The sequence below is a fragment of the Peromyscus leucopus genome, chromosome 17, assembly GCF_004664715.2.
Source record: "Peromyscus leucopus breed LL Stock chromosome 17, UCI_PerLeu_2.1, whole genome shotgun sequence".
Classification (NCBI taxonomy): Eukaryota; Metazoa; Chordata; class Mammalia; order Rodentia; family Cricetidae; genus Peromyscus; species Peromyscus leucopus.
In genome coordinates this window covers 28,340,405-28,400,967 of record NC_051077.1, presented here as the reverse complement: position 1 = coordinate 28,400,967, position 60,563 = coordinate 28,340,405, and the positions used below count along the sequence as shown (strand labels likewise).

The window sequence follows — 60,563 nt, the reverse complement described above, 5'->3', positions numbered from 1 at the left end:
TGTGATACATTTCTACAAGATCTTATTCCACTATTAAGAAAAAAATAAAAATTTACATTTTCAGGTAAATTAATTGAGTTAGAAACAATTATCCTGAGTAAGGTATCCAAGGCCCTTATATCTAGAGATAAATAGCATACTCCTCAACAAAGAAGCTTCTATATGTAGCAGATGGAGACCATTACAAAAAGTTACAACTTGTCAAAATTCAAAGAACAATCAATATGAAATACATATCTATAGTAAGTATATTGCCACCACAACCCCAGCCACCATTTAGATATTCTGATATTGGATCATACATAACAAATTATCTCTTCTTATTGAAACATTTTTTCTTTTTTTAGTTTTGTGTGGCCTCATTGTAAATTGTTTATGCTTGTGTTTTAAAGTCCTGTTCAGAAAGTCCATTTCTGTGGCAAGGAGTTAAAGCATATCCCATATATTGTCATCTACTAAGTTCATAGTATCATGTCTTATGTTAAGGTCCTTGATACATATACAGTTGAGTTTTGTGCAGAGTGAGGAATATGGAACTCATGACATGCTTCTAAGTATAGATATTCCCTTTGACTAGCACCTTTGTTGAAGGTGCTATCTTTTCTTCAGTGTCAGTGTTTGTCTTATATGTCAAAAACTGGGTCATTTTTAAGTGTGTAAACTTATATTAAGTCTTCAATTTTATTCCCTATTTGCCTGCCATTATGTGAATGACAAGAGAGCACTTTATTACTCTCATGTATTTAGTTTTTATTAATTTATTATAATTATTAAAAAACGCTATTTTTATTACTATATCTGTGTAGTATAGCTTAAAATCAGGAGGGAGTATATTTCCAAAAGTCCTTCCATCATTGAAGATTGCCTTTGCAATCTTGAGTTTTATTGTATGCATGTATTTCCATATGAAATTTAAGATTATTTTTCAATTTCTGTGAACCATTGTGTTAAAATTTGTTGGATTTTGCATCAAATCTGTAGACTGCTTGTAGCATGATGTTTGTTTTTATGACATTAAGCCTGTGCTGTCTTAACCATGGGCAGTCTTTCCACCTTCTTATGTCTCAAATTCCATCTTCAATCTCAACATTTTTATAACTTTTTCATTATATAATTCTGTCACTCCCAATTTCTACTTGTTCAAAGACATTGTTGGGACTATTCTGAAAGGGATGGGTTTCCTGATTCCCTTTCCTGTGTTTTTGTCATTTGTGTAAAGAAAAGCTACTGTTTTCTGTGTTTTGAATTCTGCTACATTGATTAATATGTTTTTCAGCTGTACAAGATTCCTGGAGTAGTCTTTATGGTCTTTTGTGTAAAAAAAAATTGTACCATCTCTCATTAAGGACACTTTCTTTCCTACTTCTGTCCCTTAACTATATTTGTCTTATTGCTCTAACTAAGATTTCAAGCCCCATATTTATCAAAAATCCTTGCTGTGCATAAACCCACACTCCTAATACAAGTAACTTTTTTTTTTGGTTTTTCGAGACAGGGTTTCTCTGTGTAGCTTTGCGCCTTTCCTGGAACTCACTTGGTAGCCCAGGCTGGCCTCGAACTCACAGAGATCCGCCTGCCTCTGCCTCCCGAGTGCTGGGATTAAAGGCGTGCGCCACCACCGCCCGGCACAAGTAACTTTTTATAACTAATCCAGAAATAACTGGAAAAAAAGAAATCATCTTCAACAAATGGCACTGGTCAAACTGGGTATCTCATTGTAGAAGAATGTAAATGGATCTACATTTATAATCCTGCATAAAACTCAAGTCCAAGTGGATCAAACACTTCAACATAAAACCAAATACACTGAACCTGGTAGAAGAGAAAGTAAAGAATAACTTCAAACACCTTGGCACAGGAGACAGAAACAGAACAAGACACTAATAATGTAGGTGCTAAGATCAACAATAACGTCATGAACTGGAAGTTTCTGATAAAGCAATGGATTCCATCAATTGGACAAAACAGCAGCCTACCTAATGGAAAAAGATTTTTTTCAATTCCACATATGACAGAAGACCGGTATCCAAAGTATATAAAGAACTCAAGAAACTAGATATCAAAAAAACCCAAATAATCCAAATTTTAAAAAATGGGGTATAGATCTAAACAGAAAATTCTCAACAGAGGAACATTAAATGGCTGAGAAAAATGTAAACAACTTTACATGAGGAAAGTGCAAATCAATACTTTGGGATTCCACCCTATACCTGTCAAAATGGCAAAAAAGCAATACCACACATAACAGCCCATGTTTGTGAGGATGTAGGGAAAGGGGAACACTCCTCCATTGCTAGTGGGAGTACAAACTTGTACAGTTACTGTGGAAATCAATATGGAAGTTCCTTAGACAATTAGGAATCCATCTACTTCACGACCCAGCTAAAGCACTCTTGAGCATATGCCTCAATGAGACTTCATTCTACCACAAGGACACTTGCACAACTATGGTCATTGTGAGTTTATGCATTATACCCAGAAACTGAAAAAAAAATTAGATGTCTCTCAACTGAAGAGTGTGTAAAGAAAATGTGGTACATTTACATAATACATATAGTATTACTCAGCTGTTAAAAATTATATCATGAAGTTTGTAGGCACATTGATGCAACTAGAAAAAAATCATCATGAGTGAGGTAATACGGACACAAAAGACAAATATGATATGTGTTAACTTATAAGTGTATATTGGTTGTTAAATAAATGCTAATCAAGCTACAATCCACAGACCCAGGGAGATTAAATAAAGAGGAGGGTTCTAGTGGGGAGTCATGGATCTCCCTAGGAAGGGATAATAGAATAGATATTGTGAGTGAACTCTAATCAGGTAAGTATGCAAACAGGAGGAATCAAAAAATAGTGGAAGGATGGAAGGAAAGTGTGTGGAAAGACATGTCTGCAATTGGAGAGCATCTGGGGGACAGTGTGGAAACCTACTGCAGCAGAAACTTCTTGGAATTTATGAGAGTGACCCTAGTGAGGACTTCTAGAAATGGAGGACATGGAGTCAGAACTATAGCCAGACAAGGCTTCCAGTGGTGGTATGGAGTTGTTGGCTGAGGGAGACCTGTGGAGATCCCTAAACAACCCAGGCTCACTTTAGGGTAGAGAGTCACTCTCTGAAAATTGAATCACATTAAATGTAGAGAGGTAGGGCTGGTGCCTGAATGGAGTCTTCACCACTATGTTCTAGTCTCCTTGATGCAGGAAGATACTACAGACTACAGAAAGAGATACCTGAACACCAACCCAGCCACACAACCTTTGAACTACAATCTATCCTGCTTGCACATATGCTGGGGCAATGGTGAGGTGGAACTTTTGGGAGTGGCCAACCAAGGTCTGGTTTAGCTTGAGGCCTAGCCAACAAGAGGGAGTACATTACTGAAGTAATTACTTCATGGATTGCCAGGAACCTAGGGTAGAAACAAATACAACTGGCAAAAAACCCCAAATCAATAAAATGATTTCTAATGATACTCTGCTATACTCATATATTGGCTCCTCTTCCAGGTTTCATCAGATAGGCTTCCTCGGGCAGAAGATAGGAGAAGGTGCAGTGTCCAATAGCCAGACATATGTGGTGAGTGTCTAAATTGTAGGCCTATCAGATCCCTCCCCTCAGAGATTGGGGTACCCCAAACAAGACAGGGAAGAAAGATTAAAGGAGCCAGGGGAGTTGACCAGGAGAATATGACCAACCAATCAACTGATCAGAGATCATATGAGCTCACAGAGACTGAAGTAGCAAGCACAGAGCTTGCATGGGTCTGCATCAGATCCTCTGTGTGTATATTATGGCTGTTAGCTTCTTCTTCTTCTTCTTCTTCTTCTTCTTCTTCTTCTTCTTCTTCTTCTTCTTCTTCTTCTTCTTCTTCTTCTTCTTCTTCTTCTTCTTTTCTTCTTCTTCTTCTTTTCTTCTTCTTCTTCTTTTCTTGTTCTTGTTGTTGTTGTTGTTCTTCTTCTTCTTCTTCTTCTTCTTCTTCTTCTTCTTCTTCTTCTTCTTTTCTTCTTTTCTTCTTCTTCTTGACTCCTAACAGAGGGAGCAAATGTGTCTCTGACTCCTTTACCTGCTCTCAGTAATTGTTTCCTCCTATTCAGTTGCCTTATTCAGCTGCAATATGTGTCTTGTCTCACTGGTTCTTGTTTTGTCGTGTTTGGGGCTTGGCTCCTGGAGGTCTGCTCCTTTCTGAAGGGAAACAGAGGAGGGGCAATGGACCTAAGAGAGAGGGGAGATGAAAGGGTTCTGGGAATAGTAGAAGGAGGGAAACTGTGCTCTCAGTGGGTTATATGTGAAAAGAATCTATTTTCAATTAAAAAAAAAAAAAAAGAAAATCATTGTCTTGTTCCTGATTTTAGTGAAAAAGCCTTCAGTTTCTCTCCATCTAGAATTATGTTGGCTGTGGGCCTCTTGTAACTTACCTTAATTATATTGAGATATGTTCCTTTTGTTCTTATTCTCTTCAGGGCTCTTATCATGAGTGGATGTTAGATTTTTGTTAAAGGCCTCCTGTTGTTAAGAGAATCACACGATTTCTGTCCTTAGGTGCCTTTGCATGTTGGATTGTGTTCATTGGTTTATGTATGTTGAATCTTGCCTACATCTGAAGGATCAAATCAATTTCATCATTAGATAGCCTTTTTATTCTTTTCTTGAATTTTTACATCCTTGTTCACTAGAGCTATTGGTTCATAATTTTCCTTTTTGTTATTGAATCATCAAATTTGGTAAGAGAAACTGTGGCTCCAAAAATGTTGAAAAATATTCCTCTATTTTTTGTGTTATGAAATAAAATGAAGAGTAAACATTAGTTATTTTTTTGAAGGTGACATAGAATACTGCACTAAATCCATCTAATCCTAGAGTTCTTTTAGTTGGGATTTTTTAAATTAATAATTCTTTCCTCTTAAATTTCATGTGCCTATACAAATTGTTTCATTTTGCTTTCACTTTGGAAGATTGTATAGCTTGAGAAATTAATCTTTCATTTGTGTGGAACACACGTTTTTTTAATAGTTTCCTCTTATGATTGTCTCGATTTCTTCAGTGTCTCTTATAATTTCTTCCTTTTGATATCTCATTCTGTCAATTCAGATCCTCTTTCTACCTCTTGATAAATTTGGGGAAAGATTTGCCAGTCTTCTTAATTTTAAAAGAAACAACTCTTTTTTATTGCTATCTCTGTATTGTTTATCATTTGTATTTTATTAATTTCAGCATTGAATTTATATTTTATATTTATGTTTTATATTTTATATTTATGTTTTATCTCATTTTCCTAAAGCTTACAATTTATATATGATCTCTCCAGTTTTTTTTTTTAATGTTGGCACTATATGTTATGAAACTGATTAACTGTGTCACTTAGATTTCAGCATACTGGGTTTTCATTTTTATTCATGTCTACAAAATGTTTAGTTTCCTAAACTAAAAACATTTAGTTTAGTTTAATTTCTACCTACACCCAATTTTTTAGTATTGTTTTTTAGATTTAATGAAACATTACAATTTCAGTCACTTATTTTGTTGTTGATATCTAGCTTTAATCTAGGTCAGATAGGATGAAGGATGCGATTTCAATTTTACACTCTCTGTTGAGTCTTTGTGTCGTAAAATATGATCAATATGGAGAAATTTCCATGTGTTGCTGAGAAGAAAGTCTATTCTTTAATGTCTAGGTAAAATGGTCAGTAGGTATCTTGTTAGGTTGATTTCATTTATGATAAATGAAGTGCAGTGTTTCTCTATTTGGCTTTTGTCTGAATGACCTATCCATTGAAAAGAGTGGCTAGTGAGTTCAACTACTATCATTGTATCAGGATCAATATATGATATTATATCTGATAGTTTTTTATTTATGTAACAGGATGTTCTTGTGTTTGCCATGTAAATGTTTGGAATTGCCATATTGAATTCAATTTTTCTTTAATGATTAAATAGTATCCTTCACTATGATTTATGATTAATTTGGTTTAAAGTTCAGTTTGTTATAATTGCTTGAATTTATTTTTTCATTTTTTTAATCCTAAGATGACATTTGTTCTTGATGGTGAGATGGCTTTCTTGGAGGCAGCAGAAATATGAATCCTGTTTCTAATTTACTTTAATATTTTGTGTGCTTTCATTGGGCAAATGAGAACATTAATATTGATGATAGCATTTTAAAATATTAACTACATATAAATTTGGGTCATATTTAGATTATTTTTGCCTAACTCTTTCAATATTATTTATTCCTAGTGTCTTCATGGGTGTAGAAAGACTTCTTTTCAGACTGAAACAATACTTTCAGTACCCTCTGTAGTGTTGTCTCAGTGAGAATAGATTCCTTACATTTGTTTTCATCATGAAATCTTTTCTATCTCTTTGAATTATTATTGTCAGTAGTTTCCCTGGTTACATTTCCTCATACTATTTTCATTTGGCATCTATGTTCATTCAGAGCTTGTAGGTTATCAGTCCAGGCTCCCTTCTGGCCTTCAGTGCCTCCATTAAAAAGTTGGGCGTTACTCTAATGGGTCTGCCTTTTGTAGGATTTCAATCTCTCCCTTGGAGCTTTGAATATCCTTTACTTTTTCTATACAATTAGAGGCTTCGTTATCATATGACTTGGAGAGTTTATTTTCTGGTTCTGTTATTTGGTGTTCTGTAGAAGCCTCGAGTCTTGGTACATCTCTTCCTTTACAAACAGGAAATAAATTTTTCATCTATGATTTTGTTTAAAATATTTTTGTGCCTTTTACTTTGCTTTCTTCTCTATCCTAAACACTTATTTGAAGATTTGCTCTTTCATACTGCCCCATACCTCCTGGATGTTGTATGCCTGCATTTTGGAGCTTTTACTTAGTGATCCATTTATTCACATTTTCCTGTAAGTACTCATGTTGTTTTTTCCACTTCATCCAAATTGTTGTAGAGTCTTTCCTCTGAGCATTTTGTTTAACTTCCTGGGTTTTCATTTCAGTTGAGCTTTTCTTCAAATGCTCTATTTCTTCATTAAAATCAATTTTAATATTTTGAATTGTTTTCCATTATGTCAACCAACTTTTTTCCCTCCCAGTCTTCATTTGGGCATGTATTCTTCCTCTCTGTCTTGAGCTCCATGAACATAATTACATTTGTTATTTTGAAGTCCTTGTCCTGAGCTTCAGCTACATCACTTTTCTAAAGAAATATTAAAAGAAAGTTGCCGGATTCTAGAAGAGGTATGTTGTCTTAAATGTTGATGTTTGTTTGGATGATGGGATCTAGGCATCAAGATTTAGAACATTTGTCATATTTCTTCATGTGAAAAGCTAATCTTGCCTATGTTGTGTTGATGTCAGATAATTATTTAATATTACCCCAACATGTCAAATTGTGTATCAGCTAAATGATACTTGATTTTCAGTTGGGGGGACATACTGGGTTAATTTCAGAGTCCTAGGTGTCCTAATTTAGGACAGGAGGTCACATGGTTGGTAGAGGAAATGACATGTAGGAAGAGGATAAGCTATGCACATCTGTAACTGGGATTCTCGAGGTAGGTGGGCAGGCTCTTGGAGTTCCTTCCTGAATTTCAGGTTTAGACTCTAGATTGTATTCCAAACTACCCCAAATAGATGTAGTGGATAGAGTTTGTGTGGTCAGCAGATGGTGACTAGGAGATAGGACTTTCTCCAAAGGTATTTTAGTAGGGTTCTGGAGAATACTTCCACACAGACCAGGACCCATTGGTGAGTGGAGTGGCTAACAGTAGGGGCAGTGAGGATTAGACCTAAAATTGTCTACAAAAAGTTCTGGTTTGAATTCAGGGTTCTGAAACCAAGCAGCCCCATATGAGCATGGTAGGTGTGGTACTGGGTAGGTGAACAGGCAGGGAGAGGGACCTGACTCTAATGACCTCTAACGAGGCTTCTGAGTGTGGCTATATATGGTCCGATGTCTATTGGTGAGTGGGATGGCTGACAGTAGAGTGTCTGAAAGCAGCTCTAGAATTTCCTACCTGAGGTTTTGGGTTGAATTGCAGGGTCAGATTCCATGCATTCAAAAATTGCCATAGTGGGTCGGTGTCTTATTTTGTTCCATTATCTTTGATGTATCTATTACAAAATTTTGTAATTACCAGAAACTTGCACAATTTCTTGGCTTTAATGATTATCTATATGGTTATAAGAACTTAATATTTAAGAAAACCACACACTTCACATATTCTGTGTCTATGAAGTCACATTGATTACATTTAGTATGTATTCTTAGTTACTTTGTGGTTGCAATTTTGCCTAATATTTTTGTTTTTTACGATACAGTAAGTACCATTAATTTGTACAGCACCACTTAGTAATGATATTTTATACTAATCTATATATTTGCTTGCACCAATGAGATTTAAACATTCTTAAGCAAGTGTAGTGTTTCCCAAGTGCATCTGATTTTGGTGTCTGGTAAAAAGTGTGCATATGACTCTTCTTGTTACAAGACTTTTTTGCCTGGTACAGCTTTTGTTACTATCATTTTATTTGATTCCCACTTTGACTAAAATCATTCAGATTCCCACTGAAAGATTCAATGATAACCTTATGGAGTTTCCAGAGTATATAATGAGTTGCTTTTCTCTTATTAATCTCAAAATTCATTGTCTTCAACTTTTGAAAATATAATTATAACGTGTCTCAGCATAAAACATTTTTGGAAAATATCTTCTAATATGCTTTTATTAGTATATTTGTATGATACATGTGTGCACGTGTTCCTATGTGACTGTTGGATGACACGTGGGTTATTCTTGAACCATATATGAGACAGGATCCTTTTGTTTGCTATGGTTAGGGTAGGGTAGCTGGTCCTGGAGCTTCTGAGGAGGCACTGTCTATGCATCCCATTTACCTCAGGACTTTTGGGAATACAGATGCATGGCACGTTGCTGGTTTTGTGTAGGTTCTGAGGTTCCAAAAATTAGGTCCTCAGTCTTGAGCATCAGCTAATTCCCTTGCTGAGACATCTCTCCAGTGCAGTGTTGAGCTTTTAAAGACAATTGATTTACAAAACAAGTATCAGGTGGCATCATTATGCTATTAAGGCAAAGATGATAGAAAGCAAGGAAGGGAAAATTTACTTCCTAATTTTTATAGTGTTAGTTGATCATTTTGTAAAATAACTATCTCCAAAATTAATGACTTGAGCACACATGTGTACATAACCTCAGCAACTCAATGAACCAAGAATTTCTTGGCATAACCTTGTTGAGTTTTTTCTCTAGGTCTCACTCGGCTGTAAGTGAGGGACTGTTCAGAAAATGGTCTCCTGGAAAACAGGGAACAAATCCACTTAGTCACCTTTCCCATTCCTGGCATGACTGGTCTTCTGCTAGCAATACATCTCAGAGTCTGGCTTTCTATTGTCAGTAACCTCAGAGCCTACTACAGTTCTCTAACAACTTGGAAACTCAATGTCTTCTTATATTCAAGAGAAACTCAAAATATTTTGCAAATTCACCACTAATGATTGGCTGACAGACATAATGATGTTGATTATCATGTTAACATGATCGTTGCTATGTCCTTTAGTCAATGCTCTCCTGAACCTCGTACATTTTTTGAGATTGTAATTTAATTACATTTCTCCTTTCACTTTCCTCCCTCCAAGACCTCCCATATTCCCATCCCCACTTTCCTTAAAATATTTGGCCTCTTTTCCCCCTGTTATTGCATGCTTCCAACTACCATAGTTCATTTAATGATTCTTGTATTTGTGCTCTCAGGGCTGACCCTTTGCCATTGCACAATCAATCGATGTGATCTTCTACGGGGACGATCACCTCTCCCTTCCAGTTCTCCTCCATTGCCTATAGCTCTTTCTATGGTACTGAGGCCTTGTGGACTTATCCCTGACATGCTTTACATGTTAACTGGTATCATCTTTCTTCAGCTCATATTTGGGCACTCATGTGAACCCAGTACTTTTGTTTAAACTTTAAATCTTACACTCTTATGAAAAATTGTGAGTTTGATTCAAATTGGCATTTAGAGAATGAATAATTTCTGGAGGAAATAAATACATTAAACTGTTCCTTTTCTCTCATATTTCAGAGACACAAATGCTTTATAGAAACATAAGCACTACACATACTCCTTTGTATAAAGAAGTCTTAAGAACTCCTAGAAGAATGCATTCTCATTAAGTTTACCAGTAGGAAAGTTGAGAATTAGCAACCACCATGTTAGTGGTCTTGTTACTGGATTATAAATTAGGAAGCAAAAATTATTGTGAAATGAACAATTTTTAAGTCATGTAATATTTAATAGAATACACATATTGTAGTCCAAAAATTTAGCATACTATATCTGATCAAGTTTTTCATTTGCCATAACTGGATCTTGTATAGAATGTACTTTAAAAGAATAATGATATGGGATGAACAATGAATGACAGCAAACTATCATGGTACAGACAAATGAAGATGCCACAATGAAACTCATTACTGTGAAACTAATAAAACTTGGTCAGTTAAGATTATTACTCCCTTACTAACTTTATGTTAATATTATTATGCATAAATAACTATACAAGGGAATATACTAAATAACTTAATTCATAAGCATATAAAAATAAGTTAGTATTGTATGTTAGCTATTTTGATTGCATGTTTGTTTTCTTTCCATTTAAAATCAAATAAATTTATTTATTTTCTTTTACACACTGTAATTTGTTATTTTTATACTGACACAGAGTTGTACATCTTTTTGAGTATTCATGAAACCTGGCGCATTCATTTATAAAGTGTGATGACAAAATCTGGGTAATTGTCATTGTTATTCCCATAAGAATTGTTATTATTTATTTGGTACAGAAAATTTCTAATTCCACTAGTCTTCATAAAATATATAAAAATTATTGTAAAATCATTCGATATGTTTGTTCAAATTTGAAACTATTTGGCTAGAGGCTTTCTCCCTGTATATTCAATCTATTGGTGAAAGCTGGAGTTTTAAGCAACCTAATAACATATATTAATTTGACAATATCTGCTTAGTATAGCTATGTATCCTGATATATGATGTGTATTATTAATACATTTAAAGTTTCCCAAAATCCTGACATTTTTACCATATATGATTTTCACTGTTGAATTGGGATTTTCACTTATTAGTTGGCTCTTGTAAATGGTATAAAACTTAGAAACAGCCCATAGAAGCTGACAAATAGCATTGTGGTGCAAAGCCTGAACAACTATGAAGAGTCAAAGGAGTGTCCTGAAGATGAAAGGGTCAAAGAAGAACACTGGTATGTGACAAGACAACTTTAATTAGTAAATAGACATGTTACCACCATGTGTCTAAGCCATTCTGTTAAAAGCATTGGTTTCAAGTTATTGTTTTCCCAAGAATCAGTTACTAATTGCCAACAAAATGTATCCCTATTCTGCTATTTTATTCACATCTCCTCTTCTAAGTTCTGTTTATGCCTTACATTTTTATGACAGTTGTATGAAATAGATAAAGAACCTTGATGAGCAGATGCAGGGTCTGATATATTCATTGGCCATTGAAAGACAAGAAGTGACAGACACATGATTCCTTAGGCTATGCTGTAAAAGGTGTAGAAAAGTTCCTGTGGAGCCGGGCGTTGGTGGCGCACGCCTTTAATCCCAGCACTTGGGAGGCAGAGCCAGGCGGATCTCTGTGAGTTCGAGGCCAGCCTGGGCTACCAAGTGAGCTCCAGGAAAGGCGCAAAGCTACACAGAGAAACCCTGTCTCGAAAAACCAAAAAAAAAAAAAAAAAAAAGAAAAGAAAAGTTCCTGTGGATTTGAATTATTTAAGAGTATTCCATAGTATTGTCCACTACTGAGGAAATGAACTGAGAGCAAGGGTGTAATATGAACAAAAGGACAGAGTTCAGCTGATGTTTATGATTCATATATAGTAAAATAAAATGAATGTCATGAAATGGGGTTGGTCCATACTAGAGATACTGAAGGATATCAAATGACAGGGAGGAAGCAGACTTACTCACATGGAAGAAGTCCTAATAAGTTTGGATGAGATGAAAGAGAACTAGATGAGAAGAACCTCATCAGTTGCCAGGTTCTGTGGACTAGGAAGCTTCCCTTGTTAGGCTCAGAATTCTAGAACCTTGTCCAGGAGAGACAAAGGAGAGCCCTTGAGTTTCCTATATCATGAGTGGTTCAGAAGACACATGTTACAAATGATTCCACAGCAGAGCCAGAACTAGAGCTATGGGCATCACTCCATCATGGTAAGTCTTCTAGAGGACAGAAGGACAGATGATTACCAGGAGAATAAAAATACATCCCCTAATTCTTTGCCAATATTTTAAAATTGGGGGGATGGCATTTCCTTGAAATATCTACTGCTTTTCTCTTTCTTTGATGACTCTGTAGAGTTTTTCTCATAGTTCTTGTACTTTGTCATGACGACTGGCATTGTAGTAGATAGTTCTTCTCTAGGAAAATCAGCAATATTATTTTATCTGGCAATTAAAATTCATAATCATTTTTAAAAATGTTTCTGCATTATATATGATGTTTGGTATTGGATACTTGTATCAAAGAAACTGCTAGGTAGTCTAAGTTTCACTAAATTCTTTTGAATTTTCATGGAAGTTCTTGACTTCATGACAGTATTCCTTCATTTAGCCAGAAGATGTTTGTTTTTAAACATCGTCTCATCTAGTTCAGGCTGGTCCTGTGCTTGCTATGTAGTTCTGAACTACTGATGCTCTTGCCTCCAGCCCCTGAGTGTTGAAATTATAGACCACAGAGTAAGAAGCACAGCTTACTTTGCAGTTGGTATATTGCCTGTGTAGTGTGTAGAGTGCTGCAGTGTTTTTAATGTGGCTTAATACTTTCTAGATAACAGAGCCTAAATGGTGAGTTTCTAGTTACTGATGAATTTGATGAAAATATAAGGGGAAAAAACAATGGATAAAAGATGGCATTTTGGAGTTGCCTGGAAGACTGTTAATATCATTCTGAATGTATTCAATTTTGTCAACACCTTTGGGCTCTAGAATCATTGTGTACAGTAATTTAATGAAAGAAAGTCAAACTTGCATAAGTATTCTTTCCAGTTTTTTTCCTGTTACATGCTTTTGAATTATGTATTTAATAGGGGATTCTGAGACTCACATTGACAGAACATTAAGAGTGCTACACTAAAATACATATAATTCTTTTTGTTGTTGCTGTTGTTACAATACAAATCTAGGCATTCAAATAATTATGAAACATGAATCAAAACCATAATGGACAGTGACCTAGCATGTCAAATTTTTAATCACAAGTTCAAGATATTGTCTTCAAAATCTGTTTTACCGGAGAATATTTCTTATGGTCTTTTAACACTATTGTGTTGCAGCTTTCTTTTTTCAAAACTAGATTTCTTCACCATTAGAACACTCTTGTTTCTAGGAAAATGTGCACACTGAATGAGAGAGAGAGCTGAGCTCATAAAGGAATGCCTCAGAAACTTGACAACCTGAGTTTGAACACCAGCATATTCTAACAGGCAGGCATTAGCAGCATATGCTTGGACGCCTAGCAGTGTCAGGAGGCAGACACAGGAGAATGGCTGGGTCTATTTGTCCAGCCCGCTGATTCTCTTTAGTGAGCTTTAAGTCAATGCCAGACTCTATGGCAAAAAGGAGGTTGGATAATGACTTTGAAATGCTCCCTGAAGACAGTCCTTGTCCTAAACTAAATAAGTTCTCTCTCTCTCTTTCTCTCTCTCTCTCTCTCTCTCTCTCTCTCTCTCTCTCTCTCTCTCTCTCTCTCTCTCTCCTTTTAAACACGCATAATGAATTGATACATTTTCCCACCTGTCTTCATGGCTTCCAAGTCCTATGTTGTAGCTCCCATACTGTCCAGTTGCTGACCTCATAACTTTCTACAAGTCCCTTTTGTTTTTCAAATCATGATTTTCATACCTCATATCTTCTCTGGAATATATTCATATTTTATAGTTAAATAACTACAGTTCACTGGTATGTTTCACATTGACTAGTGGAAGTTAAACACCATTTAAAAAATAAGGGTCTTTCTCTCCCTCTCTCTGTCTCCCTCTCCCTCTCTGTCTCTCCCTCTTTCTCTCCCCCCTCTCTCAATCTCTCTCACTCTCACAAACAAAAAGCCAAACACCCCCACACACCCACATAGATACAATCTCACATACACACTCACACACATATCTAAATAAACACGCAAACATCCAAAAAACAACCAAAAATATAAAAGTGTAAAAAGTAAAACATAGAATCAATGTATATGCCTCCAGACAACCACCATTCTAGGATGAACTCCTTCCTACATACATGCAGAGAAGTACATGTACTATGAACATGCACACAAACTACACAACTTTAGCATTCATGCCTAGAACACACATACACTAAAATCCAAATGAGATAAATGTTTGTCTTGAAACAATTTCCTCTCTCCCATGGCAATAAAAAGGCATGGACTGGAATGAGCATCCAACCTGTACTTAATAAGCCAGAATTCAGTTTAGCTTTACATTGTAACTCATTGTTGTGGAATAATCTTTCTGTACACTGTGAATATGTGTCTTTGTGAATCCACCTTCTGATTGGTTGGATAAAATACTGAATGTCCACTAGGTAGGCAGGAAGAGGTGAGGTGGAAATTCAGAGAAGAGAGAAATGAAGAGGGGGTGAATCTAGGGGCGGGGGTGGGGACACCAGAGGATCTGGAGAGGATGCAGGACATGCAGAAGGAGAGATGAAAGCCACGAGCCATGTGACAGCAAGTAGATCAGTAGAAATGGGTTAATTTAAGTTATAAGAGTTAGATGCAAGCATATGCTAAGGTCAAGCTTTCATAATTAATAACAAGTCTTTGTGTCATGATTTTTGGACTGGCAGTCCAAGAAAGCCTGCTACAAATCAACATGACAGAAATTCAATAATAAAAACTATAAACAAAAACAAAAACAGACAACACCCATTTTAGATGAGGATTCTTCCAGTTGTGGAATGTTATAAAATGATAACATTTAGAAACAACATGGAAAGGCAAAATAATTTTAAAATTGGGACTGTATAAAAAATGTACCTCTGGTCTGGAGAGATGGCTCAGAGGTTAAGAGCACTGGCTGTACTTCCAGAGGTCCTGAGTTCAATTCCCAGCAACCACATGATGGCTCACAACCATCTGTAATGAGATCTGGTGCCCTCTTCTGGCCTGCAGGCTGAACACTCACTGTATACATAATAAATAAATAAATCTTTAAAAAATTGTACCTCTATAGCAACAAAAATACTTTAATCAAACTTAACAGAAAATACAAGCACATGGTTCATATACCTTGAACTAATATCCAATCCATTTTAGTACATATTCTATAATTTTCTTCTACCTGACTTGCTCATACTTTACTATACATGGGTCTGTCTTTCTTTGCCTAGTATCTTTTATTCATGATGCTCTGATATATAAACTCTTAAAAAATACATACCAGTAAAACATGAAAGGCAGACAATTTGAAGACAGAGACTACAGGGATTTCTGCTCCTCATTGGTTCTCGCAAGGATATGGTGGCTCTGGCTAGGACACTGGTGCATGTGAGGATAATTTGCCTGCATATTTGGCTGTGAAGGTGGCTTTTCTTTTCTGTATGGCTAACAGCTTGATATGCTCAATGCAACACCCTCCCCCTAGTAGTGGTTATATATGCTCAAGGGTCATTAACATGAATAGAGATAGAATTTTACAGGCTGGTTGTCTTATACCCTATATTTTGGAGGCCAGAGACACATTATCACCATGAAGCCCAAAATACACTTGATACCCAAATACTTCTCATGGTCTTTCTACAATGACCAAAGTTATGTCCTTGAGGAACAACCTAAGTACAGAAAGACTGCTATTACCATGACTAGGTGATGAAAACTCTGAATCCATGGTTGTTCTAACCACCCATTTGGAAGTTTTACAAGGCCTGCTGGAGATAAGTAGCACGATTTATGACATCATGAAATCATGCCCAAGAACCCTTCTTCCATACTTCCAAAGTGAGGCAAAATAGTTATGAGAACTGGTAAGTTCATAAAAGGATTACTGAATATTTTGTGGGTTTTTTTTTTTTTTTTTTTTTTTTTGGTTTTTCGAGACAGGGTTTCTCTGTGTAGCTTTGCGCCTTCCCTGGGACTCACTTGGTAGCCCAGGCTGGCCTCGAACTCACAGAGATCCACCTGGCTCTGCCTTCCGAGTGCTGGGATTAAAGGCGTGCGCCACCACCGCCCGGCTATATTTTGTGGTTTTAGGTAATAAAAAATTTGTTTACATTGGGAGTATTACACCTATCAGAATCAAGTATTTATAGTTATCAGTGGAATGAGTGGCTACTATGTACAAACAGATGTTTTTCCTGATGTGTTTTTAGGCAAATCTTGATCTAGACTGAACAAAATATTGTATAAGTAAAAGGAAGTATATATCAAGTCTTAAAAGATTTTTGCAATTTGAATAGAAAAAACATGCAGCATCACTGGCATGATGTCATATATCTGTGGGCAAGACAAGGCTATCCTGGTTATTTAGTACTAGCCACTCTTGAAACAGTGTTCAAAATCAAAATTGTGGAGTCAACATTTTCCTCTCATACTCACTGGGTAATCTAACCTACACTATAGTACTTGAGCTGGGTCATAATTTGGGCATAGTTCATGACAATAGTTATTGTAAATGTGGGAGAAAAACTGCACAATGGCCCCGGGGGGAAAAAACATTGTCCAATAGATTCAGCAACAGCAGTTATGCTTGGTTATGGAACAACATTTTCAGAAGACATGTTTAAACAACTTAACACTTGAAGAAAGTCTAGTGACATAGAAGCTCTGTGATATAGTTAGACTGAAGTCAGAGAGCAGTGTTTTTGTGGATCATCTGAATCCTTAAGAAGTGACTTTTGTTGTCAAGAGGGCTGCCTTGGGGAACCTGATGCTCCCTTTACTGATGAGTTTGTTTCTTTATCAGTATCATGTTTACTGTGTTACCATAGCACTGTGGTTTAACTTAACATTGGGATTATGATACCTCCAGCAGGTTTTTGATGTTATTGTTATTCAGAATTATATTTGACTATATATATAAAGATATATAAAGATATAGAGTGGTAGATTAAGCTATTGTAAATGGTATTGTTTCCTTGACATTTTTATGTGTTTGTGGTTTGTATATAATAAGTAGATCAAATTTTGTATGTAAATGAGGGGGATGGGGGAAAATAAAGGGGAAAGGAAGGGGTGATGAGAACATAAGGGAATGGGATGGTCAAGATGGGAGAGGGATGGAGTGGAACAGCAAAGAAAGAGATATCTTGACAGAGACATAATGAGGGAAGGGAAAAACCTGGTGCTTGGGAAATTCCCAGGAACCCACATGGACACCCCCAGCTTAGACTACTAGCAATAGTGGTAAAAGAGCCTGAACTGGCCAACCCTGGTAATCAGATTAGTGGATACCCTGTCATCATAGAGCCTTCATCCAGTAACTGGTGGAGTACAAGTTTTTAAACCATGTCCTTATGATTCTCTAGATTTCCTCAGTGACTTTTGTTATGTCCCCCTTTTCATCTTTAATTTTGCTAGTTTGGATTATCTCCCTGAGCCTTTCAGATAATTTGGCTAAGGGGTTGTCAATTTTACTGATTTTCTCAAAGAAATAACTCTTTGTTTCATTGATTTTTGTTGTTTTTTTGGAGGGTGTGGTTTGCTTTCGTTATATTAATTCAGCTCTGGTTACTTCTTGACATCTAATCCTTTTGTGAACTCTTTCTTCCTTTTGTTCTAGAGCATTCGGGTTATGTAAGGACTTAGTGCTATGAACTTGTATCTTAGAACTGCCTCATTGTGTCCCATAAATTAGGATATGTTCTGTATTCATTTTCATTCAATTCTAAAATCTTTAAATTTCTTTCTTAAATTTTGCCTCAACCCCTTTCATTCCTTAATGGGTAATTCAATGTCCATGAGTTTTTAAGTTTTCTGTTCTTTCTGTTGTTGAAATTCAGTTATAATCCATGGTAGTCAGATAAGATACAGGGTGCTATTTCAAATTCCTTCTTCCTATTGAGAGTTGATTTGTGTCCAGGTCCATAGGCAATTTTGAAGTAAGTGCCATGAGCTGCTGAGAAGAAGGTATAGTATTTTGTGTTTGAGTGAAATGTTCTATGAATATCAGTTAGATCCATTTGGTTGCTGATGTCAGTTTTATCTAGAATTTCTCTGTTTAGTGTTTAGTGGTGAGAGTAGGGTATTGAAGTCATCCACTCTCACTGTATGGGGGTCACTGTGTGATTTTTTTCTCTAGTAGTGGTTTCTTTTATAAACTTGTGTGTAATTGTGTTTGGTGCACAGATGTTTAGAATTGCAATAGCATCTTCATGGAGTTCTCCTTTAATGAATCCATAGTGTCCTCCTGATTTCTTCTGACTAGTTTTGGTTTGAAATCTATTTTGTCAGATATTAAGATGGCTATATCAGCTTGTTTCTTGGATCCATTTCCTTGGTATATCTTTTTCAATCCTTTTGCCCTGAAGTGATATCTATCCTTGATGTTAAAGATGGGGCAACCCTTCACTGTCCTGCTCCATCACACCATCAACTCCACTCATTCCCACCAGCAAATAAACTACAAATTGAAACCAATCAGAAGAGATTACTCATTAAAGAAAATTATAAAAAAATGATACTAACAATCCTAAACATAGTCTCAATGGGCAAGCAATATCATATAAAAAATACAATTATATTTTTAATGACAGATTCACTATAACACAGTGATATTTGGCCATCTCAACCCCCTCTCACACTAGACACAGGTTATCTGAAGAGAAACTCCATATTTAAAGTGGGCCCTTATTCAAAAGTAACTTAAAGACAAATACAGAACATTCCAACCCAAACATTAAAGAATTCTTGTTCCTCTCATCAGTTGAACGCTATAAATCTGAGTGGTCATCTCTAGTGGGTTCCTACAGCAATGGTAAGAGTCTAGACTCTTTGACCGGAGATGGATGGTAACCTTCCAGAGTATTGGTGGATGGAGTTACCAGAATGAGTGGGGCTCTCTACTGGAAAGGGTATGCCCAAACGGGGCACCGAACCACAGATATAAGACACATGTTCCTCAGGCAAGTAGATTGGCTCTCCCTTGGTTTTTTTTCAAAGATATCCCTTCTGACTAGAGGGAGATAGAATCAAAAAAGTATTAATTTTTGTTTCCATGGTCACTAATGGTTTGAACACTTTTTAAAATTTAGTAGATATTTAAATTTTTTTATTTTGAAGATTTTCTATTCAGATGTTTGCCTTCGTATTTTGTTATATTAAAAAGTACTTTTAAATTATTAGTTGATAATTTCAAACATTATAAAATAGATTTTATTTTCCTTTAATTGAAAATAGATATTTTTTTCACAAAATAAATTCTAATTATGATTTCCCTTCATTCTACACCTCCAAGTTCTTCCCCTCTCACTCAAACCCACTCTCTTTTGGTCCCTTATTAGAAATGAACTGGCTTCTAAGAGATATTAAAATAAAACTAAAAATGTAAAAAGATAAAACAAGACTGTCACATCAGAGTTGAACAAGATAAACACATAGAAGGAAAAATGTGCCCAAGACAAGGCACAATATCATTTGCAGAAATCAAATCCAACCTATCTTTCCAGGATCCACTCCCACAGAACCTTCAAAAACACATCTATACCAAACTTCATGGCCTCTTTGTTTACTAATCTAGTAATAGTAGTGAGAATATGTGTGATATGTGGGTAGGGGTGAGAAGGGTCGCTCCTATCCCACACAGCATATGTGGAGACCAGAGTACAGCTTTCAAGACTCATTTCCTTCATCCTACCTAGGTATGGAACTAAGGTCATCCGGTGTAGCAGAAATTACTTTTACCAAATTAGAAATCTCTTTGTCCTTTTTCAAAAAGTGACTCAATAATTTCAGGTTGATGAGTCAATGTGTTTTATTGGAGTTATTCACAGAAGTATGGTTTAGTGGTATCATATATTGTTTGTATGTGATACTTGAGGATATCATGACTTCCACTGATAATCTGCTTTAAGGGCTTCCTTTTCATCTACAAATTTATTAATATATGTCTTTCCTTTCTTTGTGGTTACTGTGACCAAGGGTTTTATTTACATTATCTATATTTTCAAAGAACCAATTCTCATTTTTTTAATTTTTGTTATTTCCATGTCATTCATTTCTGTCAAATCTTAATGATTTCTTTCTATCTCTAAATTTGGTCTTTGTATTTTTTCAAGTAATTAAAGTATATTATTATTTATTTCATATCTGTCTGTTTTCTTGGTACATGCAGTTTTAGCTCTAAACTTCCCTTTTATGACAGCTTTCATTACATACCATAGATTTCAGAATACTGTTTTAATCCATTTCTTTCTTGATGTCTCCAGTGACCCTATTCACTGTTCAATAAAGGTCTTCTGGATGAGTGTGGATTCTAGGTTTACTGTTTACCGCAGATATCTCCACTGGCTTAGTAATTTCATTTACAGACGTTGCTTCTTGCATGAAAAGCATTTGCATATATTATCATCATTGTTTTCTTACATGAAGATTTGATACTGGGCATTCTGATTTGCATACTCTTTTTTTCCAAGACAGGGTTTCTCTGTGTAGCTTTGCGCCTGTAGACCAGGCTGGCCTCGAACTCACAAAGATCCACCTGGCTCTGCCTCACGAGTGCTGAAATTAAAGACATGTGCTGCCTGATTTGCATTCTTACCCAAGCCCCAGGGGATAATTTTTGATGGAAAGATTTGTTTTGTTGATGTTTAGTTTCTTGAGTTCTTTGCATAATCTGAATAGTAATCCCCTGTCAAATATATAACACACAAAATATTTCTTATTCTACAGAAATTTGATTGATATTTTATTGTATAAAAGATTTTTGTTTTTATGGGGCTATATATGTAAACTACTGGTCGTATTTTCCGAGTAATCAGTCTAATTTACAAAATCCTTAACTCTGCCAGTGTCTTAAAGGTTACTTTCTGAAATTTAGTTCTAGTAGTTGAAGAGTTTTAGACACTCCAGGAAAACATTGGTCCATTTGGAGTGTTGTGTTTTGGGTTTTATTTCAATGCAGTATGAGACATCAGGATTTTTTTCCAGTCCTATATAAATATGTCTGTTGTTGTCAACATTGTTTGTTAAACATTCTGGCTTTTCTCCAGTGTTGTGAGTTTGAGCATCTGTTTCAAAAGCAAGTGGCTGTAGTTGTGGGAACATATCTTTGTGTCTCCTTTGCTATTAGAATATATTCTGTTGTTTTCCCAGCAACACAGTGTTTTTGTCACTCTGGCTCTTTGATATAGTATTAAATTAGGTATGATGATGCCTTAGGCAATGCTGTTTTTACTTGGGTTTGCATTGGCTATCCAGGCTCTGCTGTGCTTCCATATCCATTTTAATATTATTTTGCCAGTTCTATAAAGAATTTCACTGAAATTTTAATCATAACTGGAATGAATTTGCAGGGGGCTTTTGGTTTGATAGTCATTCATGTTATGAATTATTTGAATCCATAATCATGAGAGGTCTAGAGAGGTGGAAACCTTCTATCCTCCTCAATGTTTTTCTTCATTTACAAAGTTGTTCATTGTAGAGGCTTTTCACTACTGGCTAGAATTATTTCAAGCTGGTTTGGTCTTTTGAGGCTATTTTAAATGGAATCTTTGTGTGGTTTTCTTATTAGTGTGGTTGTCATTTATAAAGGAGTTTGTATCAAGGCATATTGAAACACATTTTCTGTCATTTTTGTCTTGCTGATTCCTGTATTCACTTTCCCTTTGATCTTTTGAAGTTATATTATAGCATGTGATTGGATCATCATATTTTAGTTAAAATTCATTGGTGATTTTTGTTTTACTTTATCTGTGTAACAGGCCCCCAGACTTTAGTACCACTCCATGATTGAAGTGCCATTCAGGTTGTAAAGCTCAGTATGTACACAGCACCACCTGCCAAAGTTAAAACAAAGACCTAATCCATTAAAGTCCATATACTTTTAGGAAAGTATCAAAATGTACTGATGTACTAAACTTGCTTTTTTTTTAATTTCTGAAGTTCTGCTTCTGACTAACTGTTATTGTTAACTGGAATATGCCAACTCAGAAAAAGGGTTTTGTGCTTAAAAGATCATTCTGATAGGGGCTCAGGATATACTGGGATCCTGAACACCCAGTGTAGTCACTGGTGGCAAATAGACTTTCTATTGGCTTAAAGCCATGTTCAAGCAGTTGTATCTGGTATATACCCCACAGCAATACGATTTTTTTCTTTTGGTTTAATATTTTGTTTTGTTTTCTTTTCTTTTTGTTTTGTTTTGAGAAGCCCTCTTGAAGTCCATTGGGTGTTAGTAATGTCTGTAACATTTCCATTAGGTTTTGAGACAGGCTCTCTTTCTGAACTTTATTCAACCCATTTCTCCAAGAAATGCTGGCAAGAAACCCATGGAATCTGCCTGCTTTACCTAACTTCAAAGGGCTAGAGTACCAACTTCCTGTCTTGGTTCTGGAAATATAAATTCAGGAGTTTCCTGTATTGATATATTGATGTTGCAAACACTTCATCCACAGCCCCTGGTCTTGGTAAGAGTTGTGGGTTTTTTTCCTTTATTATACTCATACTTTGTATTTTGGTCACATAATTCCCCTTACTTAAACTAATTCCAGATTCCCTGAAGCACATGAAAATTCTTATTTTTCTCATAAAAAGTCAAAGTCAACACTAAAATTTCTTTCTCTCTCTTCTCTCTCTCTCTCTCTCTCTCTCTCTCTCTCTCTCTCTCTCTCTCTCATGAACACACACAGACACACAGACAAACACACACACACACACACACACACACACACACACACACACACACACACACAAACCAAAGGAAACCCTGGAGTCTATTTGGTGTTGTCCAGCTATGCCTGAGCATTTGTGCCTTTCTGGATGGTAGCTGACATACACAATGTCATTCTATTGATTTTTTTTCTCTCCCAGAAGCTATTAATTGCAAATAGCTTCCTGGGTAGGGGTGGGACTTTGTACTCATTTCCCATTATTCCTGCTGAGATTTGGTTTATTTGAAGTTGTGCAGAATTTTGGTGTGCTGTCTCCATCTCTGTAAGTTCTTGTGTGCATCAGACAAGCTGTGTCTATCTATAAACTGCCGATTCCTTGGAATCATCCACCTCCTTTAGTTCTTATAATCTCTCTGCCTTCTCTTCTCTATAGGTCCCTGAACAGTGAGGGTAGGAGAAATGATACAGATATTCCATCTATGTCTGTGTGCTCCATGGTCCCATACTTTCTGCATGATGTCTAATCATGGGTCTCTCTGTTAATTGCCAGCTACTACAAGAAGAAGCTTCTCTGATGAAGGTTCAGTCATGTAGTGATCTACATACATAGGAGAGTATCATTGGGAGTCATTTTACTGCTATGTTCTTCAAGCATAATGTTTATTACAGGATTTCCCCTTGAACTCATGACCTATCTGGTCACAGGTTTTGACCAGTTTAGCCATGTCAGAATTTTTGAGAGTTTATATAGCATTGACATATAATGAGGGATTCTCAAGAGGTGGGCCTTAAAGGCAATAAAAACTTGGGTGGTTTACACCTATAACATTTGTGGCTATATTGCACCAGGGAATATATTGTGCCAGGAGGTTGCTATTGGAGCTCACGAGGTCCATAGTTGGAGAGACTGGTGACTTCCAGCACTATGAACACTAGTCAAAAGGAGGAAAGATTCTAATTGAGTGTCACTCAACCCTCATCAAAGAACTTCTTCATGCACTGGATGGTAAATAGCACAGAAATCCACAACAATAGACAGCAATAAAGTTGGAAGTCTCAGTCCTAAAGGGGATATCTTTATCAAACCCCTCCACTCAAGATTTAGAGATCTATGTGCAGAGGGAAATGGAAAGATTCTAAGAGCCAGAAGTGATAGATGACTTTATGAAACTTGAATTCTCCACATACAATAAGACAGACACACATATGAACTCACAAAACTGTGAAAACAAGACTTACACAAGCTCAAGCCACAGAGAATTTCATCAGGAAGGAGAAGTGGGCACAAAGTCCCATCACTAAAAATATATATAATTAAAAGATAGTTTCTGGAAAAAAAATGAAATGAAAAATTGTGAAGCTCCACCCCTAAGCAGGAAGCTCTCTGTAAGTTGAAACTGCTAAGAGTAAGAAAATTGGTTTTCTTCAGTGGAGGGAAACAGGGGTATATTAACCCCACTCAATGACTCACTCAAGGGCAGACCTGATGATGGCAAGCATAAATTGGACTCCTGGTTTTCTGAAGTCTTTTTTTTTATTTGTTTGTATTTATTATAGAGAAACAACATGAAGTTGGGTAGATTGGAAGGGAGAAGGGATCTCAGAGAATTGAAGGGTGAGGAAGAATATAATATAAATTGTAAAATCCTCAAAGAAATTAATAAGTAAAAATGATGGAAGAGTCAGTGCAGCACGCTGGCAGGTCACCAAGCTTCCTGACACTGGCAACCTTAATTAATAAATACACTTGTTTCTACCATTTGCCTTCAACAATTTATAAAATATGCTGATCTCAGATTGATATTTTCTCAGCTAACAAAGATATTTAATCCTACACAGTTACCCCTACAATTCTAAATTCACGAATTAGTTTTAATAGTTGTTTTATGAAGTAGACAAAGGATCTACATCTACATGAGCAAGTGTGCAATGTCTCTGAGATACTTATGACCTCAGAAAAGAAACTAATAGCAGACACTTGATTCTTTGGAACAGAGGTTCTCAATGCGCCTAATGCTAAAGAGATCTTGTAGCTAGACACAGGGATCTAGGGCCTTGTCCATGAGAGACGAAGAAAGAAAAGTATTCATGGTCTCTTATTCATTTTCAAACAAATGAAAAAGAACAAAAACAACAACAACAAAAAACTCTTTGCTACTAAGATGGGCTTTACAAATGCTTCATTAGGAAGGACATAACTAGAAGTAACCATGGGCATCACTTTATCTGGTGGTAAATCTTTTATGACATTTATTGTAAAAGATAGAAGCAAAAAAAATCCCTTAATTCCTTGCCAGTTGTTCAAAGCTGGAGACAGCATTTCCTTTAATTATTTCCAAAAGCTTCAATTTTATCATGGTGACTCTAGAGTGTTTACTGTGATAATTACATCCCAAACTGTACAGAACTTCTGTGGTAAATGGTTAGCTATTGGTGAATTTGATGAAGTTATGGGGAGAAAAAAAGGTAGGGTAAAAGATGACATCTGAGAGTCAACTTGAAATCTCTGTTGTTATAGATGTGCCATATTTTGGATGAAAATGTTATCATTTCTCCATAGTTCTGGATGCTGGAATTATTGCTAACAGGAACTAAATTAATACAAATCTATGCTTTCTGAATTATTCCTTAATGTGTTTGTGTTAACCTTCTGTTGGTTACTCGAGTTTTAGTCATTAATTCTGACATACATTTGTTGGTAGGATCTTAATATTTCTATATTAGGAATAAATAATTCCTTTCCACATATCATTAACCTACATGTTATAAGAATTATTAAGTGTAAATTAAAACTTTTATGGATAATGAATATTCATGTTGGGATTTTAGACATAATTCCACAATATTGTCCTTAAATATCTTTATAAATGATTTTTCTGTTGTAGGCTCTTGGCACTGCAGTTGGTAACATAGTTTGTTCCCTACTTGACTACTTTTTTCAAATAATTATGCACTAAGATGAGAACCCAGGACAGTGTAGATAGTTTGATTGGTAAAGTGAATGCTGCACAAGCAGAGGAACGTGAGACTGACCCTCGGCAACAATATAAAAGCCTGGTTTAGTGGTCTGTACATGCAGAGCCAACAATGGAGAGGCAGAGACATGCAGATTACTAAGGCTTGCTGAACAGCCAGCCTCCCCTCTTTAGTGAGTGCCAGGTAAAAGATGAACATTGTATCAGAAACCAAGGTGAAGAGTGACATAGGAAAGATATCCAAGACTAACTCTTGAACTCTACATTAATACACACCACACACACACACACACACACACACACACACACATACAACTATATGTACTCACACATATCAATTCAAAATTATAACAACTGGATAAAATATTAAAATGTGAAAAATAAAATCATAAACAAGGTATATGATTTTGAGGAACCAATTTAGGATGAACTATGGCCTCCACACATATATATGTTAACAGGCACACAAGCTTCACTTCACTACTGTACATACTCACATTCACTAATAATAATACCTAAGAAAGAAAATGAAAAATACACATGAGAAAACTGTTCAGTGTGAGAGAGGCTTCTGACACCCATGGCTATGCCAAAGCAATGATAGAAAGGAGCATAAATGTACTCAATAAGCAGGAAAAGGTTTAGTGTTTTCTAATTTAAATTAATATCATTGAACTATAAGAGCTAATATAAAATTTTCAGCTTATGAAATCGTTAACAGCTGTTGAGGAAAATTTGAAAATTAAAACATTCAGAAACAATGTGGAATAGAGGGTAAGATATTAAAAGCTGGTAGTGTATTAGAAATCAATTTGCACAAGAACAAGTATACTTTACAACAATCAATCAGAATCCCCATGAACCCTGTTGACATACCTTGGAATATAAATTGATGTAAGCCCAATTTTTGCTATTTTATTTTCTAACCTGACTTTGTCATGATTTACTTATACTTGCCCTTTGTTTAACTATTTCCTTTAGTCCTAATGCTCTGATTGATCAATTCTGCCAGAAGACACACCTTTAAAGACCAGTGCTGCATGCAACCAAACAAAGTGAGGACTAAGAGAGAAAAGTCCTTTGGTGTCTGTGGGTGAGGCCCTGGTCCATGAGAGAATCATGTTCCTTCAGCTCTGCCTGTGGATGTTGCTCTTACTCTCTGTATGGTCACCAACTGCACATGCTAGGTACAGTAGTCCTCCAGAAGTAGTGATACCCTTGAGGGTCACTGACCCTAGTACACATGATGTTTCCCCAGACTGGCTCTGCTATAGCCTGCGCTTTGGAGGAGAGAGACATATTATCACCATGAAACCCACAAAATACTTCATATCCAGGAACTTCCTACTGTTCACTTACACTGACCAAGATGATCTCCTTGTAGAACAGCCTTTTGTTCAGAATGACTGCTACTACCATGGTTATGTAGACAAAGAACCTGAATCCATGCTCATTATTAACACCTGTTTTGGGAGTTTGCAAGGCATAATAGAGATGAATGGCATAGCTTATGAAATCATGCCCAAGAACCAAACATCCACATTTGAACATCTGGTATACAAAATAGACAGTGAGGACTCAGAATCTATGAGATGTGGGTTAACAGAAGAAGAGATAGCACGACAAATGAAGATTCAAGAAAGCAAAGACTCCACACTTATGCAAAGCCAATATGAGAATTGGTGGACCCACCACAAGTATGTTGAATATTATGTGGCAGTAGATAATCAACGATATGTTTATAAAAATAATAATGCCACAGCTTGTTTGCAGGAAATGTTGCAAGTTGTCAATGGAATAAATGGTTATTATCTTCACATAGATGTTGAGGTGGTTTTAACTGCACTGGAAATTTGGACTCAAACAAACCATATCAATGTATCAGGATCTATAGGTATTGTCCTACCCGCATTCTGTGCTTGGAAGAGGAGTAACGTTGACAATCGCATTAGAAATGATATTGCACATCTTTTTGCCAGGCAAGGATATGGTGGCACTTTAGGGTTAGCTAATGTAGGTACAGTTTGCACAAGTGGAAATTGTGCAGTTAACAGTTTTATGACAGATTCAACTCAAACAGTGGCATTCATTGTAGCACATGAGATGGGTCATAATTTGGGTATGTCTCATGATAAGAATTACTGTGCTTGTGGGTTATCAGAGTGCATAATGGCTGCATATCAATCTAATTCCCCTAGATTCAGCAACTGCAGTTATAATGAAATGTTTTCATTGATTAGCAGAAGAAATTGTTTATACAATATTCCAGATATACAAGTAAAAGCAAACTTCTCCGTGTGTGGGAATAGTATAGTTGAGGAAGGAGAGCAGTGTGACTGTGGATCCTCTGAATCATGTCAGAGTGATCCATGCTGTAGCGAAGACTGTGTGTTCAAACCTGATGCTGAATGTGCTTTTGGACTTTGTTGCAAAGATTGCAAGCTCATGTCAGCAGGTACCTTGTGTAGAGAAAAGAATAATGAATGTGACCTTCCGGAGTGGTGTAATGGAACTTCAGGTAAGTGTCCAGAAGATGTATACTTGGAAGATGGAAGTTCTTGTGGAGAAGATGTTTACTGCTATAAAAAGGTATGTCCTAAACGCGAAGAACACTGTCAGAGCATTTTTGGTGAGAGTGCCAAGAGTGCAGATGAGTCTTGCTACATGGAAATGAACAGAAGGGGTGACCGTTTTGGTAACTGTGGTAACGAAAGCCATAACTACAGAAGATGTAATAATGCTGATGTACTCTGTGGACGAATTCAGTGTCAAAATGTGGAAGAGATCCCACAGAGGAAAAACCATGAAACAGTTCATTGGACTCACTTCAATGATGTTACCTGCTGGAGTACAGACTATCATTTTGGAATTACCACAGAGGACGTCGGAGCAGTGATAGATGGCACAACTTGTGGTACAAACAATATGTGCATTGGTAGGAAGTGTATCCCTAACCCTTTTTTGTTTAATAACTGTTCAGCCCAATGCAATAACAAAGGAGTCTGCAACAATAAACAACACTGCCATTGCGATGAGGAATGGGAGCCACCAGACTGTCTACTAAGTGGCTATGGAGGTAGTGTAGACAGTGGACCACCACCAAAGATAGAACGTAGGAGAAAGCGCAAGAGTAAGATGTTAATGTTACCTCTTTTAATTCTTTTTTTGGTTTTGTTTTTTTTACTTCTCTTGATTTGTCTAATCCCAAGAAGGAAATCAGACCAAGAAATTGAACCAAAACGAATGTCAGAGTCACAAGCTGAACCTGATGAAGCTGAATCTGAGATAGAAGGTGACACTAAAAATAAACATAAGGCTTCATCTAAGAAACATGAGAAAAGTGAAAAGAAAAAAAGTGAGAAACATAAAAGTAAAAAAGACAAAAAAAAGAAAAAATAAGAAAATATTTACTCTCTGGGAGATCCATCATTTATTAACTTGTAGACTTCTGAACCTAGTATCACTGTGTGTGTAAGATATCCAAGGCCAGAAATTATGGAGACCTCCTTGTTTGGATATCAAAACCATTCACCATCAAATAAAAGGAGGTCCTACAACATTCATATTTTATTTTATTTTAATCATTTTGTTGCTGTATTTTTAATGGAATTGATGTCTGCTGGCCATTAGCATACATCCAACTCATGGTCTTCTGTATGTGTTTCTTTGCTTTAATTTCTCTCAGCTCTAAAGCCCTTGCCCTTTTCAGTCTCCTTTGTCACATAGCGAGAAGGAACCTGCAAAAACCATTTCCTCATGGCAATTCCTGTCTGCTAGAACCTGCCCCTTAGGAGAGCCAGAGTGAGATCTGAAACTTGAGGGAATGGTTTGAGGTTCTGAGGATGGTTGCTGTAGTCTCCGCTCACACCTTGATGGAATCAGAGACTCTCACTCTGCAGGCAATTTTAACACAGATTTGAAAACTCAACAACAGACCTGTCCTAGTTAAGTAATTATTGTTATTATGAAACACCATTACCAAAGCAAATCAGAGTGGAAAGTGTAACACAAATTGGTAAAAAGTTTTATTAATAAAAAACCTGGAGCCAGATATTGGGGTGAAAGCTGAAAGATCACAGAAATAGAACAAGCAAGCCACGAGTTCTTACTGCTACTTGGAATCCTCACCCAAGAGAGGTACTTCCTGTACATTCACATCTTATATACCATTCTGTGCCCTCACATCTTACTTCCTCTCTCTGCTCAACTACATTACTTCCTCTTTCTGCCCAGCTCTATCACTTCCTGTCTGTCTCTACAGACCTTTAGACCTCTAAAACAGCTGTAACCAAATCGTTCCAATCTTTAGGGATAATTCTATTACAAGTTGACCACAAATTTAATATCTGCTTTACAGAGAATGCATACCATTTGAGACTATAGCTTCCTTGAATCTCCTCAAATCTAACATTTGCACAGGAGTCCAATCAGCTCGTACACTTTTTGAACATTTGGCAGTTCCTGTAGGTTTACTGGATAGATTAAGGTTGGATGTTCAAAAGCCTTAGGCTGTTTCTCAGTAACCATATAATGCAATGCTGAGATAGATTCACATTTAAATTCTTCTCTCAGGGTCTGAATACCTCTATGATCTATTTTAACAAGTTTTTCTAAAATTTTTATTTTGACACTCATTTCAACTGACCTTTTTAATGATAAAAATTGATCAAACAAATAATATTCATTATTGACATTATATAAATCCCATCAACACTAATTACTGTCTATTTATTAGTTCCATTTTCAGACCAACTAATGTGTTATCAAACAGAGACCAAATTCTCTCCATTGTAAAAATGTTTCCAATTTTTTAATGTGGGAAAAAATTCCCTTTTAACTAATTTCTCCCTTTAAGAAATCTTAATTGACTCACCAACTCTGCCAACTGTGTAGAACAGTAGAACCCCGAGGAAGTTTGAAAGCAGCTACCTAGTGTGTTAGCAGTCTGAGATGGGGTCCAGAGAGAGCCCACAACCCATCAGGAGAGAAGAAGCCAAAGAAACTCTGGCCCACGTGGGGTGGAGACTTTGGTTGTGGGCAGTTCAGGCCTGAGCCTCAGGCCTCTGCAGGTGATTTTAACACAGATTTGAAAACTCACCAACAGGCCTGTCCTAGTTAAGATTATTATTGTTATTATAAAGCACCATTATCAAAGCAAGTTGGGTGGAAAGGATTGATTTGGTTCTCATTTCCTTATTCATCTCTATCGTCTACAGAAGTCAGGACAGGAACTCTAACTGGGCAAGATCCTGGAGGCAGGAATTGAGGCAGAGGCAATGGAGGGGCGCTGCTTCCTGCCTTAGTCCTCCTGGCTTGTTCAGCCTGCTTTCTTATAGAACTAAGGATGTACAGCCCAGAAGTGGCATCACCAAAAAGGGCATGGACTTCCCCCATTAATCATTAAGTGAGAAAATGTTCTATAGACTTGTCCACAGCCTAACCTTATGGGGGGATTTTCTGAATCAAAGATTCCTCTGCTCAGATGACTCTACTTTGTTTCAGGTTAATGGAAATCTTGCCAGCAGAACATTATCAGTTCTAGAGATTAAGTACAACTATGAAACATCACACCAAGTATTGTGATCTCAAGTCTCTGAGCCCTCTACTGTTTTCAGAAAGCCTCCAACAAATTTCTTCATTGAGATTATCCTCCCACAGTCTGGTAACAGTGTTCATAGCCATGAACGACTATCCACATTTATTTACCTTTGATATCTAATCCCAGTGTCGAGAGCCACACATTCCAGTTAGCATGCTTGGTCAACTCAAGGATGAGTGTTTCTAATGATGGAGAAATACCACACTTTATTCCTATTTGAAGTCTGACTCTCACCATTTCCCATTTGGGGTAAAGAAGGGAATCAGCATAGCAAAAAAAAAAAATTGTGAATATAAATATAACACAAAGTACCACTGAGAACACAATCAACATCATCCAATATCAACAACACAATGATCACAGTTAACACATACAGCAAAGTTTGACTGAATAGATCAAGAAACAAAATCTATTTATCTGATGTCTATAAGAAATGCATTTTAGCTTTAAAGATAGATTCTGCCTTAGAGTTCAAGGGTTGAAAAAAGTATACCAATCAACTGAGGGCAGGAAGCAAGTATGCTGTGGGATGTTCTGTATGTCCTATGGGAGCCCGTTGTCGGGTTCCTCTGGCTTTACCTAGCAGGTCCGCATAGAGGATGATTACGACCATGGGCCTGAGTGCAGGTGTCTGAGATGGTCTGCACTTGGCTGTGCTGGAGGATGGTCTGTATGTCAAGTTGCTCTGATTGGTCAATAAATAAAGCACTGACTGGCCACTGGCTAGGCAGGAAGTATAGGCGGTACTAACAGAGAGGAGAAATAAAAGAACAGGAAGGTAAAAGGAGTCACTGCCAGTCACCACCTTGACAAGCAGCATGAAAAGATGCCGGTAAGCCACGAGCCGCATGGCAGGGTATAGATTTGTGGAAATGGATTAATTTAAGCTATAAGAACAGTTAGCAAGAAGCCTGCCACGGCCATACAGTTTGTAAGTGATATAAGACTCTGTGTTTACTTGGTAGGGTCTGAGCCGCTGTGGGACTGGCGGATGACAAAGATTTGTCCTGACTGTGGGCAAGGCAGGAAAACTCTAGCTACACAAGTAGGCTTAACTTTCACAACATCTGACAAAGTAAACCAGTAAATCTAACCAAAGGAGATAAAGTGGGACACTTCATTCTTATCAAGGGAATCAAGGACATCTTACTATCTTCAACATACATGCATCATATTCTGGTGCTCTCTATCTTGTAACAGAATTTACTACTGGGTTTAAGGCACAGGTTAACATCAATCCATTATTAGAAGATGATTTCTTTACTCTACTTTCTCCAGTACACATGTGATCTAGACAAAAATAAATATACAAGGAAATAACAAAAATAATTGACATGAATTGATCATGAATCTTCATAGATGATATTAGCTACAGAATACTGTACCAATACAGGAAAGAATACACACATTCCTCTCATTGGCACATGAAAGCATTGGGTCCTCTCTGAAAGGTCCTGATGAAAAGATAAAGAGAACTTAAGTTCGGTATCCTTGCCCAGCTGGGCAGGGTCCAGGACCTTGAGGAAGTTAAGTTTTCAGTTCTTAGGAACTGAACTTTCCCCATGAAAGTCTATGGTTATCAGTCCCAAGACTGTTGTGTGCTTGGTTTGTGACACACTTGAGATAGCCTATGTTCTCTTTCCACTACATTGTTTGATAATCTTCCTGTTGACTCTGTGCCATTCTGTGATAGTGTTTTTCTGATTCTGTTCATGTAGTACAAATAGCACTTGAATCAGTGTGGTTAAATAGACTTGCAGGCATGAGACATCAGCTGATGTAGTCCTTCTGACCCCAGCTTTCTGTCCTGTTCACTTTCTCATCCATGACCTTCCCCACTGAAACCTTGTAGTTAGAACCCCCACTTGTGCAGATACAAGTCACTGAAGCTGCTCTAAAATTGGGGGACACGAAGCAAAAAGCTACAAATTCAAAGAGATAGGATAACTCTTTGTATCGTATCTGTGATGATGCAATAAAACTGAAAACTCACAGACAACAAATCTTTCAAATATATGCTAGTTCATAGACATTAACCAAATCATCACTGAATGATGGGTGAGTCTAGGAAGAAGTCGATATTTTAAAAAGGTATTTTCTGAAAACACAATGCAGCCAAACTTCGGGGATACATAAAATGCAGTCACAGTTCTAAGAACCTTCATTAAAAAAACCAGAAAGACGTCTAGGAAATGACCTAATGATACAATGCAAAAACTTGAAAAACAGTAGCAACCTTAAGCAATAGCAAAAAATCATAAAAATCAGAGCAGAATCCAACAAAATATAAACAAAGAAAACAACACAAAAAATCAATTATTCTCAGAGCTGGTTCTTTGAGAAGATAAGCAAAATTATCAAGACCTTCATCCAACTAATTCAAGAAAGTAAGATAGGACCCAAATTAACTGAATCAGAAATGAAGAGGGAAATGTTACAGCATACATAGTAAACACTTTTATTCATTTATCTTTACTTGCAAGTATTTACTGCAAAGAGTCATTAGTCTGGTTCGAGGCATCTCCTCTCTGCTACACTATCCATGCTGAGCCCTCACTGGAACTCCCCTTTGTTACTCATTTTTCCTCTTTCATCTTTTGTTTCTCTTAAGTTTTATTTGGTGAGGGGAGAATTTGCAAGGGCAGAGGGTTGGCACAAAGGGACAGGGAAATGAATGGGATGATTATGCATGATGTAAAAGCACAAAGAAAGAAATAAAAGAGAAACTTTTAAAAAGTACTCCATTAAGCTGTAAAACCTGAAAGAAAAATAAAAGGATGGAAGAAGTTTTCCATCTAAGAAGAAGTTAACAATCTAAAAAGACCCATTAAAAATTAAAAGATTGAAAAAGTAATTAAAGACCTTCCAGCTGAAAAAAATAAAAAATGGTCCAGTGCAAGTTAGATTCGCAACAGAATTTTAACAGACTTTCAGGGAAGATTTACAGCCAATCATTTTTAATACTCAAGGAGATAGTAAAAGATGGAACATGCACAAATTTGTTAGAACCTGATGACACACTTATACAAAAGCATGACACAACTACAAACCTACAAGCCAATAACCATGATGAACATAGATTCAAAATGCTCAATAAAATACTTACAAGCAGAATACAGACATATATCAAAAAGACTCACTCCCATGAACAAGTTATCTTCATTCCTGAAATGCCAGCATCATTCAACATACACAATGGAATCTATGTAATAAACCACATGAATGGATTTTACATGAAAGCCACATGATCATCTCAATAGACACAGAAAATACCTTTGACTAAACCCAACATGATGTTATGGTGAAAGTCCTAGATCATATAGACTGAAGGGAACATAGCTCAACACACAAAAGTCTGCATATGAGAAACCTGCTGTGAACATCAACCTAAATGGAAAAAAACTTAAGGCAATTCCACTGAAATCAGGAATGAAACAGATTCCTACTATGCCCACTCCTTTTCAACATTATGCCAGAAGTATTGGCTAGAGTAATAAGGGATGAGAAGTAAATATAGGAATACAAAAGAGGAAAGAAGAAATCAAACTGTACGTGCAGATGCCATAAACCATACATTAGAAATACAGTAGTGAGGGTGCCTGAACTGGCCTACCCTGGTAACCTGTTTGGTGAATGCCCTAACTGTCATCATAGTGCTTTCATTCAGTAACTGACTTAAACAGGTACAGAGAGCCCACAACCATACTCCCGTCCAGTCGAAGAGGGAAGAGGAATTACATGAGCAAGGGGAGGTCAAGATCATGATGGGGAAATCTAAAGAGACAACTGAACCAAGCTCAAAGAACTCAAGAACTTTAGACCAACAGCTGTGGAATCTACATGGGACCAGACTAAACCCTCTGCATACAGGAGACAATTTTATAGCTAGGTCTGTCTGAGGGACCATGGCAGTGTGATCAGGATCTATTCCTGGTGCATGAGCCGGTTTTCTAGATGCCATTACCTATGGTCAAACACCTTGCTCACCCCTGATAAAGTGGGGAGGAGCTTTTTCCTGCCTCAACTGAATGTATTAATCTTAGCTGTCCCACCTATGGGAGAATTTACAATGTTGGAGAAGGGGCTGAGAGGTGAGGGGGGGGGGAAATGTAGAAGGGAATGGGAGGAGGGATGAAAGGGGGATCTGTGGTTGGCAGGTAAAATGAAAAAATATATACCAAAAACTATACCTAAAAATTGTAGAAATGATTAAACAGATACAACAGTGTGGTAGGATAAGGAATAACTTTATACAAATCAACAGCATTCCTATGAACTAAGGTCAAACATAGAGAAAAATCACAGACTGTCAGGATCTGTGCAGCCTCGTCTAGTATCAGCATATGCCTACCTGCCCAGTGGGTTGCCTCAGGTCAAGGCATCTGTGGAAATGGACTCTCACTAGGCAAGGACCAGTAGTCCATGGGACAGTCTATGAATTTGCAAAATCTGTGCAGATTACAGATTCTTTTCTCTCTCATTATATTGGTGATTCATTGTTAATTTTTGGATAAACATAAGTTTTTCAAATTTTTTCACTTGCAATTCAGTAAATTTTCTTAAAATCTTTACTTTTAATTTATTCTCTGACAAATCATCAACCCACATCTGTGTATCACTGAGAATGCAATGTCTCAAAAGTGTACAAAAGGAAAATATAACCATCATTATAAAGTGACTGAATGCTCATCATTTTCTTCCACACATTGATATGGTTGTACTTGACTCTGGGACCTAGAATGAAAGACATTCTAAGTAGCAGAATCATGTATGAAACAGGTCACTAGGTCCTAGTGAATTTTACCAATAAAGATAAACAGCCTGGTCAGGTGGTGGTGACAATCACCCTTAATCCCAGCACTAAGGAGGCAGAGAGAGATCTCTATTAGTTCCAGGCCAGCCTGGTCTACAGAGTGAGATCCAGGACAGAGAACTACACAGAAAAACCCTTTCTCGAAAAACCAAAACCAAAACCAAAAAACAAAAAACAAAACAAACAAAAAAAAAAAGATAGCCTTATAAACACACTTGCCATAATGGTGCCCATCTGCTATTAAAGCATGCATATGGTGCATTGAGCCTAGCCCATTTTGGAGCCACATGTGATTTTATTTATAAGTATATGTTTTCAAAGATAAATATTTGCCTCAATGGCACAAATAGACTGTGAGGTGGGTTGAATTTCAAAGTCTCTTCATCAGGTCCTGTCATCAATTCCCTGCCTTTATTTCCTACCCAGATTTCCTGGATTGTGGGCTATAAGCTGCAAGATGAATAAACTCTTTCCTTCCCAAGCATCAAGTATTTTTCACTTTGTCAAATGACTGACTTCAAAAAATCAGCTTTTCAGCTTTGTTTACTCACAGAGGAAATAAAAGAAAATTTCCACATGGATATGCTTCAAGGCTCTATAACTACAGTGCATACAACAAAAGATTTCTATTCATTTTAAACACTGTATGCATTCAATATAGTGAAGTATTTTTTATCACCAAATGAGCTGTTTGTACTAATGTATTATATATGCACACATGTGTACAACAATAATTAAAAACTTAAAATAATTTTTTAAAAGGTCACAAATATGAAAAAGAGCAAGGAGGGATGTGTGGAGGGTTTGTATAGAACAAATAAAAGTGGAAGTGAAGTCATTATAATCTTAAAAGTAAAGTAGATAAATATATTGAAGAAGAAACAGAAACTCTGAGTACAGTCAATATAATCAAAAGAAAAAGCTGTCATCAATGCATTTGAAAAAGGAGGAATACATGCAAAACATAAGACAACAATGAAGAATGTGCTGAACAAGTTTAAAAGAAGAAAATGGATTTATAAAATGATTTCATCAGTCGGAGTGCAATGTATGTCATTGTGGAGAATGTACACACACAGATTTCACTAGAAAATCTCAGGGGTTAGTTTTCTTTTTCTATTTCATCCCAGATTGTCAGGCTTCGTGGCAAGTGAAAAGATGTCCCTCCACTTGAGACATATCACTGTCCTCCAAGTGAAGTTTCTAGAACTACTGATTACAATATAGTGCAAGATCACAGTAGAGACACTGAACCAATCACATCACAGAATTTCTGAACTAGAAGACTGATTAATGGGCAAGTCCTTACCACAAAGCACATGAAAGTAAGTAAATATGAAAAGTAATAGAGCAGGAGTACACAATACATCAAGTTGTAACATAATATTGCAGTCACAAAGCAAAAACTGTTCATTGAATGTTAAGACTATTCAGTTACTTGAGCTAAGATTTTCAAGAATTTTTTTCAGAATTTCCTACCTGTGCATTATATTCCCAACTCTACTCCACATTCTCCCCCTTAAACTCCTCCCATGTCTTCCAAACCCCTCTCAGAGTTATGATCTCTTCTTTAATTGTTGTTACATGTACACTACAATATTTGTGTTGTTCTATATGTTACAGTACATGGAAGTTTTATAATATGTATCATAACATGTTTCTATAATTTACATATATGCATTTGACTTGCAACCTGCTGAGTTGATTTAGTGTTGCTCATATATATTTATACATATATATTAATATGTACATGCATATATATGCAATATATAGATAATTTTCTGTAGATCTCCAAGTAATGTAGAGACTTGTGAGATTTCCACAACCTGTGCTCTCATGTCAAATGGTGCTGACATTAAAATATATATATTATAAAAAAAAACCCTACAACCGTCACCAAATTTAAAAGTCACAAATGAAAAATGTCAATCAAATTTAAAAATTGAAAGAGTGTAGGTGCCAACTATGAGACCTGTTTACAATTAAAGAATTTCACATACACAGAGGCACAGATATCTTTCAAGGTTATTAATAATTTATCCTTCTTAATTGATTCTTTTCTTCTAATTGTGGTATTGGGTAGTCTGCATTTCAGTCATTCACTTTTGCCTGAGCTCTTCAGGGAAAATTTTCATTTTGTGCACTTATATGTACTTACATTCTTCATGGATGGAATTGCCATTTCATTCCTTGCTATAACATATAGATAGATAGACAGACAGAAAGATAGATAGATAGATAGATAGATAGATAGATAGATAGATAGATAGAGATATGTATAGATTTTGTATGTAAGCACTGATTTTGATCAGAAATTATATGGAATCTCTGTAAATAAATCAAATTTATTTGATAGTTGTTAACTTCTTTGTGTCATCTTTATTATTTTCCATATTAATGGCTATGTCATCTAACAGAGAATATTTTACTTCCTTCTTTCTAATTTGAGTAGTTTTTTATTTCCATTCATTTATAACTACACTATAGATGATTGTCAGTACCATATTCAATAAAAGTAAGGACAGTGGATATTCTTGATTTGTTTCTTATCAGATAGTGAATGTTTCAGTATTTCAGCATCACCTGAAGTATTAGGTATGTTCTTTACAGGGTGTTATGGTGTTAGTAACAGATGCTCCCATTATGTTTGCCAACATTTCTTTCATGTTTTTAATTATTTGTTTTCTTTTGATAGCATTTAATTTTATCAATAAATTATTAATAATTTATCATAGTATATAACTATAAATATAATAAATAATTTATTCTTTGAGTACTTAATATGATACCTTTTGATCATACTCAGTCCAATATTTATCCCCAACTTCTGCTAGACTCACAGTTTCCTTCCTAGATTCTCCACTTCTTTTTCTCTGTATTTTTATGAACAGAAATATTTTATAAAACATTTTTTCACATTTCATTTTTGAATTTATAATATATTACATCTTTTCTCTTTTTCCTTTGCTCCCTCCAAAATCACACATATAATCCTTTTTGCTATTTTTCAAATTTGTGTCCCATTTTATCATGAATTGTTACATGCATCATATAAGTGTCCATATGCATATATATTCTTGAACTTCACCTGCTAGTATTTATAATGTAACTCGTATGTATGTTTAGAAGACATTGTCTTGCAACAGGTCTGATCTTATGGCTTTCTTGTGTGGCAAACCTCCTGTTCTTAGAGGAATGAAACAGACCCATCAATCTATTGCCACACTGCTTGGTTTCCTTACAGACAAAGAAGTTAAGAGTCTAATGTTGACAACACCACAGACTTTGGACACAGGACTAGAAAGAATTGATCAAGATGTAACATGGAAACCTCCTCCCTAAGGACTGACTAGCTCTCAAAGATCTGAAGGAGCTCTACAGGCTGCTGAGGGAGAAACGCCATCAACAACCCTATATAGCTGTGATGCCTATGAATTACTCTGCTGGTGAGACCATTGCACTTGGAGGAGAACCGGCTTCTGCCATTTTCTTTAAACCATGAAATTTCTAACAGCATTCTAAATACTTACAGCTATAGTAATTATAAAAGCCTAAGTATAGGAACAGCCCATGAATCCATCAGCTGATGAAAGTATCATGAAAATATGACACATTTCCACAACAAGATATTATTCCACTGTTAAGAAAAAAATAAAAATTTCAATTTTCAGGTAAATTAGTTGAGCTAGAAACAAACAATTATTCTGATTAAGGTATCCATGACCCTTATATCTGGAGATAAGTAGCTCACTGCTCAACAAAGGAGCTTCTATTTGTAGCAGATGGAGACCATTACAGAAAGTCACAACTTGTCAAAATTCAAAGAACAATTAATGTGAAGTACACATCTATAGTACATCTGTGTAAAGAAAAGCTACTATTTTCAGTGTTTTGAATTCTGCTACATCGATTAATATGTTTATCAGCTGTACAAGGTTCCTGGAGTAGTCTTTATGGTGTTTTGTGTAAAAAAAAAATTGTACAATCTCTCACTAAGGACACTTCCTTTCCTATTTCTGTCCCTTAACTTTACTTTGTCTTATAGCTCTAAGATTTCCAGCCCCATATTTATCAAAAATCCTTGCTGTACATAAATCCACACTCTTAATACAAGTGACTTTTTATAAAGAAGCCAGAAATACACTGGAAAGAAAGGAAGCATCTTCAACAAATGGCAGTGGTCAAACTGGGTGTCTGATTGTAGAAGAACGTAAATAGATCCATATTTAGCATCCTGCATAAAACTCAACTCCAAGTGGATCAAACACTTCAGCATAAAACCAAAGACACTGAACCTGGTAGAAGAGAAAGTAAAGATTAACTTCAAACACATTTGCACAAGAGGCAACATTCTGAACAAGGCACTAACAATGCAGGTGCGAAGATCAACAATAACGTCATGAACTGGAAGTTTCTGATACAGCAACGGATTCCATCAATTAGACAAAACAGCAGCCTGCCTAATGGAAAAAAGATTTTTTTCAATTCCACATATGACAGAAGACCAATATCCAAAGTATATAGAGAACTCAAGAAACTAGATATCAAAAAACCTCAAATAATCAAAATTTTTAAAAAATGGTGTATAGATCTAAACAGAGAATTCTTAACAGGGGAATCTTAAATGGTTGAGAAAAACTTAAAGAAATGCTCAACAGCTTTAGACATGAGGAAAATGCAAATAAATACTTTGAGACTCCACCCTATACCTGTCAGAATGGCAAAAAAGCAATACCACAAGTAACAGTTCAAGCTTGTGAGGATGTAAGGAAAGGGGAACACTTCTCCATTGCTAGTGGGAGTGCAAACTTGTACAGTTACTGTGGAAATCAATATGGAAGTTCCACAAACAATTAGGAATCCATCTACTTCACCACCCAGCTATACCACTCTTGAGCATATGCCTCAATGAGACTTCATTCTACCACAAGGACACTTGCCCAACTATGATCATTGTGGCTTTATTCATTATAGCCAGAAACTGGAAAAAAAACTACCTTAGATGTCCCTCAACTGAAGAGTGTGTAAAAAAATGTGGTATATTTACATAATATATATAATATTACTCAAATGTTAAAAAATGATATGAAATTTGCCGGCAAATTGATGCGACTAGAAAAAAATCATCACGAGTGAGGTAATATAGACACAAAAAGACAAATATGATACGTATTAACTTATAAGTGTATATTGGTTGTTAAATAAATTCTAATCAAGCTACAACCCACAGACCCAGGGAGATTAAATAAAGAGGAGGGCTCTAGGAGGGACTCATGGTCTCCCTGGGAAGGGATAATAGAATAGATATTGTGAGTGGACTCGAATCAGGTAGGTATGCAAGCAGGAGGAATCAAAAAATGGTGGAACAATGGATGGAAAGTGTGTGGGAAGATATGTCTGCAGTTGGAGGGCATCTGGGGGACAGTGTGGAAACCTACTGCAGCAGAAACTTGTTGGGATCTATGGGAGTGAACCTAGTGAGGACTCCTAATGGAGGATATGAAGTCTGAACTGGTCATCTTCTATAGCCAGACAAGACTTCCAGTGGTGGGATAGAGTTGTATTCAGTCAATTTGTTGCCTGAGGGAGACCTGTGGAGATCTCTAAACAACCCAGGCTCATTTTAGGGCAGAGGGTCACAGTCTGAAAATTGACATCTCATCTCATTGAATGTAGAGAGGTAGGGCTGGTCTGAATGGAGTCTTTACCCCATTTAGTCTCATTGATACAGGATGATACTACAGACTACAGAAAGAGACACCTGGACACCAACCCAGTCATACAACCTTCGACCTACAATCTATCCTGCTTATAAGATGTGCTGGGGCAATGGTGATATGGAACTTGCAGGAGTGGCCAACCAGTGTCTGGTTTAGCTTGAGGTCTAGGCACCAGAAGGGAGTCCATTCCTGACACTTTGTGGATTGCCAGGAACATAGGGTAGAACCAAATACAAATGGCAAAAAAAATCAATGTAATGATTTCTAATGATGCTCTGCTATACTCATATAATGGCTCCTGTACCAGGTTTCATCAGAGAGGGCTCCTATGGCAGAAGATAGGATAAGGTGCAGATACCAACAGCCAGACATATGTGGTGAGTGTCTAAATTGTAGGCCTATCAGGTCCCTCCCCTTAGATATTGGGGTACCCCAAGCAAGACAGGGAGGGAAGATTAAAGGAGCCAGAGAAGTTGAAGACACCGAGAGAATATGACCAACCAAATCAACTGATCAGAGCTTATATGAGCTTACAAAGACTGAAGTAGCAAACACAGAGCTTTCATGGGTCTGCTTCAGATCCTCTGTGTGTATATTATGGCTGTTAGCATTTTTTTTTTTTTTGGACTCCTAAGAGCCAGAGCAAATGTGTCTCTGACTCCTTTACCTGCTCTCAGTAATTGTTTCCTCCTATTGGGTTGCCTTATTCAGCTTCAATATGTGTCTTGTCTCACTGGTTCTTGTTTTGTCGTGTTTGGGGCTTGGCTCCTGGAGGTCTGCTCCTTTCTGAAGGGAAACAAAGGAGGGGCAGTGGTCCTAAGAGAGAGGGGAGATGAAAGGGTTCTGGGAATAGTGGAAGGAGGGAAACTGTGCTCTCAGTGGGTTATATGCGAAAAGAATCTATTTTCAATTAAAAAAAAGAAAAGAAAATCATTGTCTTGTTCCTGATTTTAGTGAAAAAGCCTTCAGTTTCTCTCCATCTAGAATTATGTTGGCTGTGGGCCTCTTGTAACTTACCTTAATTATATTGAGATATGTTCCTTTTGTTCTTATTCTCTTCAGGGCTCTTGTCATGAGTGGATGTTAGATTTTTGTTAAAGGCCTCCTGTTGTTAAGAGAATCACATGATTTCTGTCCTTAGGTGCCTTTGCATGTTGGATTGTGTTCATTGGTTTATGTATGTTGAATCTTGCCTACATCTGAAGGATCAAATCAATTTCATCATTAGATAGTCTTTTTATTCTTTTCTTGAATTTTTACATCCTTGTTCACTAGAGCTATTGGTTCATAATTTTCCTTTTTGTTATTGAATCATCAAATTTGGTAAGAGAAACTGTGGCTCCAAAAATGTTGAAAAATATTCCTCTATTGTTTGTGTTATGAAATAAAATGAAGAGTAAACATTAATTATTTTTTTGAAGGTGACATAGAATACTGCACTAAATCCATCTAATCCTAGAGTTCTTTTAGTTGGGATTTTTTAAAATTGATACTTCTTACCTCTTAAATTTCATGTGCCTATTTAAATTGTTTCATTTTGCTTTCACTTTGGAAGATTGTATAGCTTGAGAAATTAATATTTTCTTTTGTGTGGAACACATATTTTTACAGTGTGCTCTTAGGATTCTCTGAATTTCTTCAGTGTCTCTTATAATGTCTCCCTTTTGATATCTCATTCTATCAATTTGGATCCTCTTTTCTTTCATTTTTTAAATTTATTTATTAAATTTAATTTTACATATCAGCCACGGATTCCCTTGTTCTCCCCCTCCCACCCCCCACCCCCGCCTTCCCCCAAGCCCACCCCCTATTCCCATCTCCTCCAGGGCAAAGACTCCCCCAAGGATTGAGTTCAACCTGGTAGATTCAGTCCAGGCAGGTCCAATCCCCTCCTCCCAGGCTGAGCCAAATGTCCCTGTATAAGCCCCAGGTTCCAAACTGCCAGTTCGTGCACTGAAGACAGGACCTGGTCCCACTGTCTAAATGCCTCCCAAGCAGATCAAGCTAATCAACTGTCTTATTTATCAAGAGGGTCTGATCCAGTTGGGGGATCCTCAGCTATTGGTTCACAGTTCATGTGTTTTCTTTCGTTTGTATATTTGTCCCTGTGCTTTTTCCAACCTTGGTCTCAACAATTCTCGCTCATACAAACCCTCCTCTTTCTCACCAATTGGACTCCTGGAGCTCTACCTGGGGCCTGACCATGGATTTCTGCATCCGGTTCCGTCAGTCATTGGATGGGGTTTCTAGCATGACAATTAGGATGTTTGGCCAGGTGGCCTTCGAATATTTCAGAGATCTATTCAGAGGGCCTGATCCAGTTGGGGGCCCCCTCAGCCTTTGTTTCATAGTTCATATGTTTCCATTCCTTTGGCTATTTGTCCCTGTGCTTTATCCCATCTTGGTTTCAACAATTCTCGCTCATATAAACCCTTCTCTTTCTCGATAATTGAACTCCTGGAGCTCCACCCGGGGACTAGCCGTGGACCTCTGCATCCAGATTCCTCAGTCCTTGGATGGGGTTTCTGGCATGACTATTAGGGTGTTTGGCCATCCCATCACCAGAGTAGGTCAGTTCCGGCTGTCTCTCGACCATTGCCAACCATCTATTGTGGGGGTATCTTTGTGGATTTCTGTGGGCCTCTCTAGCACTTTGTTTCTTCCTTTTCTCATGTGGTCTTCATTTACCATGGTCTCCTATTCCTTGATCTCCCTCGCTGTTCTTGATCCAGCTGGGATCTCCCGCTCCCACAGGCTTTCTTTCCCTCGACTCTCACCCTTCATGACTCCCACTCATGTCCAGGTTGTTCATGTAGATCTCAGCCATTTCTCCATCATTGGGTGATCCTCATGTCTTTCTTGGGGTCCTGTTTTGCAGATAGCCTCCCTAGTGATGTGAGTAGCAGTCCGGTCATCCTTGTTCCACCTCCAGTATCCTCCTATGAGTGAGTACATATCATATTTGTCTTTCTGAGTCTGGGTTTCCTCACTCAGGATGATTTTTTCTAGATCCATCCATTTGCCTGCAAACCTCATGATGTCATTGTTTTTCTCTGCTGAGTAGTATTCCATTGTGTATATGTGCCATAATTTGTTTATCCATTCTTCCATTGAAGGGCATCTAGGTTGTTTCCAGGTTTGGGCTATTACAAACAATGCTGATATGAACATAGCTGAGCAAGTGCTCTTGTGGTATGATTGAGCATTTCTTGGGTATATGCCCAAGAGTGGTATAGCTGGATCTTGGGGGAGATTGATTCCCAATTTTCTAAGAAAGCGCCATATTGATTTCCAAAGTGGTTGTACGAGCTTGCATTCCCACCAGCAGTGGAGGAGAGTTCCCCTAGTTCCACATCCTCTCCAGCATACAGTGTCTTCAGTGTTTTTGATCTTAGCCATTCTGACAGGAGTAAGGTGGTATCTCAGAGTTGTTTTGATTTCCATTTCCTTGATGATTAGAGATGGTGAGCAATTCCTTAGATGTCTTTCAGCCATTTGAGTTTCCTCTGTTGATAATTCTCTGTTTAGTTCTATAGCCCATTTCTTAATTGGACTGTTGGGCATTTTGATGTCTAATTTCTTGAGTTCCTTATATATTCTGGATGTCAGTCTTCTGTCAGATGTGGGGTTGGTGAAGACCTTTTCCCATTCTGTAGGCTGTCGCTTTGCCTTGTTGACCATATCCTTTGCTCTACAAAAGCTTCTCAGTTTCAAGAGGTCCCATTGATTGATTGTTTCTCTCAGTGTCTGTACTTAAGGTGTTAAATTTAGGAAGTGATCTCCCATGCCAATGAATTCAAGACTACTTCCTACTTTCCCTTCTAGCAGGTTCAGAGTAGCTTGATTTATGTTAAGGTCCTTGATCCACTTGGACTTAAGTTTTGTGTGCGGTGACAGATATAGATCTATTTGCAGCCTTCTACACTTTGATATTCAGTTATGCCAGCACCATTTGTTGAAGATGCTTTCTTTTTTCCATTGTACACTTTTGGCTTCTTTGTCAAAAATTATATGTTCATAGGTGTGTGGGTTAATGTCAGGGTCTTCAATTCGATTCCATTGGTCCACATGTCACTTTTTATGCCAATACCAAGCTGTTTTTATTACTGTAGCTCTATAGTAGAGCTTAAAGTCAGGGATAGTGATGCCTTCAGAAGTGTTTTATTGTGCAGGATTCTTTTGGCTATCCTGAGTTTTTTGTTTTTCCATATGAAGTTGAGTATTATTCTTTCCAGGTCTGTGAAGAATTGTGTTGGTATTTTGATGGGGATTGCATTGAATTTGTAGATTGCTTTTGGTAAAATTGCCATTTTTACTCTGTTGGTTCTGCCTATCCATGAGCATGGGAGATCTTTCCATTTTCTGATATCTTCTTCAATTTCTTTTTTCAGGGACTTAAAGTTCTTGTCACATAGGTCCTTCACTTGCTTGGTTAGTGTTACCCCAAAGTATTTTATGTCATTTGTGGCTATTGTAAAAGGTGATATCCTGATTTCCTTCTCAGCTTCTTTGTCCATTGTATATAGGAGGGCTACTGATTTTTTTGAGTTGATCTTGTATCCTGCTATGTTGCTGAAGGTGTTTATAAGCTTTATCAGTTCCTTGGTGGAATCTTTGGGGTCACTCAAGTAAACTATCATGCCATCTGCAAATAGGGAAAGCTTGACTTCTTCCTTTCCAATTTGTATCCACTTTATCTCCTTATGTTGTCTTATTGCTCTGGCTTGAACTTCAAGTACTATACTGAATAAGTATGGGGAGAGTGGACAGCCTTGCCTCATTCTTGATTTTAGTGGAATTGCTTTGAGTTTCTCTCCATTTAATTTGATGTTGGCTGTTAGCTTGATGTAAATTGCCTTTATTATGTTTCAGTATGTTCCCTGTATTCCTGATCGCTCCATGACTTTTATCATGAAGGGGTGTTGGATTTTGTCAAATGCCTTTTCTGCATCTAATGAGATGATCATGTGGGGTTTTTTTCTTTGAGTTTGTTTATATGGTGTATTATATTGAGGGACTTTCGTATGTTGAACCACCCTTGTATCCCTGGGATGAAGCCTACTTGATCATGGTGGATAATTGCTTTGATGTGTTCTTGGAGTCTGTTTGCCAGTATTTTATTGAGTATTTTTGCATCAATATTCATGGGGGGATTAGTCTGTAGTTCTCTTTCTTTGTTGCATCTTTGTTTGGTTTAGGAATCAGGGTAATTGCAGCCACATAGAAGGAGTTTTATAATGTTCCTTCTGTTTCTATTGTGTGTAGCAAATTAAAGAGTATTGGTATTAACTATTCTTTGAAGATCTGGTAGAATTCTGCGGTGAAACCAACTGGTCCTGGGATTTTTTTGGGTGGTAGACTTTTAATGACTGTTTCTATTTCCTTAAGGGTTATTGGACTATTTAAATAGTATATCTGGTCTCGATTTAACTTAGGTATGCAGTGCCTATCCAGAAAATTGTCCATTTCTTTTAGGTTTTCCAGTTTTGTGGAGTAGAGATTTTTGAAATATGACCTGATAATTCTCTGGATTTCCTCAATGTCAGTTGTTATGTCCCCCTTTTCATATCTGAATTTGTTGATTTGGATTCTCTCTCTGTCTTTTGGTTAGTTTGGATAAGGGCTTGTCTATCTTGTTGATTTTGTCAAAGAACCAACTCTTTGTTTGATTAATTTTTTGTATTGTTCTCTTAGTTTCTATTTTATTGATTTCATCTCTCGCTTTGATAATTTCCTGGCATCTATTCTTCCTGGGAGACTTTGCTTCTTGTTCTAGAGCTTTCAGGTGTGCTGTTAAGTCACTAGTGTGAGATTTCTCCAACTTCTTTATGTGGGCATTTAATGCTATGAATTTCCCTCTTAGCACTGCTTTCATAGTGTCCCATAAGTTTGGGTATGTGGTGTCTTCATTTTAGTTAATCTCTATGAAGTCTTTAATTTCTTTTTTTATTTCTTCCTTAACCCATTCATGATTCAGTTGAGCATTATTCAGTTTCCATGAGATTGTAGGTTTTCTGTAGTTTTTGGTGTTGTTGAAATCTAACTTTAAACCATGGTGGTCTGATAGAACACAGGAGGTTATTGCAATTGTTTTGTATCTGTTGAGATTTGCTTTGTGGCCAAGTATGTGGTCAATTTTAGAGAAAGTTCCATGGGGTACTGAGAAGAAGGTATATTCTTTCTTGTTAGGATGGAATGTTCTGTAGATATTTATTAGGTCCATTTGGGTCATGACATCAGTTAAGTCCTTTATTTCTCTGTTAAGTTTAGATTTGGGAGATCTGTCCAGTGGTGAAAGTGGGGTGTTGAGATCTCCCACTATTAATGTGTGGAGTTTTATATGTGGTTTAATATTTAGTAATGTTTCTTTTACATATATGTGGGTGCCCTTGTGTTTGGGGCATAAATGTTCAGAATTGAACTTCATCTTGGTGGATCTTTCCTGTGATGAGTATGTAGTGCCCTTCTTGATCTCTTTTGATTGATTTTAGTTTGAAGTCTATTTTGTTGGATATCAGGATAGCTACACCCGCTTGTTTCATAAGACCGTTTGATTGGAAAGTCTTTTCCCAGCCTTTTATTCTTAGGTAGTGTCTGTCTTTGAATTTGAGATGTGTTTCTTGTATGCAGCAGAAAGATGGGTACTGTTTTCATATCCATTCTGTAAGCCTATGTCTTTTCATAGGTGAATTAAGTCCATTGATACTAAGGGATATTAATGACCAGTGATTGTTCATCCCTGTTATTTTTTGGTGGTAGTGTGTGTGTACTTCTCTTCTTTGGGGTTTACTGCTGTGGCTTTATCTATTGCCTGTGTTTTCGAGGGTGTATCTGACTTCCTTCGGTTGGATTTTTTTTTTCTAGTGCTTTCTGTAGGGCTGGGTTTGTGGATAAGTATTGTTTAAATCTGGCTTTGTCTTGGAATGTCTTGTTCATTTTGTCTATGATGACTGAAAGTTTTGCTGGGTATATTAGTCTGGGATGACATCCATGGTCTCTTAGTGTCTGCATTACATCTGTCCAGGTCCTTCTGGCTTTCAAAGTCTCCATTGAGAAATCGGGTGTTATTCTGATGGGTTTACCTTGGCCTTTTTCCTTTGTTGCTCTTAATATTTTTTCTTTTTTCTGTACGTTTAGTTGTTTAATTATTATGTGGCGAAGGGATTGGGGGGGGTCTAGTCTGTTTGGTGTTCTATAGGCTTCTTGTATCTTCATAGGCATTTCCTTCTTTAAGTTGGGAAAGTTTTCTTCTATGATCTTGTTGAATATATTTTCTGTGCCTTTGAGTTGGTATTCTTCTCCTTCCTCTATCCCTATTATTCGTAGGTTTGGTCTTGTCATGGTGTCCCAAATTTCTTGGACATTTTGGGTCATGACTTTGTTGGCTTTAGTGTTTTCTTTGACTGATGAATCTATTTCTTCTACTGTATCTTCAACACCAGAGATCCTCTCTTCCATCTCTTGCATTCTGTTGGTTATACTTGCATCTGAAGTTCCTGTTCATTTACTCAGATTTTCTATTTCCAGCATTCCCTCTGTTTGTGTCTTCTTTATTTTTTCTATTTCCCTTTTCAGGTCTTGGACTGTTTCCTTTATTTGTTTCATTGCTTTTTCATGATTTTCTTTCAGTGCTTTATTGTTTTCTTACAGGACTTTATTGTTTTCTTCTAATTTGTTTGCCCTTTCCTCTAGTTGTTTATAGCGTCCTTCCTTTTTTGTCTTTTCCTCTACACAAGCCTCTACCTTCTTCATGATGTTATTCATAAGGCTGTTTTCTTCTGCTTCTTCCAATTTTTGATGTTCAGATCTAGATGTTGGAGGCCAGCTAGGTTCTGGTGATGCTGTATTGCTCTTCATTTTGTTGTATGTACTTATGCCTTGACGTCTGCCCTTGTGGTTCGTTCTTGGTCTTATCAGCACACTTGGTTCAGACAGAGCTGACAGATTCAGGAAGTCTCTCTCTCTCTTGTCCAGATGGGAACTCTCTTGTCCAAATGGGAACTCCGGGGCTGGATGGAAGCTCTTATCTAGATGGGAAGTCCAGGGCAGGATGGATGCTCTTGTCCAGAAGGGAAGTCCAGGTCAGGATGGGAGCTCTTGTCCAGAAGGGAAGTCTGGGGCAGGATGGGAGCTCTCTCTCTGGTCCAGAAGGAAAGTCCGGGGCAGGATGGGAGCTGGGGCCCAGTCTCTAAGTCTCAGGAAGTGGCTGGGGTCTTGGGGTGGATGGGCGTGGGGGCAGGGCATGGAGATTGCAGGGTCTGCTGGGGGTCTTGTAGAAGGGGATCCTTCTGATGGGGCTGGAAGGGAACTTGCCTGGTGGCCAGAACCTGGGGCCAAGTTGGACAGGTCTTCCCCGGAGTGGCTGGTGCCCAGGGATGGGGTCCGGGCTAAGCTAGGACCCTCACCTCTGGTCCAGAAGGGAAGTTCAGGGCCTGGATCCTCTTTCTACCTCTTGATAAATTTGGGTAAAGATTTGCCAGTTTTCTTAATTTTTTTAAAGACACAACTCTGTTTCATTGCTATCTTTGTATTGATTATCATTTTTATTTTATTAATTTCAGCCCTGAATTTATATTTCTTCCTATGTACACTTTTCATATGTTGTTTTATCTCATTTTCCTAAAGCTTACAATTTACATATGATCTCTTCAGTTTTTTTTTTTTTAATGTTGGAACTTTATGCTATGAAATTGCTTCACTGTGTCACTTAAATTTCAGCATGCTGGGTTTTCATTTTTATCCAAGTCTCCAAATGGTTTAGTTTCCTACTTAACTTCTACTTAAAACCATTTTTAGTAGTATTTTTTAGATTTAATGAAACATTACAATTTGTCACTTATTTTGTTGTTGATATCAAGATTTAATCTAGGTCAGATAGGATGAGGGATGTGATTTCAATTTTACACTCTCTGTTGAGTCTTTATGTTATAATATGTGATCAATATGGAGAAATTTTCATGTGTTGCTAAGAAGAAAGTATATTCTTTAATGTCTAGGTAGAATGTTTGGTAGGTATCTTGTTAGGTTGATTTCATTTCTGATACATGAAGTTCAGTGTCTCTCTATTTGGCTTTTGTCTGAATGACCTATCCATTGATACGAGTACCTAATGAGGTCATGTAGCTAGTGTTTTCCTGCCTTACCCAGAGTCAGGACAAATCTTTGTCACCTGCCAGTCCCACAGCCACTCAGACCCAATCAAGTAAACACAGACACTTATATTGCTTCAAACTGTATGGCCGTGGCAGGCTTCTTGCTAACTGTTCTTATAGCTTAAATTAATCCATTTCCACAAATCTATACCCTGCCATGTGGCTTATGGCTTACCGGCATCTTTTCATGCTGCTTGTCAGGGTGGTGGCTGGCAGTGACTCCTTCTGCCTTCCTCTTCTTTTATTTCTCCTCTCTGTTAGTCCTGCCTATACTTCCTGCCTAGCCACTGGCCAGTCAGTGTTTTATTTATTGACCAATCAGAGCAACTTGACATACAGACCATCTCAGAGACCTGCACTCAGGCCCGCGGTCGTAATCATCCTCTATGCGGACCTGCTGGGTAAAGCCACGAGGAACCCAAGAAGGGGCTCCTACAGGACATACTGAACATCCCACAGCATCCCACATCCTAATACAATAATAACTATTATTATTGTATTAGGATCAATATATGATTATATATCTAATAGTTTTTATTTATGAAACAGGATGTTCTTGTGTTTCCTATGTAAATGTTTGGATTTGCAATATTGAATTCAATTTTTCTTTAATGATTAAATAGTATCCTTCACTATGATTTATGATTAATTTTTGTTGAAAGTTTAGTTTGTTATAATTGCTTGAATTTATTTTTCCATTTTTTTAATCCTAAAATTATATTTGTTCTTGATGGTGAGATGTCTTTCTTGGAGGCAGCAGAAATATGAATCCTGTTTCTAACTTACTTTATTATTTTGTGTGCTTTCATTGGGCAAATGAGAACATTAATATTGATGTTAGCATTTTAAAATATTAACTATTATTATATAAATTTGGGTCATATTTAGATTATTTTTGCCTAACTCTTTGGAAATTATTTATTCCTAGTGTCTTCGTGGGTATAGAATGCCTTCTTTTCAGACTGAAACAATACTTTCAGGACCCTCTGTAGAGTTGTCTCAGTGGGAATAGATTCCTTAAATTTGTTTTCATCATGAAATCTTTTCTATCTCTTTTAATTATTATTGACAGTAGTTTCCCTGGTTATATTTCTTCATACTATTTTCATTTGGCATCTATGTTCATTCAGAGCTTGTAGGTTATCAGTCCAGGCTCCCTTATGGCCTTCAGTGCCTCCATTAAAAAGTTGGGTGTTCTGTCAGAATGGCTACCATCAAAGACACCAATGACAGTCAGTGTTGGAGAGGATGTGGAACAAAGAGAACACTCCTCCACTGTTGGTGGGAATGTTTCCACTGTGGAAATCAGTATGGTGGTTTCTCAGAAAATTAGGAATCAAACTACCTCAAGACCTAGCCATCCCACTCTTGGGCATATACCCAAGGAATGCTGATTCATACCATAAAGATACATGCTCAGCTATGTTCATAGCAGCACTATTCATAATAGCCAGAACCTGGAAACAACCTAGATGCCCGTCAACGGAAGAATGGATGAAAAAATGTGGTACATATACACAATGGAGTACTACTCAGCAGAGAAAAACAATGAAAGCATGAAATTTGCAGGCAAATGGATGGAACTAAAAAAAATCATCCTGAGTGAGGTAACCCAAACACAGAAAGACAGTCATGGAATGTACTCACTCATAAGTGGATTCTAGATATAAAATAAAGAACAATCAGACCACAACCCATAGAACCATGAAGGCTATATATATAGCATGGAGGCCCCTAGGACGACTGTGGCTTATAATAAATTTTGGTTTTACTCAATTATTGAAAAAAAAATAGACAAATGAATGGAAACACATGAACTATGAACCAAAGGCTGAGGGGCCCCCAGCTGGATCAGACCCTCTGAATAGGTGTGACAGTTGATTGACTTGATCAGTTTGGGAAGCAACTAGGCAGTGTGACCAAGTCCTGTGCTCATTGCATGAGTTGGCTGTTTGAAACCTGGAGCTTATGCAGGGACACTTGGCTCAGTCTGGGAGGAAGGGACTGGACCTGCCTGGACTGAGTCTACCAGGTTGATCACAGTCCTTGGGGGAGGATTTGCCCTGGAGGAGGTGGGAATAGGGGGTGGACTGGGGGTAAGGGGAAGGAGTGGGATGGGGGAGAATAGGGGAACCTGTGGCTGATATGTAAAACTGAATGGTATTGTAAAATGAAATAAATAAAATTAAAAAAAAAAGTTGGGTTTTACTCTAATGAGTCTGCCTTTTGTAGGATTTCAATCTCTCCCTTGGAGCTTTGAATATCCTTTACTTTTTCTATACAATTAGAGGCTTTGTTATCATATGACTTGGAGAGTTTATTTTCTGGTTCTGTTATTTGGTGTTCTGTAGAAGTCTCGAGTCTTGGTACATCTCTTCCTTTACAAATGGGAAATAAATTTTTCATCTATAATTTCGTTTAAAATATTTTTGTGCCTTTTACTTTGCTTTCTTCTCTATCCTAAACACTTATTTGAAGGTTTGCTCTTTCATATTGCCCCATACCTCCTGGATGTTGTGTGCCTGCATTTTGGAGCTTTTACTTAGTGATCCATTTATTCACGTTTTCCTATAAGTACTCATGTTCTTTTTTCCACTTCATCCAAATTGTTGTCGAGTTTTTCTTCTGAGCATTTTGTTTAACTTCCTGGGTTTTCATTTCAGTTGAGCTTTTCTTCAAAGGCTTTATTTCTTCATTAAAATCAATTTTAATATTTTGAATTGTTTTCCATTATGTCAACCAACTGTTTCTCCCTCCCAGTCTTCATTTGGGCATGTATTCTTCCTTTCCATCTTGAGCTCCATGAACATACCTACATTTGTTATTTTGAAGTCCTTGTCCTGAGCTTCAGCTACATCACTTTTCCAAAGAAATATTAAAAGAAAGTTGCTCGATTCTAGAAGAGGCATGTTGTTCTAAATGTTGATGTTTGTTTGGATGAAGGGATCTAGGCAACAAGAGTTAGGACATTTGTGGTATTTCTCCATGTGAAAAGCTAATCTTGCCTAAGTAGGGTGGATGTCAGATAATTATTTAATATTACCCCAACATGTCAATTTGTGTATCAGCTAAATGATACTTGATTCTCAGTTGGAGAGCATTCTGGGTTAATTTCAGAGTCCTGGTTGTCCTAATTTAGGACAGGAGGTCACATGGTTGGTAGAGGAAATGACATGTAGGAAGAGGATAAGCTATGCACATCTGTAACTGGAATTCTCGAGGTCGGTGGGCAGGCTCTTGGAGTTCCTTCCTGAATTTCAGGTTTAGACTCTAGGTTTGCATTCCAAACTACCCCAGATTGATGTGATGGGTAGGTTCTTGTGGTCAGCAGATTGCGACTAGGAGATAGAACTCTCTCCAGAGTAGGGTTTGGGGAATACTTCCACGCAGACCCAGGGCCCATTGGTGAGTGGAGTGGTTAACAGTAGGGGCAGTGAGGATTAGACCTAAAATTGTCTACAAAAAGTTCTGGTTTGAATTCAGGGTTCTGAAACCAAGCAGCCCCATATGAGCATGGTAGGTGTGGTACTGGGTAGGTGAACAGGTAGGGAGAGGGACCTGACTCTAATGACCTCTAACGAGGCTTCTGAGTGTGGCTATATATGGTCTGGTGTCTATTGGTGAGTGGGATGGCTGACAGTAGAGTGTCTGAAAGCAGCTCTAGAATTTCCTACCTGAGGTTTTGGGTTGAAGTGCAAGGGTCAGATTCCATGCATTCAAAAATTGCCATAGTGGGTCGGTGGCTTATTTTGTTCCTTTATCTTTGATGTATCTATTACAAAATTTTGTAATTACCAGAAGCTTGCACAGTATCTTGTGTTCATAATGATCTCTGTATGGTTATAAAAATTTAATCTTTAAGAAAACCATACACTTCACATATTCTGTGTCTATGAAGTCACATTGATTACATTTAGTATGTATTCTTAGTTACTCTGTGGTTGCACTTTTGCCTAATATTTTTGTTTTTTACCATATAATAAGTACCATTAATTTGTACAGCACCACTTAGTAAAGATATTTTATACTTGCTGTGCCTCTCTCGGCAATTGAGCCCAAAATCTGGCAAGGGAAGTCGGAATGAACACACCACACACCAGTCAAGCTGCAAGCATCAGGACTCTTTTATTCTTTCTTCCCCATCTTATATACCCTTTCAGGAGGAAACAAACAAATTGTTTATCAAGCACCCAGGGTCAAGGAACGGTGGTCAGCATGCCCCAGGAAGCCCCTGCTGCCAAACCACGAGATATACCAAACAGCAAAACATCTGCAGAACAGCCTGACCTCAGTGCACTCAGAACAGGGGAGGTGGGGGCAATCTTAGAGGGGTCAGAGTCATTCTGATCCCAACATCTCCTCCCTTTTTATTTATTTAAGCAGCACCTGTCTTAGGTCAACCCAGTAGCATGAACTTACCCATCATAGGAAAGTGCCCTCCATACTTCCTGTCTTAGGTGCCCATGCTATCTTAGGAAGTTACCCGTCTCCGGTTACCGTTTATCAAGCTTCTGAATCCACTTGCGTAGATTCAGTATGTGCTGAGACAGCTAGCAGGGCCTGTCGGGTGACACCTGCATGAGTGGTAAATCACGTTTTAAGTTGGCAGAGGGCCCAGAAGCATACCCCAATTCCAAGACATCCTAGGATTGCCATAGCAAGCAATCCTGACCATTTTTGAAACCAGCCTCCAACCTGGGCCACCCAACCCCACCATCCAATATCCGAAATTGGAACAACTCCGGCATCATCAATGACCTGTATGGCATGAAAAAGCTGCATAGTAAAATTTACAAATGTCATATTCCAGGACCCTGAAACATACCCACTCAACCTCCAAACTTCATGAGAGGCATCAACAACCCTCCCGAGGGTCACACACATAGATATGTACATCTGAGAGCAGGTCGAATGCTGTTGAGTCCATAACAAATCAAATTGTTCTTGTACCAACACCATCTGTTGATTAAGTGTTGGCAGTCCAGAATGTACATGTCCATTTATCTGATTTTTTAATGTCCAAAGTATTAGAGACTCTACCACCTCAGCTTGCTGGGTATTTTGAGAAAGGGCCATTCCTGCAGTAGCAGCAGCAACAGCAGAAACAGCAATGGCATAACAATGGCAGCAGTGATTCCAAAACCTCTTTGTTCTATACAATTGTACAGGAAACTGGGAAGTTGTTTTCATTGGTATCGGAATGGCAGCAGGAATTTTTTATAACTAATGCATTATCTTCATCAACCCAGCAACTGCTAAGGCTGCAATTCTGAACAGAACAATTTTAATAAAGCACCCCCTCCCACCCCAGTATCATTCCACACCGCAAAAAGGAAAGGAGCAAAAAAACAGGGAAAGGAGGAAATGCTAAAAATTTTTTGAATGTAAGAGCACCTGATTTTTGGAAGGCTACTCCTCGATACTCTTTTACATTTGGCCATTTCCAATCCTCCTCCTCTTAATAGGCCAGAGGTAGAGGTGGCACAGACGGCTGAGTGCCGACAGCATCCTCTTTGCCTGAACTGTTTTTTGGGTTCACTTTACATTGTTTTATTTTTTTCTTTAACTCCTTGATTTCTCACTCTAATCTCTCCTCCTCTGAGTCCTCTCCTTCTGATTCTGACAACTTGGTCTCCATGCCCCATAACACGTCTGATTTCTCATCAACAGTGCTTACGGATTTCTTAGTTTCTTCCTCTTGAACCTCATTAAAAAGTCTAGTAGCCTCAGCTAATTGTTCTTGTACTTTAACTTTCTCTTTTAGCAAAGCATCTTTAACTAATATCCATAAGAAATATGTAGCTATAGGTAAGTTATCTGGGTCCCTCTCATGAAGGGCCCTTTTCACTTGTATCCAATCAGGGATATTCAATCCCCCTCCTGTTAAAAACCAAGGACAGACTTCTGTAACAAGTGTAATAAATGCGGCTGTGGTACTTCGCTTAATTTCTGTTCCTTGTTGTTTTAAAACCTTAGTGATCTCAGTGGCCATCTGAGATTTACTTGTAGCGTTCCCCATGGTACTTACCTTAATTACTCGTATCTCCAATTCACCCCTTTTGCTAGCCCAGGAGCGACCCCGTCCTTCAAACCCCTCTTTCCAGGTCTAGGTGAGACCTACACTTGCCTCACCTGCACAGCAATTGAGCCCTAAACCTGGCAAGGGAAGTTGGGATGAACACAGCACACACCAGTCAAGTTGCAAGCATCAGGACTCTTTATTCTTTCTTCCCCATCTTATATACCCTTTCAGGAGGAACAAACAAAATTGTTTATCAAGCACCCAGGGTCAAGGAACAGTCAGCATGCCCCAAGAAGCCACAGCTGCCAAACCACAAGATATACCAAACAGCAAAACATCTGCAGAATATCCTGACCTCAGAAATCTCAGAACAGGGGAGGTGGGGGGCAGTCTTAGAGGGGTCAGAGCCATTCTGATCCCAACATATACTCACCTATACATTTGCTTGCACCAATGAGGTTTAAACATTCTTAAGCAAATGTAGTGTTGCTGAAATGGATATGGTTTTGGTGTCTGGAAAAAATGTTCATATGCTCTCCTTGTTACAAGACTCTTTTGCGTGGTACAGCTTTTGTTACTATCATTTTATTTGATTCCCACTTTGACTAAAATCATTCAGATTCCCACTGAAAGATTCAATGATAACCTTATGGAGTTTCCAGAGTATATAATGAGTTGCTTTTCTCTTATTAATCTCAAAATTCATTGTCTGCAACTTTTGAAATGTGTCTCAGCATAAAACATTTTTGGAAAATATCTTTTAATATGCTTTTATTAGTATAGTTCTATGATACGTGTGTGCATGTGTTCCTATGTGACTGATGGATGACACGTGGGTTATTCTTGAACCATATATGAGAGAGGATCCTTGTGTTCACTATGGTTAGGGTAGGGTAGCTGGTCCTGGAGCTTCTGAGGAGGCACTGTCTATGGATCCCATTTACCTCAGGACTTTTGGGAATACAGATGCATGGCACGTTGCTGGTTTTGTGTAGGTTCTGAGGTTCCAAAAATTAGGTCCTCAGTCTTGAGCATCAGCTAATTCCCTTGCTGAGACATCTCTCCAGTGCAGTGTTGAGCTTTTAAAGACAATTGATTTACAAAACAAGTATCAGGTGGCATCATTATGCTATTAAGGCAAAGATGATAGAAAGCAAGGAAGGGAAAATTTACTTCCTAATTTTTATAGTGTTAGTTGATCATTTTGTAAAATAACTATCTCCAAAATTAATGACTTGAGCACACATGTGTACATAACCTCAGCAACTCAATGAACCAAGAATTTCTTGGCATAACCTTGTTGAGTTTTTTCTCTAGGTCTCACTCGGCTGTAAGTGAGGGACTGTTCAGAAAATGGTCTCCTGGAAAACAGGGAACAAATCCACTTAGTCACCTTTCCCATTCCTGGCATGACTGGTCTTCTGCTAGCAATACATCTCAGAGTCTGGCTTTCTATTGTCAGTAACCTCAGAGCCTACTACAGTTCTCTAACAACTTGGAAACTCAATGTCTTCTTATATTCAAGAGAAACTCAAAATATTTTGCAAATTCACCACTAATGATTGGCTGACAGACATAATGATGTTGATTATCATGTTAACATGATCGTTGCTATGTCCTTTAGTCAATGCTCTCCTGAACCTCGTACATTTTTTGAGATTGTAATTTAATTACATTTCTCCTTTCACTTTCCTCCCTCCAAGACCTCCCATATTCCCATCCCCACTTTCATTCAAATTTATGGCCTCTTTTTCCCCTAACTGTTATTGCATGCTTACAACCACCATAGTCCATTTAATGATGCTTGTATTTATGCTCTCAGGGCTGACCCTTTGCCACTGCACAATCAATCGATGTGCTCTTCTATGGGGAAGATCACTTCTCCCTTCCAGTTCTCCTCCATTGCCTATAGTTCTTTCTATGGTGCTGAGGCCTTGTGGACTTATCCCTGACATGCTTTACATGTTAACTGGTATCATCTTTCTTCAGCTCGTATTTGGGCACTCATATGAACCCAGTACTTTTGTTTAAACTTTAAACCTTATACTCTTATGAAAAACTGTGGTGTTTGATACAAATTGGCATTTACAGAATGAATAATTTCTGGAGGAAATAAATACATTAAACTGTTCCTTTTCTCTCATATTTCAGGGACATTAATGCTTTATAGAAACATAAGCACTACACATATCCCTTTACATAAAGGAGGCCCAAGAACTCCTTGAACAATGCATTCTCATTAAGTTTACCAGTAGGAAAGTTGAGAGTTAGCAATCACCAGGTTAGTGGTCTTGTTACTGGATTATAAATTAGGAAGCAAAAATTATTGTGAAATGAACACTTTGTAAGTCATGTAATAATTAATAGAACACACATATTGTAGTCTAAAAGTTAGCATACTATACCTGATTAAGCTTGTCATTGCCATCACTGGATCTTGTATAGAATGCATTTTAATAGAATGGAGTGAACAATGAGTGACAGCAAACTATCATGGTACAGACAAATGAAGATGCCACGATGAAACTCATTACTGTGAAACTAATAAAACTTGATCAGATAAGATTATCTTTACTAATGTTATGTTAATATTATTAAGTATAAATAACTATACAAGGGAATATACTAAATAAATAATTCATAAGCATATAAAAATAAGTTAGTATTATATGGTAGCTATTTTAATTGCATGTTTGCTTCCATTTAAATCAAATAAATTTATTTATTTTCTTTTACACACTGGAATTTGTTATTTTTATGTTGCCACAGAGTTGTACATTCTTTTGAATGTTCATGAAAAACTGACTCATTCATTTATAAAGTGTCATGACAAAGTCTGGGTAATTGTTATTGTTATTCCCATAAGAGTTGTTATTATTTATTTGGTACAGAAAATTTCCAACTCCACTAGTTCTTCATAAAGTATATAAAAATTATTGTAAAATCATGCGATATGGTTGTTCAAATTTGAAACTATTTGGCTAGAGGCTTTCTTCCTGCACATTTAATCTATTGGTGAAAATTGGGGTTTTAAGCAATCTAATAACATATATTAATCTGACAATATCTGCTTAGTATGTATCCTGATATATGATGAGTATTATTAATACATTTAAAGTTTCCCAAAATCCTGACATTTTTACCATATATGATTTTGACTGTTGAATTGGGATTTTCACTTATTTGTTGGCTCTTGTAAATGGTGTAAAACTTAGAAACAGCCCATAGAAGTTGACAAATAGCATTGTGGTGCAAATCCTGAACAACTATGAAGAGTCAAAGGAGTGTCCTGAAGATGAAAGGGTCAAAGAAGAACACTGGTGGGTGACAAGACAATTTTAATTAGTAAATAGACATGTTACCACCATGTGTCCAAGCCATCCTGTTAAAAGCATTGATTTCATATTGTTGTTTTCCCAAGTATCA

General features: G+C 37.3%; 1 protein-coding gene across 1 annotated transcript; it reads left to right on the top strand.

Annotated features, from left to right (window-relative positions):
* The first annotated feature begins 12,126 nt into the window (after nt 1-12,126).
* LOC114701157 (disintegrin and metalloproteinase domain-containing protein 26A-like) lies at nt 12,127-29,390 on the top strand. The gene is made up of 2 exons (XM_028881121.2): nt 12,127-12,236; nt 26,813-29,390. The coding sequence occupies exon 2, from the start codon at nt 26,951-26,953 to the stop codon at nt 29,228-29,230; it is 2,280 nt and encodes a 759-aa protein (XP_028736954.2). The 5' UTR covers nt 12,127-12,236; nt 26,813-26,950; the 3' UTR covers nt 29,231-29,390.
* Nucleotides 29,391-60,563: the final 31,173 nt, after the last annotated feature.

Bases quoted from the DNA above. Each gene is read 5' to 3' on its own strand.
- LOC114701157 (XM_028881121.2), top strand. From the start codon at position 26,951: ATGTTCCTTCAGCTCTGCCTGTGGATGTTGCTCTTACTCTCTGTATGG.